Raw genomic sequence first — 72,089 nt, 5'->3', positions numbered from 1 at the left:
TATGTTCCATGCTTGTAAAATCTAAACCGCTGACCTGCGATGCACATTGTCTAGTGATGTTATTGTTAATCTCATGCAGTGTAAAATACAGTTCAGGTATCGGGCAGGTTAGCGTAAGAAGCACTTGATCGCCTTCGCTGAAGCTTGCGCGATCCCTTATACGAGATGGGCGCATTATGTGAAGCGTGTAGATATGTGTGTTGCTGGCTGACAGGCTAAATGTCGGGAAAAACTAAAGCGCGGTTCCGCGCGTCTGGAGAATTGCACCTATGCTTCTATTTCTTAATTCGCTTAAGTTGTGCTTAGTGAGCATGATGTGTTCAAAGTGTGCATTGTGTGCGTGGTATCAATTGTGTATTTTAGCAAGTATGTAATGGCCTGTATAGGGTGCCGCGCGCGGGGGAGTGTCTTTAACTATTTGAATTAGCCCGTGGATGGCGTATCCCATAGAAGCCACAGTAAGTGTCATATGAGCAACGGCAATGCAGATGATAAAACCTAACTATTTTACGTCCATGTAGCTCAGGTATTTAATCGGAGCAGGTCTTCCTATGGGCAAGCTTTATACAGTTTATAGTGTAATAAACATTATGCAACAACAGTGAACAAACGCCTCAGGGGGCAATGCAAAGCAAGAAACCATATACTTATTCATATTAAAACATCTTAATCTAATAACTTCTTAATATCTAATAACATGAGCCAGAGCCCCTAAATATTCAGCATGCACAGCAGAGTATTATTATAGGACTTCTTAAACTTTCAGACATGCAAGGGAGTCAGCTTATTTAGTCAGTCTCGTATGCTTCTGCTGTGTAGCAGAGTCTCTTGTCATAAGCTGCATATATCATCTTAGTCCCCAGACAACGGAGGGGCTGCAGGTACAACACCCCCCGAGCAGAAGGAACCGACTGCAGACACAACCGCAGCCGGTCCCAGGGGCGTCAGCCCTCCGCCGCGCCCCCCCCAGGTCATGTCCAGCCTCCGACCAGGGGATCCACCGTGCAGCAGGCACCCGGGAACCCACCAGCCCACAGGACCTCCCCACCGAGAGTCTGTGTGCCAGTCATCCCCTGCACCCCCACTGCGCCTCTGGAGCCCCAGCCGGATGGGGTGAAGGCCTTCTTGTGTCTCACCCTTCTCCGGCCTCTCAGGGCAGGCGCCGACCTCCCCTCAGCTCCACTCCACAAGGGCTCACAGTGTTGGGGTCAGCCACCTCCGGGCCCTCCACAAAACCCAGAGGAGACAGCGCTCCATTCCCAGCAAGGCACAATCCCAGGGCCGCAGCATCCGGCCAGCGGGCCCCAAGGACGCCGCGGCAGCGTCCCGCCTGGCCCCCCCCCTGCCCACGTGCATCGCCCCCAGAGCCCATCTCCGTCTGTGGGTGTCACATCCACGGAGCTGCTTCTTAAGGTAATGCCAGCAGTCTGACCTGAAATAAGCAGTTGGGTCCAGTACAGGTACTGGCCTTGTGGCGTAGGTACTAAACGTCCCTTGAATTCGTGTGTAGTTATCAGGTGGGCCACAGTTAGGCAGCCTGTGCCTGTAGAGGAGGGCAGTGTGTTCCCCAGGTGGTGGTGTCCAGCCTGGGGTGTGCGGGCCTCCATGTGGCCAGGATTACCCCCACCAGCCAGGGGGGAGGGGCAGAGCGGGGCCGCAGCTCTCGCCCGCGTAGATCCCTGTCAAGATCCACGCAACCTGTATGTCTGCTCCTCCGGTCCAGCACTTAAGTGTCAGTTTCTGGTCTGCGGTTGCCCATGTTTAGGCTTAGGCTGGTGTGTAGGCCGGGTTCGTCTGTTTCGGTGTTCCTGATGCAATTGTGGCTGCGGTTTGGTATGGTAAGGTAGCTTGGGTGGTACCCCGTATCACTACCGTGTGCTTTCCAGCTTTGGGGTAGATTGTGTGTGAGTTGTATGCCATTTTTCGGGTCTCTGTCCCGGAGCCATGTTACTCTGCTGCCATGCTGCTTGTCGGCCCCGTCCCTCAGTGTAATTTTGAAGCATTATACAATATGAGACAAAAAGGAGTACCAAACCACTAAAAATACAAAAACCAGCAAACCTACTAAATAGTGTACCCTCTAAAACACCAATACAATAGTACAACAAAAGAGATCAGTAGGAATGCAAAGCAGGTGAAATGATCACTTCTAAGGTGTAAATAAAAATATATACAACCTTATAATATAATAGCGTGGTGGACGATATCTACAGAAAATATATAAATCGCACATAGTGTGATAAGAGTATAAATATAAAGACACGCAGGATGAATATGTAAAACTCACAAAATATCAGTGAATATCAGGCCCATCGTCCTTAATCAGAAGTGGTCTTCAGGATAATATAGGAAGAGTGTTCTTTAACACTTGTAAGGTAAAATAAACCACATAATAGTGCAGATGGAAATAAAACTTCAAAGAAATTATTATATAATGCACTAACAAAACTGTAGAATTAATATCTAACAAGAAGGATATCTCTGTAATTTTTTAATCATCTTTGATCCCGATAGTACATTCAAAATTAAAAAACAAATCTAATTTCTATTCCTGTATGGAAAAAAATAAATATCTAGAATTGTTTAATGAACTGGTTCAAGATGATTTAGAAAAAATCACCCATTACAAGTATATTCCAAATCTTTCTAAGAAAGAAAAGGAAACAATAACACAATTGACGGAAAATTTTGATTTGATTATATAAGAAGCTGATAAGGGGCAGGGGGGGGGGGGAGGGGGATAGTTATAATGAGTAGACAATTTTATATGACAGAGGTCTATAGGATCTAAGGAGATAACACTACGTACAAAATCTTACCTAAAGATCCTACACAAGTATTCTTACAAGACCTCAAAAAACTCCTATTGGTTGGGATGGAAAAAGAAATAATTCTAAAGGAAGAATTTGATTATTTGTTTAATATAGAGTGTAAGACAGCAATATTTTACTTCCTCCCAAAAATCCATAAGGATCTAATTAACCCCCCTGGTCGCCCCATTATCAGTGGGATTGATTCTTTATCTTCTAGGTTATCTGAATATGTTGATTTTTTCCTTCAGCCTTATGTACAAATGGTTCCATCATATATCAAGGACACGAGACATATTATATGACCTTCAAAAACTAAAATGGAAATCCACTTATATTATGGCTACAGTGGATGTATCCTCTTTATATACTAGTATCCCCCATTGTAAAGGGTTGATGGCTATTAAAGAGATTCTAGTTTCAAAACAGCAACTAAACATATGCCAAATAGACTTTCTGATTGATTGTATCAATTTTGTATTAACCAAGAACTATTTCTGGTTCGATTCCACTTTCTTTTTTTTGTAAAAGTACAGACTGTAACACAGCGATTAACAAATCTAGCCTACATCACGGTCCGTGGCTCACAAACGTCCCCAAGGGACAAATGATGCGCCTAAGACGTAATTGTACAGACTTATTAACATTTGAGGAACAAAATCAGATTATTAAAAAACGATATTATGAAAAAGGTTATGATTTGAACAAAATAAGTCTGGATGAGGAACAAATAAAAAGTCTAGAAAGACAATCACTACTAAAAAAACAAGGAGGAACTCCAAAAAACAGAACTGATAATAGATTTGAATATGCCTTTATTACCAGATTTAATTCCCAGGCTAAAAAAATGGAAAAAAAATTAGAAAAAACACTGGCATATATTAAAGAAAGATGATGTACTAGGAAAGGTTATCCCAGAAAAACCTATAGTGATATACAAAAAGGCGAAAAATTAAAAAAATCAGTTAGCGACGTACTAAAAAAGTGGATACTCATCTGTTTGACCTGAAAGGTTTTTACAGCTGTGTAAAATGTTCCACCTGTAGATTCCAAAAAAAGAACTACACATGAATTTATAGGCACCTATACCAACAAAAAGTATTAAATCAAAAAGTTCATTCAATGTTCCACTATGTTTGTCATTTACCTTTTACAATGTGGATGTGGCGCCCAATATATATGGCGAACAACACGAAAATTACATACCAGTCTGGCAGAGCATTTTTATAATATTCGTACCAACAAAACGGAACACAGTGTTCCTAAACACTGTAACACATGTCCGTCTTTCTCATGGGATAATTTTATGGTGATTGGAATCGACAGAGCGGATAGGAATTGGAGAGGAGGGAATAGATCTACACTACTAAATAAAAAAGAAGCACAGTGGATCTATAACCTAGGTACCCTTAAACAGGGCCTAAACATGGATATAGATCTCACAGGGCTAATTTGATATATAGAAGGCGTGTGCCTGAAGTTGTGGGAGGGATTTATGTCCTATATAAACCCAGCAAACCCCCTGCTTACCTGTCTTCGTCGATTCCGGAAATTCACGCCTTCTCTTCCGGCCAAGGAGACCTCTGACGTCATATTTTCGCGACGCGCCAAAAAAATAAATAAAAAAAAAATAAAATACTGTCGGGTAACTGTACCACTAATTCGTGAGTATAACACGCGGACCGAGGCATTCGTCGAGTTCTACCATGAACTGTAAGTAACTTTCACCCATACCAGGGGTAGGCAACCTTCGGCTCTACAGATGTTGTGGACTACATCTCCCTTGATGCTTTGCCAGCAATATGGCTGTAAAAGCATTATGGGAGATGTAGTCCAAAACATCTGTAGAGCCGAAGGTTGCCTACCCCTGACCCATACGAACAGGCTCATTCATCTTCAAAGCTTTTTTTTCGCCCGCCGGCAGTCCCTCTGCATCTCTCTCTGCTTTGTGTTCGTGAGTATAATGAGGGTAGCCAACACACGAACGGCTAATCGTAAGTCTTACAGCATCTTTCCTGCTACTTGTCAATTACTCACACGTTCAGCTGCACGGTCTCTTTCATCTACATAGCTCATGCTGAATCTTTCCGGTACCTAACAGGTCAATGTCGGTTTTGTTACATACAGCGTTTACTTGTTTTTATGCCTAAGTTCAAACGTACAGCAGTACCCTTATCAGGAGAGCACATGGTTACATTCACTGTGTAATTCATACAATGAAGTGCTTTTTGCTACATAAGTATGTCATGTTAAGTTTTATTTATGCTCTGCTGCTGCATCTCATTAGTCCAATTTACACAAGGCTGTGTTTTAATAGGATGTCGACTTTGCTCATTTTCTTCCCTCCTGTTAAAGTTTATACAAATTCGGTGTCACTGATTGCAACAGGTGCCGCTCCATTTACGGAGGTAGCCCCTGCCCCCCCCCCCCCCCCCCCAAAAGAGAAAAATAAATAAATAAATAAATTATTAAAAAAAAAATACGATTACAGAGGGGGGGAAGCCTTTTCGACAAGATTTGTTTTAACATCCGAGCCTTTCATCTGCCAGGAAGTGAATACATGGACATACAAACTGTGTACTGGTATCTGATGGTATGGCCATCGGTTTAATAAACACGTTAGCGGATACCTGTTTATAGCGAAAGGAGGAAGCGCAGTGTTAAATGCCATTTAAATAAAGAGAGTGAATTTTTATTTTTGCTAATACGCCTGTGATGTTTCTAAGAAAACCCTGCTACCCACAGCGGCACCGTTTAGTGAGCAGGAGATTCGCTTTGTGTCGATCTTAAATTTTAGGTATGAAATGAACCTTTACATTTTCCATGTTGTTCTACGGAGCCCTTTCATCATACATGTAAGACCGCTGGTAAATGTGGGACTACATGTAAGCTCTGTGGGCAAGACATCATTCTAATACGCCTATGTTGATAGGCAGACAGAGGTATTGTTACGAAGCACATTGGGGCGTGTTACGGGCTATCCTGTGTATCAGAATGGATAGCGGGTTCTGCAATTTATGTGACTTTCTAGTGAACGTGCCAATCACGTGTAATATCATGCAGGGCGGAGAGTTGCTTTCATGCTCAAGGCATGTAGGGGTTAAAAGTGCCCCCTTTGCTCGCTGTATTCCAGTTTTAACGGACATGTCTGCGTAAATGACATGGATCTACACACCTGTTAGATTGCAAACTCTCCAGCCTTGGAATACTTTTACGCTCATTCTGCGCTACCTGCAACGCACAGACTCAGAGCCGCTCACACGCTGCATACAGATAGTCTTTGTATACAGTGTCTTGTCTACATTACACTATCTGTATACTGGGTGGGATGGTGATTCCCCCTCTTCTCCCCACGCCCCCCTCTCCCATTGTCTGTACACAGTTGCACATTCATGGCAATTGTACATTAATGGAGGGTTCCAGTACACGGAGTGATGGCTTCCCTCGGCACAGTTAGATCATTCGTACATAGACACAATCCCCACAGAGGGCTTGATTACCATGCTGGTGGCATTACAGGAAGTCATACGGGCATCTGATTAGGAGCGCTGATAATGTGTAGATTTGAGAGAACGCCGCTCTGGCTTTCTTTGTCCCGCTCATCATTGTGAGGGTCTTTGATTCAATGCACTTACGCTACAAACAAAGCATTGTCTGAACCAGTCCTAATTCATCCTCAGTCAGTGCAGCAATATGCGCTAAATGAAAAACCCGGCATACTCCTACGCAGACGAGCACATATGTTACCGGACAAGTGCATCTCATTTCACACCGCAGTTCTGGTGGGCGAGCCTCGGCAACGGCAAGTACGTGTCTTAACTATACTATGAACAAGATCATTATATGTATATATAAAAAAAAAAAAAGTTTATTCGTATTACATTTCAAATCAAGGCCACGGTCTGGCACCACGAGCCCCGAGGGCCATACATACGATCGTACACGCATTCTAGTTTATACGTCCCGACCATCCGGACCCCACATGCTCACTGGGCACTCCAGTTTCGGTCAAACCATACGATCCTAACTCATTGCTACCCACGTTTCGTTCTGTAGTATGTCCTCTCTCACTAACTACCCTTCCATCTAGTTAGCAACTGCTGGCTGTTAGGTTCCTAGGTGTCCACTAGTTGTTATTCTCCCCGGCTTCTTCGCCATAGGTTAGTGGTCCCGCGAGGCCAACACCCATCCTCATAGTCGCCTCGCATTGTGGCATAGAGAGGGCCTCATCTGTCACTCCCATTCTATCTTATGTTTAACTTTCACCGAGAGGCCGACACCCCGCCACATTATTCAGTGGCCACGCTACCCCCTCGCGCCAACGCATAGTTAGAGCCTCTCAAGCCGCTTGGCAAATAGCAGGGCCTCACCTGTCACCAACCTAGAGTAATCGTTTCGCCGCATTGCGGCACTAGCTAGTCAGCCAGCACGCACGCACACGCTCTCACACTCGCACTCCTAGTAAGCCGAGGGGGGGGGGGACGGCACACTACAGACCCATCACGCATAATCACTATGTTTTGGATCCTATGACCACTTCGGGTATCCTAGCGCTTTATTTCCCGCTTTTGCTTCGATTGTGAGTTACATACTCTTACAGTGATGCAAACAGTACGCCAGTACTGTCATACTAGGCTGATCCTGGGCTTTCAATACGTTATCTCTTACGGGCTAAGGGTCCACTAGATACTTAGTTATAGCAGTACGAAGACACCAATATATATATTACTCCAACCTGTCACTCGCTGGTGATCCTTAGGTACCACATACACTATGTGCCCAGGCCAAGCTAGTAGACACCATGACCAGCGGTTACTCCTACAACTTGTTTCAGGCATTTCTTACATATTTTCAGTTAAATACGTATGTTGGGTCTCACGTTGCCTTTCACGTTACACGTTGTACAGGTTTGGCCTCCAGACGCTGACGTACATATGGTGACTGCTTCCAGACTCATGTATTACGGATACTATTTATTACTTCGCAACATTTTGGGGGCATTTAGTACAGTGAGTTCTAGATTACCTTTTATCGACTCATACTATCACTTAACTTTTCACGACAACGTCACTCATACAAGCAATACAGGATAAGCTCTAGCAATCTGATTTGACCGGGTGAACAGGATTCCCACTCGTTTCATATCGAACGTCGAGGCATCACTCTGCCTCCATTTCGACCAAACGTATACCATTCAAATCCTTAATCTGCTAATTAGGGACTTGTCTGCACGCTTGACATTCACAGGGTCCTCCAGGCGCATTCAATTCATTCATCACGCATTTGACGTCGTTCACATTTCACGTTATTTAAGTTTATGAAGTCCATCAGGAGTTACTTTCGGTCATGCTAGATGTTTCGATTTGGCATTTACGATCCCAAGCCTACCATGTAACTGCTATAGGGTACTTGCTATACAACCACATATCGTCTCTGAATTTAAACTACAATCTAAGCTCCTTTTCAGGTTCCTCTCTTGTGCAAGCATTTCCCTACGGTGAGTCACGGATTTGCATTCTATTCCTCGGTTCACATCACAACAGTTAGTTTCATCAGGTGCCTGTTACAGTCCTTTGTCGCTGTGGTTCGATGCAGGTAATCACACCGTGTACGGTCAGGTTAACGCTTGTCCACAAGAGGTTAACACCCTGCTGCGCGTAGTTAGTACAAGTCCACTTGGCCCAAATCATAGGTAGGGCCTCTCTCAAACACAGGGCTGACGGCACGGCCTCGACTCTTATGGGATAGTCCTTATCTTCGCCTATTGGTACCCATTAGTTAGCAGCTCTACTACACGTGAGTTTCCATGGGCATCTGAGTTTTGCATATTTTAAACATGTTACCTTTCCTTCCTCCTCACAGCATGCTACAAGAACTAGCTCCAGTTAACGAATTATCTTTAATAAACACAAACCCCTGTCATCTCAAGTTCCCTGCAGTATCCTCCGCCTTAGCCACTTCTGAAGTCCTGACGTCAGACCTTGCTTAAACGTAACAGTTAAGATATAAGAGCACGCAGTCCAGAATTCCTCTGCTGGTCAAAAAAGGTATCGATCATGCCCGGAGTTAGAGTCTACGCAGGTAAGATTTATCTACTAATGCTAAGCAAACGTACTCTACGGCTTACGATACGTGTAAGTATTGCATGTGGTTCAGGATTATATGTGCGTTCCGATTATAATAGTTGCTTGTACAATTTTTGGCACATCTCTCAAACAGTTCATGCTATACATTCGCTCCTCGTTTATTAGTCTCGGCCTCAATCCAAATTCCTTCTCGGGACATTCATTCCGTATTAGGGCCGCCACAGCAGCCTCTAGTTGTCAAGTTCCGACTCATCTTGTAGAGAAGATGGGACGCTGGAAGTCCTCGGCATACAACCGGTACATTCCAAGTCCAGAGAAGAAATCAGGCTCGCTTTCTATAATATGTCTAAATGATGTTGTTATGTTTAATAAATATTACATACTTTTTGGCCCTCTTTTTGCAGGCCTAACCTTGCGTCGGTTTCGGCACACCTCAACCGACTCTTACATATTAAAAACTACACACACTTTAATGTGCGCCCCTTCCATAATCCCGTACACAAATAGAAGGCGTATGCCTGAAGTTGTGGGAGGGATTTATGTCCTATATAAACCCAGCAAACCCCCTGCTTACCTGTCTTCGTCGATTCCGGAAATTCCCCTCCCACCACACCCTCTTTTCATATCATTATATCCAGGTGGGCCCTCTTTTTGCAGGCCTAACCTCGCGTCGGTTTCGGCACACCTCAACCGACTCTTACATATTAAAAACTACACACACTTTAATGTGCGCCCCTTCCATAATCCCGTACACAAATATATTTTTAGGTATGCAGATTAAAATAGTCTCTTTTCTATTCCCTCCACTCTTCAGAGTTTTTTTTTCCAAGTTCTTTTGTTTTGGTTTTTCCAAGCTCTTTTTCCTCTCGAACTCTTGTGATATTGTGTTTATTCTTGATTTAAATTTTTGTTTTTTTACGTTTCAGATATTTCTGGAGTAAGAATCATTGCAATTTTTGGAGTATAATAAGTATATTGTATTAATATGTAGATTATATACATTTCCTATTTCTATGCCTGTTTGTTAAGTAATATTGTAAGAACATTGACTAAGGCATTTGTAATATTGTTAGAGATCATATTTACATGTAATATTTGTGGAAGAGGTGTCCCATGATTGTTTACACATTTTTATATTTATTTTTTTCATATTTATAATTTTATTATTTTATTTCTATTTTTTTTACATTTATTTTCATTACTGTAGATTTTTGTATATTTTATATATTCTCATTTGCATTGCTAGATATTAGATTTATGCCCCTTCACTATGGGACATTTCGATCTGTATGGGTCTGGATTTGTTTCGGGAGTCGTTTCCGTTTCAGTATGGAACGCATAGAATATTTACTGCCAAACCAGAACCGGAAGTGACGCCGGACGTTCGTATAGCGTTCCAGCGTGACACGCACGCGACGGAGTTTCAACAGATTCAATAGATCACATACCCATCTCACCCAGAGGAGGAGATAGTGATAACCTGTTACTCAGACGTGAGGCTTTCTGGATATACACTTTGGAAACATTATCATCATCTGGTTTAAATGACAAGAACTCATATTGTTTTTTACCTATAAGATAATATATGATTGAGCTATGTTTTCCAGAATGCATTAATGTAGTACAGTTATTTGCTGTAACTCCATGATGGAAGTAGTCCATATCGTAGAATGCTTCAAAATTACACTGACAATATTTTGCTAAATAATGGAGTTAATATTTAGCTAATGACGATATGTACTATGTATCTATGTTCCCTTGGTTAGGGTTGAAACATTTGTATATACTTTATTTTTATAGTTATTTATCCTTTATAACTTTATGACTTCGCTACACGAGAGTATGTTTCACATACCGGTTACACATAGGGTTAACTTCAATTTATTACGTAATTCAAACATGTTTACGTCATTAATGACTTCACTCTGATCCGTTGTTACATTTCACCTGTTCACCTCCAAATAGGATCACTGCATTTTTTGTATATAAGGTATCCATCTCACATACACAATTGTCTTGAAAAAAAGTATTTTACAGACTGAAACGTTGTGTGAATTGCTCAATAAAGCAACAGATTAAATTTACCTTGAAAGACTCCTGAGTGCTCTCTACTGGTATCGTATACAATTTGGTTGTAGACAGCACCGGAGCATTAAAAGACCGGGAGCATTAAATGCTAAGAAGTATGTATGTATATATATATATATATATATATATATATATATATATATATATATATGTGGTTGGTTAATATCGTATAGTGAAATACCTTGTGATTGGAATTAAGTCGGTGTGGTGTGCCGGAACCGACGTAGAGGGTAGGCCTGAAAAAGAGGGACCCCCTGAATGAATTGTATAAGAGGGAGAGGTGGGTGGGGTGAACAGCGTGTGTACGGCAGGTAGGAAGGGGGGGGAGTAACGTTTATATGGAACGCTTAACTCCTCCCACAAATACAGGCCTTACGGCCTTAAACTTGTGGTCGGTTAATATCGTATAGTGAAATACCTTGTGATTGGAATTAAGTCGGTGTGGTGTGCCGGAACCGACGTAGAGGGTAGGCCTGAAAAAGAGGGCAAACGGAAATGCCAAAAAAAACACACTGATAGCACTATAAAAATCCGTTGTCTTGCTACTCATGCGTTGGGAATGTTCCTGTATAATATAGCCGATTCCTAGTGCCTCTAATTGTTTGTTCCGGCGTACTGCTACTGGATGTCGTGCTTATCGAGTGGATGTGAAAAATAGGAGCCAGTGGTCCTACTTACTCTAATGACAGGAGTGTGAATGTAGAATCATATTTAGAAGTAGTTAGGGAATGATTAGTAGGTCAGGTGTCTTGATTGTCTGGTTCGAATTTTGACGTGACGCGGTGTAGTGTTTGTGCCTTCTTAAATTTCCCTTGGGGAGACATGACTTACCTGTCTGATTAGTTGTGATCGAGGAGTTGTAGGGTTCCCGAACCCTTGTATGGTTTCAGGCACATAGATTTAAGAACTGGTTGTGTGGCGCGAATGCTGTTTTTAGGGAGTCTGATACTGCCCGGTATTCCCATCTGTGTACGTACGTTACTGTAGAGCGATAAACCAATTATCTTTTGATATCTTGTGTAAAAACGGGTTATGGTTTGAAAGGCTTGTCAGAAACGTGTATGTCAGTTTGGAATAGTGCGATCGTGTGCGTATGAAGGTTTGAATAAAAGGTGGCAAAAATGTAGAAAAGACTACAGGGTGATCAGTATGCCTGTGGAAGTCATGCTCCACTGATTCTTGGAAGAATGTCACGATTCTGATATATGTATCTTAGAGCAAACGAATAATGTTCTAGATGATAACTTGTGTCGAGCCCCAACAGCCGAGTGACCGGAAGGGGATGCTAAAATGCGGATTATGCTTGAGAGATGTGAGTTGGGTGAGGTACGAGACTGAGCGACTCTTGGATAGTCGGCCCTAATAGACACGAAAATGCTGCAATCCCTCGTCCGACGTTGCCTTTGTAGGACATCCTGAAAAAAGAACGTGACAACAACAATGAACTCAAATAACAACAATACGGTTAAATAAAATAGAACTGGCTGGCTAACTAGTGCCGAAGCGAAAAGCTCACTACCCCGTGACAAGTGAGGCCCTGCTAGTAGCCAAGCGGCTGGTGAGAGGCTCTACCTATGATTTGGGCGTGGGGCTCGAGCCACTAGCGTGGTGGCCTCTCGGTGACAGTAAAGATCCAAAAACGTGTGGCCGTGTCAGGTGAGGCCCTAACTATAAACCCGATAGTGCCTTGCATTCACCCACCTATGATTTGGGCCGAGGGGCGAAAATCTCCGTGTTGAGATTGGGGAGTTGGCCTCACGGGACCAGCTACGTTGTACAGCTGAGGCCAGCTCCTAACCCTAGATAGCCAGTTCTCTGACCCTAGACGGGGGCTTGATAAGGGGGTAACGTAACGTGTTTGGTAACCCAAGTTGTGGATAATGATAGGTACCCGGAGATTCCCAGACAGAGACAGAGGAAACGAAGGGAGAGGAAGGAGGAAAAAGAAGAGGAAAGGAACTGAAGTCGAGGGAAGAAAAATAACGTGCCGTACAGCGAAGTACTATGGAGATATAGCTGATAGAACAGTATCGATAGACCCTGAGGGTGCTGAAGATTCTCGTGATGAAAACTAAATAAACCTGACAGGAGATGAAAGAAGGTGTTGTGCAGCTGACGGAGAGAGGAGGGTGAAATTAGCAAGGTAGTGAGTAACAAAACGAATGTTACGGGTAGCGAGTACGAATGAAGAGTTGTCGAGTGGAGCCGTGGCCTGATGAGGCAAGGCAGGAATCAAGCCCCCGTACCCCAAAACCCAATCGTGTAACAACGTGGCCTAGTAGAGGCAGTTGTTTGGAAACAAAATGAAAGTAAACCTGATGGAAACAGGTGACAACCGATTGACTAAAGGCCAATTGCGTAACAATTGTAGGAAATGTAAACGAAAACACATTTATACCTGTTAGAAACAGGCGACAATAGCGAACCAGTAATTGTCTACTGATAGCAGGTGACAACAATAGTAATTGCGAAACTAATGTAACATTTGATTGTCACCTTCAATTACATGTATGAAAAACATTTACCTGAAAGTCTTGCCTGCACAGTATAACTTACAGAGCAGTCCCCCAACGAGGGTATTACATAAATTACTACCCTAGCCAAAGCTGGGAGTAATAGGACAGGCAGTCCAATAACAGTGAAAGAATGGTTATCCACATGGTGAAGCGGCTGAATAATAGATAACCTTAGTTATAACATTAATATTTGCGAGCTTACGTAACCGTAATTGAGACAGGCAATTGTACAGTCAGCTGATCAGTCTGAGTCAACCGTGATTTAAACACCAACGGAATTACCTAGAACGTAAGACCACAATAAATAAAAAACATTGAAGACCTGTTTGAACCATGTTATTAATGTATCACACCGGTGTTTGGTTGCAGCCTAAACAGTGAGACTGATGGTTACAGAACTTTGCAAAATTGCTAAGGAAAATGCTGAAATCCCAAATATACCGACCGAATAAAGGTCGCAATGTAACAGGTGCAAATGTGAGAAGAAAACCATGGAAGTGGTACCTGCAACAAACATAGTTTCGCATAAATATACAGACACAATTGATAATAAATACCAAAACAAATAGTCTGCTGAAATGTAACCTGATTGCCGGTCTCATACGAATCGTGTTGTCTGTGAGTGTCAAGCGTTCATGAGTTAGACCGTTCGTGAGCTTGAGCGTATAAAATATAGGTCGATACCCCATCGTGTAACAACGTGGCCTTGGCGAGGCAGTTGTTTGAAATGTGGACGAAACTTAATTGTACCTGATAGAAATAGGCGACAATAGCGAACTAGTGATTGTCTAATGATGACACCTGGAGACAAAACAAGCCAGTAATTGATTGGAGATAGAATGCTGTCATGAACCTGAAATCAAGGTGTAGTTAAAAAAAAAAAAGAAAGGACACCCTACAATCCAGGCCTCTAAACGGAATCAAATTATGCCGAACATGTAAAAAGTAACGCAGTTGGTCATAAGAGTAGAAGATAGTAGGGAATATTTATTGAGCATTCCGTGATATTACATATAGAATAATAACCAAAGGTCCCGTGCATACAAAAGAGACTAAGGACATTAACTACAATTCCCCTATAAGGTGACAACCCTAAAATAGTAGTATAGATGGAGGGAAAATGGTGAAGGAATGAAGGGTGTTACAGGAGTTTAGGATGTTGGTTGCGAGATAGTGCGTTGATTATAACGTAAAACAAGTAGTCGAGTGTTGGTTGCAAGATAGTGCGTTGAGTATAACGTGAAACAAGTAGTCGAGTGACGCCGTGGCCTGACGCGGCAAGGCGAGTAAACAACATTTGTATGTTAACAACCCCTGTAAGTTAATTATAAATTAATGGAGTAACAACCGAGTGGTAGTAAATGAATGAAAGGAGGGGATTTTAATCCATGCCCCATATGTTACTGTAAACTGTCCTAATGGTTGACAGAGAGTAATACATTACATACAGCAGTAGTCTTCATTGTCTAACTTAAACACAAAGTGTAGTAAATGCATGAATTGACTCGATTGACAAATGATATTGCCAGACAGTGAAACGTTACACCAGTTAGTGATGAAAAATGGATTAACCCTTAGAATAACCGAACTAGAAATATAACAATTAATTCCTACGAATGCATAATCCAGTGCGGTGTCAGACATTGAGAATTATTACATGGAAGTGCCAATGTAGATACACCCAAAACAGGACGAGATGTCAGGCAAATTCAAAAGGGGATGTTCTCCCACCCACATAGCAATTGCACTATGTCCAAACGTATGCGAAGGAAGCAGAGCTGTATGTACATACTATATGTATAGCAGGCATTGATTAATTAGTCAAACAGACAATGAAAGATTCAAAATAAACCCCTGGGCAATTAAGCAAGAATATGCCAAAGTGATAATGTTTGAGTGAGTGCAGAGCTCACAGATGTCCGCATTAGCAGAGTTACAGGCGCTGCACTCTGCCTGTTAGCTCTGCCTGGCACATTCATTGAGCTCATAGAAGGCAACTCCGAATCTCACTCCCTGGTCCTTATTAAGATTGTCGAACGGCAAATAGCCCGAGCGCGGCTATTTGCCGATTACCTTGGAGGAGGAGCGGAAGAACGGAGAGGACGTCGGGACCGCCGGAAGAGCGAGGACCGGAAGAGCGAGGACCGGAAGTTCGGCTGTCACGGGGAGAGGTGAACAGCGTGCGTACGGCAGGTAGGAAGGGGGGGGAGTAGCGTTTATATGGAACGCTTAACTCCTCCCACAAATACAGGCCTTTCGGCCTTAAACATATATACACACATACATACACACACACACACCAATTATTATTTTTTTGACAGAATACCATTGCTGCTGCCAAAGAGTAGTGAGATTATAGCGCAGGGCTATGAGACAAATGAGACAGCATTAAATCATTACAGATGCCATCAAATTAGATAGGTTAATAAATTCAATATATATAAAAAACCACTCATTAATCCACATTTAATTTATTAACACTTGATTAAAAAATAACTGTTTATACTTGTGCAAAATAATACTAGAATACTTCTTATATAATAAATCCCGTTGTACATACATATAAGATCCACAAAGAAACACAAATAGTATTTATTAGCTAAGTGATGAAAGGAAGTTCTGTAAATCTGCCTTTTTAGGTATTTCTTTTGTCTCTTGACTTAGAATCATTTTTAATCTTGAGAACTTGAATTTTCCTTTTTTCACGGATTTTGGTAGAGAGGCTGGTGAAGACTGTGCAGAAGCACAGAACCTGAATACACAAAAAAATAAACACAAACATGCACATTAACGCAGACATATTAAATATGCCACATCAAGCTTAAAAGTGTTTTACATGAAAAAAATAAAATATATATATATATATATATATATAGAACGCCAAATGATAGCTGCTCACCGGTCTTGTTAAAATTCAAAAGTTTTATTTAATCATATTAAAAATCTGTGACCAACGTTTCGGTCCCCGCTCGGGACCTTCCTCAGGGTCAGACAATAAATGATAGGACAACATTTATTGTCTGACCCTGAGGAAGGTCCCGAGCGGGGACCGAAACGTTGGTCACAGATTTTTAATATGATTAAATAAAACTTTTGAATTTTAACAAGACCGGTGAGCAGCTATCATTTGGCGTTCTATGTATCTTTGGAGTCCAGGCTTTGGCACCCGGCATATAAGGAACATTAAAGCGTGAGTGCATGGGATTTTATATATATATATTTACATTTCTAATCACGGAACATGTTTTCTAAATGAAAGGGAGTTCAAAGTGAATTTCAAATATAAGCCATAGCAGCTGAACTGGAAGCATGGATGACTTAAAGGGAAACTACAAGCCCCCAGAATACTTCACCTCATGGAAGTAGTCTGGGTGCAGTGTCCCTGCACCCTTTAGTCCTGCAATGTAAAAAAAATAAAAAATTGCTATATTTGAGAAACTGTAATGAGTACAAAGCCTGCATCTAGTGGCTGTCAACCAGACCACCACTAGAAGCACTTCCTAAAGTTCCATGGAGTTTGACTATTAAAATTACACAGAACATCCTCACGCTTTGCACAAGGACGTCCAGCTTCAGAGAAAACCCCCATAGAAAAGCAATGAGGCCATGCTTTCCTATGGAGAAGGCCTAATGCACACGTGGTGCTTGCCGCTAATGCGCATTAGATCTCCCCATCTGACAAAGTTATTAAAGGGTTTGTAACTCTTTATGTTTGTACCAAAGGGGAGGGGAGGGGGTGTGAAACTATAGGGCACTATTGTGATAGGAATACAACTTTGTATTCTTAGTACTACAGTTTTCCTTTTACCCTTTACCCTGCAATGTCAAACATTGCAATTTCTGCAAAATATAGAAACTGCAATATTTACATTGCAGGGTTAAAACAGAGGTGCTTCCTAATTTTTCACAGAGTTTAACTGAGTGAAACAACGCTGGACGTCCTTGCATGAGAACATCCAGTGTCTTCAAGACCCCATAGTACAGCATTGATTTGGTGCGTTCATATAGGAGGGCCTAATGCGTGCACGGCACTAGCCACACATGCGCATTAGGTTGCCCCATTGTGCTGGAATCAGGTAACAGAATTTAAAAAAAAACAAACATGTTTTTTTTAACCCTTTCATCACTGGGTGGGAAGCGTCAGACCTAAAGTTGACTGTATTCCTAACTCTATAGTGTCCTCCTGCAGTTTTGTTTGCCTAATGCTATAGTGTTCCTTTAAATTTTAAATTCACTTGTGTCATTCAACAGTGTAACAGGCATTGGAAATTGGTCAGTTGTACTAAATGTGTTCTACTAGGGCTGCATGTTTGTGATCAAGATTATTATTTTTATTTCTTTTAATCTCAAGACATGTAGGGCCTACAGAAACAGCATGCATGGATTCTATTACATCGCATGAAATTAGAACTAAAAGGGTGAAGAATGTACACAAATGCAAATAATAAAATAAAAAAATAAAAAAAGCATAAAACCTTTTAGGCACACACACTATCATACTACTCTTTTCCATATAGAGTGACTCAAAATGACCAATAATTATTTTAAAAAGTGCTTATGAAGCTTTGCAATCGGTGCTTTGATTTCACTAGCAATTCGAATAGCTTTGTTATACTCCTGAGCAGCTCCTATAGAATTTACATATGATGCCTACTGTTGCCACGTCAGTGCTCTTCCTTTTATTTCAAGATAGACTTGGACACGCGTTATAAGAACACCGCAATGGAAGATTTTTTAAATATGTTTTTAGAATTTACTAGATATACCCCAAATGAAAACATGCATGCATTTAATTATGCCTTTCCCCCCCCCCATTGGGAGTATGCAAAAAAGCTTGCAAAAGATGCAGTACTCATCTGCAGCTTTTGCAAGCCCCTGTTCTTCCCCAGCCCAGACTTTTTGTAGTTGTCTAATCACAGACTTCCCAATGCAGCTCAATGAGTAGTCTTTGCAAGGTGGGTGCTCTGTGCAATTATCTGCCTCTTCAGTTTAGCTCCACTCTGGATTTGTGCTGTAAGTGTGTGTTGTGTCCCTTTAAGAAGGAATAAATGGCTATCCCAGGAATTTTGATTGCAGAATAAAAAAACAACAACAAAATTTACTTATCTTGCGGGTTAGGAGATCTCGAGAATCCGTCAGTGACACTACTTTTCACTAGCAACACTATAGCATTAGGAATACACACGTGTTTCAAACTCTATACTACCCTGGTCCTGAATTAGATTTAGCCACGCCCACCCCCCCATATCTTCATTTAAAATTACTTTTCCTCCAGTGCTACTGCCTTGTCCTGCAAGGTGTTGCTTTCACAAAGAACTTCCAATCCAATGCTCACAGAAGAGCATTGGGGACAAGGTGCACAAGCTCCACGCATGCATCCAATCAAATGTTTCCCATAGGAAACCATTAAGGTGCATTTAGTCACATCACGTTCCCTTACATGAGTTTTCCTCTGTTGCAGAGAAAGACAGCCCAGACAACTTGAATGAGATTAAGTGGTCTTGGTGCATTTACTGGACCTTTTCTGCTCCTTTATTCCTCATTTGCCTCCCTCAGGGTTAAGGAAAGATCTAAGAGCAACACATAATCTACATAACTTACAGAATTGTAAAATTTTTACCAGGATTAAAAAAGTTTATAGAATCTGATTTGATTTACCTGGGAGTTGTTACAGGACTCTTGCCTGTAGAGCTGAGCTTCTCTTCACTGTAAGATAAGTTTGCCTTTCTAACGGAACTTGGGGTTCTCAGATCCAAAGTTGCAGAACCACGCTTAATCTTGGGAGTGCCAGGACTGTAAGCAAGACTACTTCGACTCTCCCCAGGAAATTTAGAATTTTTTTTGCATGTGTTGCATGTAACTACCTGAAATAAATATATATATGAATAAATACATGACTTAACAAAATGATGTCAATTAGCATGTCAGACAAGTGTACATTATTATTTATAAAGTACCAAAATATTATAGTGAATGAATGAGCAAATTCAAGACAAGTTTCATACAAATACATATACTAATATACACTATAACTATACTACAAAAAACATTTAAATGATACATGGTTGCCAACTTAATTTGGGTACAAAATATAAAAAATATTCCCATTTGTAGCAAGGAATGCATTAGATGAAAAAAACATTACCTAAAAACAAATTAAATTGTAATGAAATATATAACACAAGAAAAGATCAGTGAAAACATGATTATTTATAAGAAGAAAATTTAATTTTTATGGACAATTATGAAATTTATTCATACACTAAATCATTTCTACAGGATCTAGAATAACTTACTCCTAGGTAGCCTGGATACTATTTAGGCAGATATAAATTGATACTAATTACAATAATGCATAGATTATTGAATGCTTCCAAATATTTATAAACTCGCACTGCACTCATTCACAATAAATCTGTCTTACCGATGTAAACGCAGCCATGGTTCATGAAAGAGATACAGACAAATCAATTCAGTGTTCAAGTTGTTCTGATTTATGGTTTAGAAAAAAACAGTCCTTTATATCACATTCATGCAGTGACATCCCAGAATATCAATATAAGGGAAGTTCAATTCCTACTCAGAGTGAAGGCCAGTTACTGCCAATATACTCTTGTTTCATAATTAATTCAGGTGTTCTGCAAGTGAGAGATGCACTGCCAACATATATTGTTAATTATGTGCAACAACTTTTTACAAGTGACATGCATTATAACAAATACTGTGCCACAGAAGATTAATTGGTCTAAATTTCATAACAAACAAGTCTAAACATACTTGTGATTAACCCCTTATGGACCGGCCTGTTTTGGCCATGTTGTACGTTAAGGACCAGAGCAGTTTTAACACTTTTGTGGTGTTTGTGTTTAGCTGTAATTTTCCTCTCTCTCATTTACTGTTCCCATACAAATTATATATTGGGGGTTTTCGGGACAAAAAAGGGCTTTCTTTACATACCATTATTTCTATCATGTCATATAATTAAATCTTTTAAAAATAATAAAATATGGTGAAAAATTTAAAAAAATGTTTTTGGACTTTTACTTGAAAAATATTTTACTCATCTACAAAAGCTAATGAAAAAAACTGCTAAATATATTAAACATTTTGTCCTGAGTTTAAAAACACCCAATGTTTACATGCTTTTTGCAAGTTATAGGGCTATATGTACAAGTAGGACATTGCTGTTTCAAAATATACATTTTTGAAAAACACCCCACATATACCTTTTTTTTTTTTTTTTTAAGTAGACAACCCAGGGTATACATCTAGGGATATTTTGACACTTACTATGTACGGTAGCCATTTTAACACCAATCTTTGCCAAACTTCGCATAGGTAGTTTACTTTTTTTTTTTCACATACATTGCAATTCAGGTATAAATTCACAGATCATGTAATGTGTTGTTACCAAAAAACACACTAATATGTGTTCAGCAACATCTCCCGAGTACAGTGATACCACCCATGCATAGGCTTGTCGGGTTGTTAGGGGGCTAAAAGGCCACATTTGGCAGGTGCGCATATCCGTTTTCCAACTTGGAATTTTGACATGTAGTCAATCTGCACCCATGTCCTATTTGGTACATTTTTTAAGCCAGCCAATGTATTTTACCACCATCAAACTATATATTTTTTTAAAAGCAGACAACCCAGGGTATTTTAACTGCTGGTATTTTAACACTTTTCAGCTGGTCAAACTTTTGGGTAGTAATTTTTTGTGTTTTTTTTCCCCATACACATTGTACTTTAGGCATGAATTAACAGATTCTTTTATATGTCACTGCAAAACAACACCCCAATATGTCTTCAGCAATATCTCCTGAGTACAGTAATACCACTCATGCATAGGCTTGTCGGGTTGTTTGGGGGCTAAAAGGCCACATTTGGCAGGTGTGCATATATCCATTTTCCAACTTGGAATTTTGACATGTAGTAAACCTGCGCCCCTGTCCCATTTGGGCCTATGTATTTTACCCCCATCAAACCATATATTTTTGAAAAGTAGGCAACCCAGGGTATTTTAAATGGTGGTATTTTAACACTTTTCATGCCCTGGATTATACCACCAGCCTTTGTCAAACTTTTTGTAGTAATTTTTTGTCTTTTTTTCACACGCCTTGTACTTTAGGCATGAATTAACAGATCCTGTTATTTGGGTAGTGCTTGGCAGTGATACATATGTGTTCAGCAACATCTCCTGAGTACAGTGAAACCACCCATGCATAGGTTTGCTGGGTTGTTTGGGGGCTAAAAGGCCACGATAGAGATGCTTGGCCTATCTTTAGTTTGGTGTATTTTTGCATCCCCCAGTTAGTGTTACCACCATGAAAGTATATATTTTTATCAAGTAGACATTCCCAGGTATTGTATATGGGGTGTTTTAAAACACCCTTTCCCTAACCATTGTGCTAAAATAATTTCAGAGAACAAGGGGATCAGTAGGTCCCAAACTATTTTCCCACTTGTCCTCAGAGAGTGAGAAAAGCCAGGAGGGTCCAGTTGACCATCTTTCCCCTCATATATGCGAAAGGCAAACGTATAGCCACTTTCGCTCTCGCACAACTTGTAAAATTTGACACCATACCTAGCGCGCTTTGAGGGAATGTACTGTTTGAACCCTAATCTCCCTTTATATTTCAACAAACACAGTAAAACAGCTTTTTGACAAAAAACAAAACAAAACATTAAGGGCAAAAAAAAAATTACAGACAGTACAAATGCACTGCTGTAACAGGACTTGGCAGGGAAGGGGTTAAAAATTATAATTTTTTTTTTCTTCAACAGGTTTTGGAACTTCTAGCAACTCTTTCACACTGGCAACAAACTATCAGCTCTGATCTCTGTCTCTCTCACCTCACAAAACACTACAGAGGAGAGTAGGGCAGAGATCAGGGTCAACGTGAGTGCTTGTAACACCCACTTTGACATCAGCCAATTGTGAGCGATCGCAGATTGCTCACACACCGCAATTGGCTGTTACTATCTGCCTGGGATGCCGGGCATATAGTAACAACGGGATTTCAGCGGAAGCGATCTCCGATCGCTCCTGCTGCCCGTTTTCTGTTATAACGGTTCAGGACTGTCACCGGTCCTCAACGGTATGTTACCGATGAAGGTCCTGAACCGTCATCGGTTCTCAAGGGGTTAACCACTTAAGAAACAATTGTCCAAGTTCTGAACCAAAACAAAACCTTGAATTTGAGCTTTAGAATTGTTCTGTCAATATACATACATATTATAAATAGTTTTTTAGGGACAGAAATAACTTTCATTTAATATACTATAAGCATACCTAACATTACATGTGAACAAAATGTTAAAAATAGGGGCAGAGAATATTGTTTTCCCCCCACACTTGTGCTTGTAATTTTTACACATCAAGAGTAACTAAATAAAAATAACTCAAAATAGATTTGTATATTAGTCCTGATTGTTAAATCCGAATATGTCTAGAATCTAAATTTATTTTTGGTACTTAATGCTAACCCTATGCTAACTCCCACATCAACACTATACCAATCACATCCGTTACCCAATGCTTACACCAATTTGAATTGTATGTCTACCATAATTTTACACTATAAAGGAACACTGAAGTGTTGGATTACACCTTTGTATTCCTAACACTATTATGCTCCTCTGCCCCACCTCCTTGCACTGAAAGCAGTTTCTTTTACTCACCCGACTCTAGTGCCGAGGTCCCTTGGCGCTGGATCCGTCTCCACCTACTCTGACAACAGCTGGTGGGAGGGGACCTATTGTGCGGCGTGTGTATTAGGCCGTTCCCATAGAAAACAACATCCAGCGTTACACAATTCATCAAATTAATGTAAAGGAACACTCCAAGCACCATCACCACCACAGCTCTCTTTTTAAGCAATTGAAGGCCCTGTGGGACATTTCATCTGCCCATACTAGATAGCGCTGTGAAATTCCCGCACATGCCCAGTTAAATACTGGGGCATTCGATATTATCCAAAAGTCGGATGGGAATTTTGCCTATTCATTCGTCAAAAAGACGAATGAATGAATAGAAATGTCAGATGAACAAACCAACACCGAATGCTGGTGTTAGTTTGTTAAGTTTATTACAAGGAGGGAGCTACAGGGGCGCAACTCCCTACTTTTAATATATAAAAATAGAAGCGGCAGGGAGCAGTGCTCCCCACCACGTCCTTCCTCACTCTATGGGGGGTCAATATGAAACCAATATTAGCATAAGGGAGATTGAAATCTCCTGATTGCCCCTACTCGCTATGCGGCGAGTAGGGGTATGTCTACTAAACAGTGAGCAGCCTGTGGCCTACAGGAAGTGGGTCAGAGCAGGTCAAGCGTAGGAAAAATACATAAGACAAAGTAGTCCTTACCTTGTTTTATGTTTTAAAGAAAACTAGAGCAGATAGGAAAAAAAGATCATGAGAGAGCGAAAAAAGAGGAAGCGATTAAGGAAAGGTAAGTTCGGCATGACAGTACCGCTTTAAGCAGGGAACCCAATAGAAAGTAACTGTAGGTCTGACTCAAGGTGTATATATGTGGCTGAAGGATCCTGTCATATACTTAAAATGTAGGATTGTGGCCATTTCATTTTCTTTACAGAAACTTCATTAAAATAAATACATATATATTTATTTTAAAACTTGATGAAACGGATCATAAGAAAATAGTTTTTAGGTGACAGTTGTCCTTTAAAAAGGGACACTAAGCACCAAACCAACTTTGACCTAAGTTATTTTGGTGTATGAGTTATGCCACTGCTTGACAAATTTGCTTTGAATCTTGGAGCCAGCTAGAAAAGTTAGGGGCCAGAGAAATCAACACCAAAAATACACTATAGGGACACTATAGTCACCAGAAACACTACAGCTTAATGTAGTTGTTTTGAAGTCTATAGCCTATCCCGGAACGCTTTTCAATGTACAACACTGACTTTTCAGACAAAGGCAGTGTTTACATTGCTGCCTGGTGACACCTCTATTGAGAGTCACTCAAATGGCTCCTAGAGGTGCTTCCTTCACACTGTGCAGCACCCACGTTAATGTTCCCTATAGGGATGCATTAATTCAATGCATCTCTATTGAGAAGTTAAATTTTGCAGTGCATGCGCAATAGTCTCACAATGCTTTTCCATGGGGGATTGGCTGAGATCGTCAAGATCACCAGCACGGTGTGGGACAAAAGGAGAGTAAAAGCATTTTTCCCATGTAATTGGAGGGAACACACACACACACTCACTGACCGACACACACACACTCACAAAGAATTACTTTATTTTAATTTAAATCCACCCTGTCTCTCTAACGTTGGAGAGCTGGACTGTATAGGCTTTCCCTGGGGTCCAGTTGGGCTGCTGTCATCTACCTCTCGGGGGCCAGAGAGAAGTCATAACCCGGCTCCCGGCATCACTACAAGGCGCGCGAGGGAGCAGAGCAGGGAGATTACTGGTCCCTCCCTCACCACACTAAATCAGCCGCCTGCTTCCCTCCCTCAGCAATCCATGAGCTGGACGCTCCCCTACCTCCCTCAGCCGCCCGCCTCCCTCCCTCTCCAGCAATACATGAGCTGGCCACCCCATCCCTGTCAGCTGCCTGCCTGCCTCTGCACTCCATGAGTCAACTGCCCGCCTCTGCTCTCAGGCAGCCGGTCACCCCAGGGGCTGAACAAGCTTACAAATCCCAGGCGCTAGGACAAGTTTCCTGGTCACCATGGCGACCTGGGATTTGACGAGCCCCGAATTATGCCCCTTTAGACACATCTCCCCTGGCTGTGACAAACATTAAAGTTGTATTGGTGCCCTGGAATGTCCTTTTAATATAATGGTCTTGGTGCCTAGATGCGATCACTGCACTCTAGCAAATGTAGACACTGCTGTTTGTGAGAGACTGCAATGTTTACATTTTCCAGTTAATGTAAACGCCACGAGTAGCACTTCCTAACAAAAAAATGTAAAAAACATTTAAAGAAGCCTCTCCATAGAGAACTACTATATTACTTGGGGAAAACCAAATTGGCATATCATGGTCCTCACTGCTTCTATATGGAGAAGCATTTGATTGGTGTGATATCATCTATCCAAATGGCGTCCTAAGAAAGTTGAATGGTGATGGCAACAAAACTGAAGTTGCTGGATGAGAGGCGAGTTTATCTTTATCATGTTGGGGGGCGGAAAGAGTGCAGCAGAAATACTAGCATTATAAATACATTAATAATAACGTTAGAGCATGGGTGGCAAAAAGTATATCTCCAGATGTTGCAAAACTGAAACATCCATGGTTCTTTGCTATTTCAAAGGCTGGCAACACATAATGGCAATTGCTGTTCTACAAGATCTGTTGACCTGCATTTTGCTCAGCCCTGCATCAGTGATTTGGCCATTGGCCATTGGGGGTGAATTTTGGATCCACTCATTTAGACAACTGAAAAAGAGAAACAGTTTTTGCAAAACAATGCAGTGCTGCTTCTGCCTATTCCTTAGTGAGGGCATGGTCTCTAATAAGATGAAACCTTAACAGATCAGAAAAATACATAAAAGATAATATATAAAATATAAATTTTTTTTTTGTATTATTAAATAATTTTAAAAACTTATACAAAAATAGTAAATTGAGGCAGATGTTGAAGAAGGTATATGGTTAAAAAAACAATGATACATACATTTTTTTCTAATTCTGAAAAAGACTGATTATATACCAGGACAAAAAAGTTATGTAAGTGAAGTAAAATTACTCCATGTGACATCAATAGGGCATAATAAATAAGGGCATGTTAGATGAGCTAATGTGAAAACCACACATTTTTCCTCTGGTAATAAGTGTCCTTGAACATAACCTACACATATGCGTACAGTGATTTTCATTGATTGCATTGTTGGGTTGTCAGTTTAATGAAAATTGATCTGGTAGGAAAACCCTATCGACGCAGACTTATGTCTGAGTTTTCATAGAATGGAAATGGTGGAATAGTGCTACATATCCGTAAATTCAAATTACAACTCACTGTGTATGTAAAACTATTTTGAATACAGTAGATGGTAAAATATCAATCGGTAAGAGGGAAGGGAGATGAATACAAAAAAGATTAAGAGAGAGGACAGGGACAAAAATAATAATATATAGAGATATAAAAATATTGGGCATTATACACTGTGTATACAGTAGTAAAACAAAATACTGAACAAAATGTTTTATTTTTAATGCTTTAGTGTCCCTGTTCCTAGTTATATAGGCACAACAACAATTTTTAAAAAAGCTTTTTACTTATCTAGTTCAAGCTCCGAGGCTCCCTCTCCACCTTCTGCAACAGCATGAGGGAGGCATGGCCTCCTCCACGATGATCTAATCTACTGTTTCTAATAGAGGAACGCTGGGGACCTGATGTGCAGGTCCCCCATAGACAAGCATTGAAGCATCCAAGCTTCCCTATAAGAAAACATTAAATCAAAGCTTTCCTATGGGGTCTGCAACGTCACATTTTACTCTATCTCCAGTGGCTGTTAGTGTAACTGAAGGTACATTTAACCATGCAAGGTAAACATTTCTGTTTCTGCGTGGCTGAATGGTTAACGTGACAGGACCATAACATCCAGACCACTTTATTGAGATGAAGTGGCCTGTATGTCTTCAGAGGTCCTTTAACCCCTTAAGGACGGAGGACGGTTCAGGACCGTCATCGGCATTTTTCCATTGCCGACCGATGACGGTCCTGAACCGTCCTAACTTTAAGATGTACTTACCCGATCGCCATCGTTCCCCCGGCGGCGATCGGCGGTGCTCCCGTTGTGGGGAGACTGCCTGCAGCCCAGACAGTCTCCCCATGGCGGATTAGGACCCCTGGGGCCATGTGATCGCTCAACAGAGCGACCACATGGTCACAATAGGTGTCCATGTGTCTGCCTGCAGGGGGACTGCCTGTGCTGACAGGCAGTCTCCCTGCAACTGTAAAATCAAAGAAAAAATAAAGTTAAAGTTAATAAAAAAAATAATTATATATATGATCTATAGACATATATTATATCTATATAATATGTCTATAGATTATACACACACACACATATATATATATATATATATATATAATGTCATACTAAGTGTATTTTTATATTAATATGTACATATATTAATATAAAAATACACTTCTAATTAAATTACACACGTATATATATATATATTGTATATATATTATAAAATACAAATAATTTAAATTAAACATGTAAAAATAATAATAAAAATTGAAAAAAAATTATATATCTATACGAAATTTTATTCTAACTGTATTTTGATATTAATATATATATTTATATCAAAATACACTTAGAATGAAATTGTATATATATCTATGTATATATAAATAAAAAGAATACGAACTATTCATATGTCCATATACAAAATTACATAAATAATTATATAAATATACACGTAGACTTCAAATATATAAATATGCATATATATTTAAATTCTACGTGCGTATTTATGTAATATTTTTACATAATTAAGTTATTTTATTGATTGCTATTTAAGGGACCTGCCTGCCAACCCAGGCCGAAAGTCCAGAGAATTTAATTTGCTATCACTGTATTTTACCCTGTAACGTTCTAAGACACCCTAAAACCTGTACATGGGGGGTACTGTTTTACTCAGGAGACTTCGCTGAACACAAATATTAGTGATTCAAAACAGTAAAACATATCACAGCGATGATATTGTCAGTGAAAGTGACTTTGTTTGCATTTTTCACACACAAACAGCACTTTTACTGATGATATAATTGTTGTGATACATTTTCCGGTTTTGAAACACTAATATTTGTGTTCAGCAAAGTCTCCTGAGTATAACAGTACCCCCCATGTACAGGTTTTATAGCGTTTTTGAAAGTTACAGGGTCAAATATATGGGTCAAATATTTTTACATTGAAAATGGCCAGGTTGGTTACGTTGCCTTTGAGAGCGTATGGTAGCCCAGGAATGAGAATTACCCCCATGATGGCATACCATTTGCAAAAGAAGACAACCCAAGGTATTGCAAATGGGGTATGTGCAATCTTTTTTAGTAACCACTTAGTCACAAACACTGGCCACAATTAGCGTTCAATTTAGTTTTTTACTTTTTCACACACAAACAAATATGAACGCTAACTTTGGCCAGTGTTTGCGACTAAGTGGCTACTAAAAAAGTCGTGACATACCCCATATTGAATACCCTGGGTTGTCTACTTTAAAAAAATATGTACATGTGGGGTGTTATTCAGCGATTTATGACAGATAATAGTGTTACAATGTCACTATTGATCCATTTTAAAAATGTATGTTTTGAAACCGCAATATCCTACTTGTACTTATAGCCCTATAACATGCAAAAAAATAGCAAAAAGCATGTAAACACTGGGTATTTTTAAACTCAGGACAAAATCTTGAATCTATTTAGCAGTTTTTTTCATTCGCTTTTGTAGATGAGTAAAAGATTTTTCACATAAAAGTCAAAAAACATGTATTCTTTTCAATTTTTCATCATATTTTTTCATTTTAAAAAAATTAAATTACATGAGATTATATAAATAATGGTATGTAAAGAAAGCCCCTTTTGTCCTGAAAAAAACAATATATAATTTGTATGGGAACAGTAAAGGAGAGAGCGGAAAATTACAGCTAAACACAAACACCACAAAAGTGTAAAAAGATGCCTGGTCGCAAATGTACAACATCGCAAAAACAGTCCGGTCCTTAAGGGGTTAAAAAGAAAGAAGAAATAACAATAAACAAACAACAATAATTTCCTACAATAACTAATACTAACAAGGGCAACTGGCTACCTGTACAGGCAGAATTCAACACTGAACTTGTGATTTTATGTAATCTTACCAGTACACTCTCAGCAAGTTTATATTTATTGAGGAGCTTCGTTTGTTTTAGGTTTAGTCTGTAATCTTTTGCTTCTTTCTGGAGAAGTCTTTCAATGCGTGGTGTTATTTTCATTTTCGGTCTCAGGCGCACTTTGTAATTATCATGCGATAAGATTTGGAAGCAGAACGGGCACATTCTTCCTCTGTTCTCTAAAGCTGCACAAACAATGGAAACCAACATATTATGTTCACATTACAGAAGTGTAAATAGAAAAACAAGCGGACGTGATCTGCCATAGTAGTACCACTTATAAAGCCAAAATTATTAAAATATAACAATTATTGGGTTCAATTAAAATAGCAGTGACTATGAGACAGGAACACGGGGGGGGGGGGAACCCCCACATAAAATAAGTAAAGAATTCGCTATGTGCAATTGCTATATAAATAAAAGGAATCTAAGTTGTAAAGTCACTAGAATATAACTAGAGATATATATACTGCTAACTTGCCATATCGAAGATATTTGATAACGAAAAATAGTAACCATGTAAGCCAGGTCCCAGAGTAGGAAGTACGACAAAGAAACAAGGTAGCAATTTGCAGCGAAAATCAGTGCAGCTACCACATATCTCGTTTAAAGCAAATAAAAGGATGGTACTAGGTAAACCTCACAGACGGTGGAGGGGAAAGGCGAGGGAGGGGTTTTATCACCTAAATGTCTAGAACATTGAACATCTAAAACACGGGACTGTATCCCTCTAGTAGCAGTACATAAATTAGCAAAAGTGAATAAACTATGAGAACATAGATAGAGCAATATTAGGATAGATAGGTGGATGGCAGAAGGAGCATAAAGTACCTTGTGCACAGGTTAACAATATCAAGTAGAGCAGAGCCAAGGATGATCAAATAATATCCATATAGATCGGCAGTGTCTGTCAGCAGGGTAGGGGTTTTGACTGAGCCCTGACGCGCATTTTGCCGGCCAGCGGCTCTTCAAGGGGGAACCCTGGTCCCGGGCTTTTTAGTTTAAATATCGCGCCCTTCGGTCTGATTGGTCTACCGGAATATTGACGGTGACGTCATAGTGAGTAATTTATTACGGGAACGGAGATGGTCATATTTATATTTCAGTTAGTCTAACAGTTGGTCTAACATAGATTTGTATAGTAGATATAAATGTATCTTCTAGAATGGTTTGAAGACCAAAATAAGTCTTATCATAAAGTTATTAGTGTGTAGTATGCAATGTGTCTATGTTGTTTAGACTGAGGATAGACCAAACCGAAAAGCTAAAAAGCTTAACAAACTTGGTGGTCCTAGTGACCAATTAGGGTATGGAAGGGTTAACATGACATATGTATTCTGATAGTAAGTAAACTAAGTATAGTGGAAAAAAATTAAATGATTAAAATTGACTAAGCACGTATATACGGCAAACTAGCTGTTGAGGTGTGTATAAAAAGCTACGCCAAGAACATCAAGGACTTGATCTAGGCAGTGTATGTTTTGTAAATGATCAGAAAATGTGTACTTATTTAGTAGGGGTATGTTGTGATATAATAATAATTGGATGTTAATATTTATAACAATGTACATGGGTCGCATACAACATTGATAGTTTAATACGGTTTTGTATTGTCGAGAAAATATAAAAAATATTTATTTTAAAGAATAAATAAAGTGGACCAAATCTGAACATATGTTGATTATCAATAAGTTAAAAGAATTATATATATATATATATATATATATATATATATATATATATATATATATATATATACAGTATCAGAAACTGACAAAAAAAAAAAAAAATTACAAATCATTAGAAATATCAGCACTGGAAAAAGTTTTTTTTATATGATCAATACAGAAGGGGTACAATATTCATGTGTTACTCGCTTTACAACGCAAAACCTAAAGTTAAAAACTGAAACATATGGTGTCATGGGAGGCGGAGTTAGGAACACAATGTGAGTGTGAGGAATGGTTTCAGTTTCTTTAACCCCTTAAGACCGCAGGACGTACTATGCCGTCCTTATTTGGGCGGCTCTAAACGCCGCAGGACGGCATAGTACGTCCTGTGCGGTCTTACCCCCCACGTGGCCGGCGGCACATGGCCGCTGCAGATCGCGGTCGGGGGACATGCCTGGCCCCCCCAGACAGCCCCCCTGTGCCTGGGGACCGCGGTCTGCAGCTTCTGATCGCAGTGACAGGCTGTCACTGCGATCGGTATTTACCATGTGTCAGCCGATTTGAAATCGGCTGACACATGGAGCCGGCCGCATTCTCCTGCAGCAGATCGCGGTCGGGGGACATGCCTGGCCCCCCAGGCAGCCCCCCTGGGGTCAGTGACCGCGATCTGCACTGTCAGGCTGCAATCAGATCACACTGACAGGCTGCCATAGCCTGTCAGTGCGATCAGTGTTACTATGTGTCAGCCTATTGGCTGACACATGTAACTGCAGCCATTAGCCCCCTACAGATCGCGGTGGGGGCATGCCTGTACCTCCCAGGCACTCCCCCTGTGGCCAATTACCGCGATCTGTAGGAGGTGATCACAGTGACAGCCAGTCACTGTGATCACTGTTAGTATGTGTCAGCCAATGATCTCAGATCACTGGCTGACACATTGTCTCTGCCCCTCTCCTCACCTCACTTCGATCTGAGAGAGAGAGGCAGAGAGATCGTGGTTTTTGCAGCTCCTGTGGAAAAAGAAAGTTTAAATTTTTTTTTAAAGTTTTAAAATGTATATTTTATTTAACCCTTTCAGTGCTGATCACAGCATATTACTGTGATCAACCTGATTAGGGTATTTATTTATTATTATTTTTTTGGATTAAAAAAAAAATATTTCTAATTTTTTTTGATCCTTTGTGTCAGTCGCAGCAACCCAAATCTCCATTACCCTTTCCCCGCTGCCGTGATCACTATACTGTACAGTATATCTGCTGTACAGTACTGTATCAGTGATCACTGTGATCAGAGGGCTCTCTGATCAGACTGACCTTTTTTAGGGTTATTTTTACAAATCAAAAAATAACCCTTTCACAGTTTTTAAAACTTTTTTGGGTCAAAAAAATTATTTCTAATTTTTTTTTACCCTTTGTGTCAGTCGCAGCAACCCAAATCTCCATTACCCTTTCCCCGCTGCCGTGATCACTATACTGTACAGTATATCTGCTGTACAGTACTGTATCAGTGATCACTGTGATCAGAGGGCTCTCTGATCAGACTGACTTTTTTGGGGGGTTATTTTTATAGATCTGAAAATAACCCTTTCAGTGTACTGATTGCAGCTGCCTATACTGTGATCAGTACATTTATATTATTTTTTGAGGGCGGGTAGTAGGTGTTAGGCAGGTAGATAATTAATTACCCACTTTAGTATATAAATTAATTAATTTGTCCCCCTAGAATGGCACGTCGCTACTCAGCCGAGGAGGCGTATGCCATTCTGGCAGGCAGTGATAGTGACACTCTGCAAGACAGTGACACTATCACTGCCTCTGACATTGAGCCTCTGAGTGAGACCTCAAGTGATGGTGCCCCACCACCACTCACAAGAGGACGCTCAGCAAGCCCAATGCCAGGCAGAGACTGGGTGCCTCCAAATATGATGGCCCCAGAAATACCGCCGTTCACTGTTACACCTGGCATCACTGTAACAGTGGACGACTGCGAGCCAATTCGTTTTTTTGAGCTCTTTATGTCAGACGATATATTTGAGCTCATGGCTCAGCAAACAAATTTGTTTGCTATGCAGTATCTCTCTGCACATCCGGGGTCCCATCATGGTCGCAGGAATATGTGGAGACCCACGGATGTCGCAGAGATGAAGCGGTTTTGGGCTTTAACCCTAATGATGGGTATTGTAAAAAAGCCCAGTATCAGGTCCTACTGGAGCAAGCAACGTATCCTGGCTACACCTCTTTTCCCTGAGGTTATGTTGAGGGATCGCTACCTGCAACTGCTGCGATTCCTTCATTTTAATGATAACTCGCTGTGTCCCCCTACAAACGACCCACTGTTTGACAGGCTATATAAAATTCAGCCCTTTATTCAACTCCTGTCAGACAAATTTTCTGAAAATTATGTCCCCGATAAAGATATTTCAATTGACGAGTCCCTTATGAAATTTAAAGGTCGACTGCTATTTAAGCAATATATTCCATCGAAGCGGTCCCGATATGGCGTTAAATTTTATAAATTATGTGAATCCTGTACTGGTTACACATGGGCGTTTCGCATTTACCAGGGGAAGGATAGCCATCTTGACCCACCAGGATGCCCTGATTCTGTGGGTACAAGTGGCAAGATTGTTTGGGATCTAATCCTTCCCTTGTTGAATAAGGGATATAGGCTATGGGTTGACAATTATTATACCAGTATAGAATTATTTAAAAATTTATATTGTTTTGAAACCCTAGCCTGTGGCACAGTGAGGAAGAATCGCAGGGGTTTCCCCCAAGCCCTGGCAAGTGGCAGAAGCAGTAGAGGTTCCTCTTCAGCTCTCCGCCAGGATGAGTTGCTTGCTCTTCGCTTCAGAGATAGGAAAGATGTATACATGCTGTCTACGATGCATGACGAAAGTACAGTGCCAGTGTCTGTGAGAGGTAGCACAGAGCATCTGGAAAAGCCGAAGTGCATTGTAGACTACAGCAAGTTTATGGGGGGAGTAGACTTGGCTGACCAATGCATACAGCCCTATCTGGTGAACCGAAAAACTAGGACCTAGTACAAGAAAATTGCAATCTACGTGAGCCAGATTGCAATTTTCAATGCCTATGTCCTCTATACAAAAGAGGTCATAGGTAGGCCCTGCCCTTTCCTCGAATTCACATTAAGCATTTTGTCCCGTATGTTATTTACCCAGCCCCCCAATCCCACTTTGGAATCAGGAGATCTCCAAAGACTTTGTGGCAAACACTTCCCTTCCCGAATCCCATCCACCCCTAGTAAAAAAGCTCCCCCAAAAAAGTGCCGTGTTTGCTACAAGAAAGGAGTCCGAAAGGACTCCAGTTTTTATTGTCCAACCTGCCCATCTCTACCCGCCCTCTGCATAACAGACTGTTTCAAAGTCTACCATACAGAGCTGAATTTCTGAATCACTCTGTATGGGACTTTGGCAGTTTGTTTGCTTGATTTACCTGGATTTCTGACCTCGGCTTGTCCTGACTACGCTTTGTTAGCTGCCTGTACCGACCCATTGGCTTGTTTTACCGACTACTCTGAATTCTGGATTCCCCTGACCTTGGCCTGTCCCTGTTTACGCTAGCCATTCTAAAGTGGCTACACCAAACAACTCAAAATACTACATTTGTAGTACTTGAAATGTGACTTCCCAATAAAAAACTGATCACAGGGTTAATGCTGTGATTAGCACTGAAAGGGTTACAAAAAAGAGTTTTTTTTTTTCGTTTTTTTTACTTCTCAAACTTTTCACACAGTGACTCTCTATGTGATATCAAAGATCTATCTGCCTCTCTCTGCCTTCAGATCAAAGTGTATGTGGGGTACTGTTCTATTCATGTGATATAATAAAAACCTGGAAACATGGTACATGTAGGTACTGTTATATTCAAAAGACAGTGTTAAATCAAAATACTAAGTCTCTAGTGCACTAACTAATATCAGGATTATGAGGCCCAGAAAATAATATTGGCAAACTTACAAGCTGAAAGGGCATCTAATATATTTCGCCCTGTGACTTATCAGTAAAATCTGAAATAATAGTACGTGGGGGTACCGTTATATTCAGAAGACAGTGTTAAATCAAAATACCAAGTCTCTAGTGCACTAACTAATATCTGTATTATGACATTTCCAGTGAAAATGCTATTTATCTGATTAAAAAGACAAAAATCAAAGTAGAAATCGCTACATGGGCCCAGCATTTCTGTTAAAATGGCTAGACCAAACATCTCAAATTATGCCATTTGTTATACTCTGGGTTGCCTTCTTTTGAAAATGGTATGCCATAATAGTGGAAATGTTATTACCCAGGCTGCCATGCTCTCTCAAAGGCGAGATAGACCCAGAAAATCACTTTGTTAAATTGCCAACTTTGAAAAGGACATCTAATATTTTTGTCCCCATGACTTCCCCCCCAAAACAGAGAATCTAGTACATGGGGGTACTGTTACATTCAGGAGACAATGTTAAATACAAATAGTGAGGCTTTGTTGCAATAACTCATATCAGGAATATGAAATGTCCTGTGAAAATGGAGTTCATGTGCGTGAAAAAGCACAAATAAAGCTATAACCCCTATGTGGGCCCTTCATTTCTGATAAAGTGGTTAGACCAAACATCTTGCAATGCACCATTTCTTATACTCTGGGTTGCCTACTTTTGAAAATGGTATGCCATAATAGTGGAAATGTTATTACCCAGGCTGCCATGCTCTCCCAAATGCGATATAGGCCCAGAAAATCACTTTGCCAAATTTCAATGTAATAAAGCCTAAATGGATAAGCCGTATATATGACCGTGTAACTTTCCAAAACACCATAAAACCTATACATGGGGGGTACCATGGCGCTCGTGAGACCTCACTGAGCAGAACTAGGAGTGTTTCAGGGCAGTAAACTATATACTAACAATAATATTATCAGTGAAAGTACAGATTTTATGTGAAAAATGCAAAAAAAAAAAAAAACACTAAATTTGGCTAGGGTTTGTGCCCAAGTGGCTACTACAAAAGACTGGGCATACCCCATTTTGAATACCCTGGGATGTCTACTTTTTCAAATGGTATGCCATGATGGGGGTAATTTTCATTTCTTGGCTGCCATACGGTCTCAAAGGCAGCCTGGACACTGCAAACTAATCTGACAGATTTCAAGGTGAAAAAGCATAAATGGATAAGCCGTATATATGACCCTGAAACTTTCCAAAACCCCATAAAACCTATACATGGGGGGTACCATGGCGCTCGTGAGACCTCACTGAGCAGAACTAGGAGTGTTTCAGGGCAGTAAACTCTATACTAACAATAATATTATCAGTGAAAGTACAGATTTTATGTGAAAAATGCAAAAAAACAAGCAAACACTAAATTTGGCTAGGGTTTGTGCCCAAGTGGCTACTAGAAAAGACTGGGCATACCCCATTTTGAATACCCTGGGATGTCTACTTTTTCAAATGGTATGCCATGATGGGGGTAATTTTCATTTCTTGGCTGCCATACGGTCTCAAAGGCAGCCTGGACACTGCAAACTAATCTGACAAATTTCAAGGTGAAAAAGCATAAATGGATAAGCCGTATATATGACCCTGAAACTTTCCAAAACCCCATAAAACCTATACATGGGGGTACCATGGCGCTCGTGAGACATCACTGAGCAGAACTAGGTGTGTTTCAGGGCAGTAAACTATATACTAACAATAATATTATCAGTGAAAGTACAGATTTTATGTAAAAAAAAGAAAACACAAAAAAAAACCGCTAACTTTGGCTAGGGTTTGTGCCCAAGTGGCTACTACAAAAGACTGGCCATACCCCATTTTGAATACCCTGGGATGTCTACTTTTTCAAATGGTATGCCATGAGGGGGGTAATTTTCATTTCTGGGCTGTCTACTTTTTCAAATGGTATGCCATGATGGGGGTAATTTTCATTTCTGGGCTGTCTAAAAGGCAACCTAGGTCACTCAAACCAATCTGTCAAATTTCTATGCAGAAAATAAAATAATGGACAAGTCGTATATTTGACCCTGTAACTTTCCAAAACCCCATAAAACCTATACATGGGGGGTACTGTTTTACTCGTGAGACATTTCTGAATACAAATATGTATGTTTTATTGCAGGAAAACCGAATAGTATTCTGACATTAACAGTTAAATTGCCATGCTGAAATTGAAAAATAACAAGATTTAATAATTTTTTCAAGTTTTTTAGATTTTATTCATATAAAATGGAGTTCCATACATGAATGTTTGATATTAAATGAAAGCCCTGTTTCCCCTGAACAAAATGATATATAATAAGTGTGGGTGCACTTAGTATGAAAGAGGTAAATTATTGTTGAACAGACATATAGTAAAATTCTGTGGTTTGTTTACATTTTTTTTGGATCACAACTTGTACATTTGGCTGCGGTCTTAAGGGGTTAAAGCTCTAAAAGGAATTTATTTTTGTCCTGACCATTTCAAAAACCATTACAAAATGTTATATCTGGCTTAGTCTAGACTGCATGATATGAACAATATGTACTCTGACCAGTGTTGGAGGGATTGTGGGGGTATGGGAAATATGGCTCATATATGGTGGTATTGTCCCAAAATAACTAGATACTGGAAAATGATCCACGACTTGTTAAAGTAGATCGATCTATTAGTTTATTAACCTCAGAACTTGCAGAACAGCTAAAATAATAAATTTAAAAAGCAACTTAATAAATAAACGCCAGTATCCACTGGTGAATAATTTCTCAAGTTTAGATAATGAGACCGGATATGTATACCATAACCACTGTGTCACTGCCGAAATAACCGCCACCTACGGTAGAAGAGTATGAATATAGAATATCTATTGAAAATCAATAGAAGTTTGCAGGACTCTGTGGAAATGGTTGCAATATAATTACCATAGATAACAAAATAACCAAATGGTATAACAAAATGTATCAGCTGTTTGTATCTATTCTTCCCATGTAAGGGCAAGAAGGATGAAAAAAATCAGCTGAAAATAAATAATCTAGTAAAGGTTCCACAATATATGTTGACCAGTACACTTGAGGATGAAATGAATTAGGGAAAAATTGCATGTAATCCCACTGTAGTAGAAAACGAAATTCGTCAATTATACTGTGCAGCCGACAGATTGGTTAAAATATACACGGTTTTATTTAACAACACTTAACTGTCAAAGACTCACACATAAAATATAAAAGACATTAAAAGTTCATGGGAGTTCCCAGATATGGAGAGCAACTGCTGTCTGGTTAAAGTTACGAGTGTCCAAAGAGATGTAAAAATCTTTTCTCACCGGCCGGATGAAGTCAGATGTGGACCTCCTCGTGTTTGTGGACAAACTTGCTGGCAGCCGCGTGCGTTCCACTGCGGCTCCGGTTTGCGTTCCAGCTTGCTCCCCTGGGACTCAGAATAGAATGCCGCCTTACGCGTTTCGTGATCCAGAGATCACTTCATCAGAGGATGGCATTCTCGGTTCTCTCAACTATTAAGTACATTCTGGTCTAATTGTTTCATTGAAACAGTAACTCTTTCTTTGCTGCTTTCTTTATGTGTGAGTCTTTGACAGTTAAGTGTTGTTAAATAAAACCGTGTATATTTTAACCAATCTGTCGGCTGCACAGTATAATTGACGAATTTCGTTTTCTACTACAGTGGGATTACATGCAATTTTTCCCTAATTCATTTCATCCTCAAGTGTACTGGTCAACATATATTGTGGAACCTTTACTAGATTATTTATTTTCAGCTGATTTTTTTCATCCTTCTTGCCCTTACATGGGAAGAATAGATACAAACAGCTGATACATTTTGTTATACCATTTGGTTATTTTGTTATCTATGGTAATTATATTGCAACCATTTCCACAGAGTCCTGCAAACTTCTATTGATTTTCAATAGATATTCTATATTCATACTCAGCTAAAATAATAGGCCACATCCTGATTGCTGCTACCTCATGCTTGCCAAGGTATTGGAATCCAAAAATGTACCATCACTTAAATAGGTTTTGAATTGAATCTTGGATAACAAAGCACACAAACTGCCACATAGGAATACTATGTATTAATTTACAAAACTAAAATGTTATTGGGATAAAAGGGAAGAAGAAATAAAAAAAAATAAAAAAAATATGGTTTATAAAATTATTCTATTGTTAAACTTTATTATTGTACAATAATTGTTCATATACATTATTTTGTTAAACTTGAAATCTACCCACCTAGAAGATACTAATCACAAGTTACAAAACAAAATTACTCAGATTAAAAGTTTTAAATCTGATAATCTGTATGTGCCTATGGAAACTAAATTGCTAAAGAATATTGAAAACTATAGACAAAACATCAAAGTCAAAACACACACAAAATTCCAGAGGGATTTTAAAGACTTCAAAGAAGGTCAAGTCTTTAAACAAAAAAATAACTTTAGGAGCTCTCCTGGTGAGACCGAATGGTCAGACACTGACAGTAGCTTGTCTGGTTAACAGAGACCTACTACCAATAGAGGTTCCGATCACAAGAGGCAAACTTTACAATCTCCTGGTAATAGAAGTGTCCTTAAACATGCAGATAAAAACGGTATCCTTTCTTGACAAACCAATTTCCTCTGATACAGACAATACAAGTATTCCATCCACATCCTCGTCCCCTTTTTTAGAACAGGAACCCACTCGACAACAGAGGCATAAATGGCATAAAAGACCCAGGATTGATTTTGATTTTGAAAACAAAATAATTCATCTGAATTGGTATTGCAGCCACGTCAAATATATCTGTTGAGTAGGGGTTTATCATTTGTCCCCACACCCTCATACAGCAAATTTACGGTAATTTGACCAAAGATATCAACTTATTTGGCAGAAAAATAGCTTTGAACATGCATACCAAAAAAAAAAGACTCGCTTACAGCAATGGAGTTGGGCCTAAAACCCAAACTCTTGATTAACTCAAACTCTTACAGACCTCTTAGAGGAACAAAATCCAAAGAGATCCTTGACTAATTACAAAGCTCAGAGTTGGTACACTCCCAATTTTAAAGAGACTCCCTCATATTGTTCTTTTCGTGCAATTGTCTACCAATGATTTTTAAAGTATGATTGTAGAAATGCCAAGTCATCATAACTTTACGATCAATGAACGAAAAGACAACTTGACAATGTGATTTTTAAGCCTGCTGACAAAGGTGGCAATATTGTTTTACTATCAAGAGATAATTATGTAAAAATGTGCATAGCTCAACTTGACGACCTGTGTCAGCCCTAACCTCAGATACCACCACAGAATACCTATCTGAATTAGATCTCTTACTGTCAAAAGCCCTATCACAACAAATCATAACTAATGATGAATACAAACATCTTCTGCCACACAAAAATCCTACTTTTGCTACCTTTTAGGGTTTGCCAAAGGAGCACAAAGATCATCAGACAGACACATTGGGTCCGGCAACAACTGCCTTACAGAAAGGGCCAGTAGATTTATTGATAAGATCTTACATCCTATGCTCACTAAACTAACCTCTTACCTCCAAAGCCACTCTACTAGCTCTGGAAAATATACAGGTGCCTCCTTATACCCTTCTAGCTAGCCTTGATGTGGTTTCCCTGTATTCAAACAGACCACATGAAAAAGGCATTCAAGCATGAGACTTTTTTTTTCTAGACTCCTCATCTTATGACAACTTTGAAAAAAAAAACTATTGACTATTGACATTTGTCCTCTCACACACAAATACTTCATCTTTGATGGCAAATATTACCTTCAAGTCACGGGCATCGCTATGGGGACAGCGTGTGCCCCAACTTATGCCAACCTGTCCTTGGGATGGTGAGAGCAGCAGGTCATCAATTCTTCCAAATATAGTCCATACCATAGTTACATCCACAAATGGTATAGATACATTGATTACATGCTGCTTCTATGGACTGGTGGTTCAATGCCAGTTTTTGAAAGGTTTGTCACAGAACCCAATCAATTTAAAATTGACACGTCATAGATGACAAGGAACTAATATTTTTGGATCTTAAGATCAAGTTATAGGAGGATGGAACAATCACTTTACAACTGTGCAGAAAACCAACATCCACAAATAGTGTCCTTCATTGGAATAGCTATTATCCCTTCAAATTAAAAGCCTCCATCCCTTTCGGGCAATACCTCTGAGCAAGGAGAAGTTGTTCGGATGACCTAACCTACCAGGAGTGTCAACTCATGAGACAGCGCTTTAAAACACTAGGCTACCTGAATAGAGTTCTAAAAAGAGCGTATCAAAGAGCCATATAGATAGACAGATACTGGAGCCTCAAAAGTACCTATACATCTATACACTTAGATGTATAGATACTTTTGACAGTGCTTGGCCCACTATGTCTAACATTATGGCAAAAAATTGGCCTATACTGCTGCACAATCCTATACTTAAATCTCAGCTAATCGCCCAGCACTTATTGCCCAGAGATTGCCTAACCTTCAAAACGTACTTGTACATAGTCATCTTGCAAGCATCCCCCCAAAACCCAACTGGCTCACCAAAACCAAAAGGTACTTTCAGATGTGGGCACTGTAAGGCGTGCAAGCTCATTACTACCTCTACTACAGTTACATCTACACAATCTAAAATCAAGGTACACAATGCATTAATCAACTGCAGCACCACTTGCATTATATATCTCATAACATTGTGGTGCTCAACACATCGGCAAAACCATCCAGCAATTTCGACGTTGGATACTCCAAAATGTAGGCACCATCACAAAAATATCACTCCAACCCCAGTAGCCAGAATTTAAATGATGGACGAGTTGAGAATCAACTATTTCAAGCAATCGAAAAACTGACTCCCAACTTGAGAAAAGGGAATTTCAACAAACATTTATTACAGAAAGAATACCTCCCCTTGGATTAAATGAAGAATTTATTACACACCATTTATTCAGAATTGAGTTTTTATATGAGGAATGTACTCTAATTTATATATATATCTCATGTCATCCACTTTCTTTATAATAAATATTTTATTATTCTTTATATTTTCTTGACAATACAAAACAGTATAAAACTATCAATATTGTGTGCGCCCCAGGTTGGATCCTCTGGACAATTCCCTGAATAAATACTACTAGGAATCCTTGGAGATTGTGAAGAAAAGAGACCTCAGCTAACCTTTTCTTCTATGTTTTGTGTTTAATTCCCCTTTTTCTGCCAACAGTAGCTTATCCGTTCGGCAGTTTGCATCACCGAACCACGACTTCCCTCCTCGCTTGTTGTGATCTGAGCACCGACAATTAAGTGTTCCCTGGGTGGCCGTTGTTTGTATAGCCGCACGCCACGAGGAAAAGAAAACGGCGGCCATCTTGTCCGCACGAGGCGAGTCAGCGGGACTTGGTCGTCGAGTGTCTGGAACTAAAATCGGACACTCGACCGTGCGAAGTACCGCTGAAAACTACCGGACGGCCGGTTCTCCCACTTGCCGAACACCCAGAAGAGCGGCATTCGGTAGTTATATCCGTATGGACCAGGGGAACAATCGCTCCTATGAGCCAGGAGGGTATTTTCAGGACTTTTGACAGTTTTCGCCCTTTTCCCCAATTGACCGACCCCACACACTGAATTCGTGGAACTGTTTTGGGCAGGAGCCTCATGTGTGGTCGGTAAACTAAGACTTCCACACTTTTTAAGAACCCCTGAACCGATCTGGGTGAAATTTGGATATGTTTGCCTCCCAGATCGGGGCTATCAGGGGATATTTTGTGGGGATACCTTGAGGGGAAAGGGGTGTTCCAATGTTTGGGTAAAATGTGTGCCCTCTGCCTGGAGATAATTGATTTAACCTTTAACTTATCTCACTATCTTCCAGGCAGAGGAAGGGGCGTGTAGTAAGAAAATGCTGTACAGTGATTGGTAATATGTTTGTTTGTTTTGGGAGGTCCTCTTGCATGAGGATCCCCATAAAAGCCAGCCTGTTTCAATAAAGCTTTAGTTCTGTTACACCCTTCATGAAGTCTTGGCTCATGTTTGGGGAAAGGATACTCTAACTACTGGGAAGGATTGTCGTGAAGCTGTATTCATCTCTACCCCCTGCTGGAGCTATGGTCACTTATACTCAGCAGCTGGAAAAGGAACAAGGGACTGCAGTAACATCTCCCCTGCAGGTCTTAACAACTGGTGGCAAGCGACGGGATTGAATGGAACGCAGAAAGACAACTGATGAATGGCCCAGCAGTACGAGAAACTAAAAAAGACGACGCTACAAGATCTACTGGAAGCCCGAGGCCAGGTGGCAAGCAACAAGAGAAAAGCTACCCTCATAGCCGAACTAATGGAGGGCGACCAAACCAGCAGCGTGACGGACGTCAGCCGAGAGGAAGCGGAGTTCCAGCGGAAGGTGATGTGGAGGCTAAATTTATATGGGCCGAACCCACCACCGGAGGCGATAACGCAAATCCTGGCACAAGTGAATGCAGAACGCAGTGCCCTACAGGCCAGCTTGAACCAAGCAGACAACGCATCACTAACAGGATCTATAAATGGAGGACAGCGAAAGAAAATTAACTATGCTGCATTTAAAAGCTTTGCGGACGGAGAAACAGAGATTGACGCATATCTGCAGGATTTCGAACGTCAATGCGCTTTGGAGGGTCTGGAATCAGAGCAATGGGCATCGATCTTAAGCAGCAAGCTCACGGGCCGTGCAGCCGAGGCCTACAGAGCAGTTCCTGACACAGCCATACATGACTATGCCAAGGTAAAGGAAATTCTGCTAGCTAGATATGCTGTGACCCCAGAGACTTACAGAAAGAAATTTCGGGCCTTACGGAAAGGTGGCTGAGACTCCTACACTGAGTGGGCTTTTAGGCTGTATCGAGCGGCCCAAAACTGGATACAAGGCTGCCTAGCCACCACATTGGAAGAGGTACTACAGCTCTTCTTACTTGAACACTTTTTTGAGCACACCCCGACAGACACCAGGGATTGGGTCAGAGACCGAAAGCCGGCTACCATCGAAGCCGCAGCCAAGCTGGCGGACGAGCATCACGAAGGCCGAAAGGGGGAAGCTAGTGGGAACCGTCCTCTGGTAAGGTCCAGTGCTCCACCACCAGGACCTGTGACCAACCCCAGACCACCCACACCCCAACCTGGTTTTGTCCGGAAACCTCCACCGGTATGTCACCAGTGCAATCAGCCCGGGCACTTCAAGATCCATTGTCCTCAGCGGAGCCGAACCAGCTGGGAACGGCCCCCACAAACCCCGAGGGCGGCCGCTCACCACTATCAGCACACCCAGGTGGGCGAGCCAGCACCCGACTCCGAACAGTGGGCTGTCCTACATGAGGTAGACCTAGCCCAAGCTGAAATAGACAATCGAGTCCACCACCGACAGTTGGTCACCGTAGACGGTCAAGAAGCAGAGGGGCTCCGAGACACGGGCGCCACCCTTACACTAGTACAGCCGCATACCGTAGCTGCCAAGGCTCGCACCAACAAGACTGTAGCAGTACGGGTGGCCGGGGGTGCCATCCACAAGATACCCACTGCTCGGGTACAGCTGAATTGGGGCCATGGTGACAGTCCGATGGAAGTAGGCATTATGGCGGGACTACCAGCCGACGTTTTGTTGGGGAATGATTTAGGGTGCCTAACTTCAAAGCTGATACAATCCGAACCTGCCGGAGCCTGCGCAGTGACCACTAGGGCGCAAGCCCGCCGAGCTGGACCAACACACTCCGAGGAACCACAGGTAGGAACTGAAAACCCCGTAGTCGCCCCTAACCCTATCCCCTTCTGGGGTACCCCCCAAGATTTTGGCCAAACCCAACAAACAGACCCCACCTTAGCCGGTTACAGGAAGGCAGTAGGGACACCCAGAGAAGGGAATAACCACGAGGGATTCCAATGGGATAAGGGGTTGCTGTATAGGGTTACCGGGGGAGTGGGGCAGCACAAGTGATAAAAAGGCAGCTGGTAGTACCCCGGAAATACAGGGCGGAGCTTCTAAGGCTCAGCCATGATATCCCGCTAGCCGGACATCTGGGTATCAAGAAAACTAAGGACCGCCTTACCCAGACGTTCTTCTGGCCAGGAATATCCACCGATGTGCAGTCTTACTGTAGAACCTGTGATACCTGTCAACGAGTAGGGAAAAGGGGGGATCACCCTAGGGCCAAATTAAGACCCCTACCTATAATTGACGAGCCATTCTACCGGGTAGCAGTAGACCTGGTGGGGCCTCTCAACAAACCCAGCTCCTCCGGAAAGCGCTACATACTCACGGTGGTGGACTATGCCACCAGATACCCTGAGGCGGTGGCGCTCTCCAACATTGAGGCGGAGACGGTGGCAGAGGCCCTAGTTAAGATCTTTTCCCGAGTAGGGTTCCCCCGGGAAATACTTTCCGACCAAGGGACCCAGTTCACGGCAACTGTAACGCAACAGTTGTGGCAGAGCTGCGGGGTTAAACCTTTATTCAGCTCCCCCTATCACCCACAGACCAATGGTCTCTGTGAACGATTTAACGGCACGCTTAAGCAAATGCTCACGGCGTTCACAGAGTCCTACGGTCAATGGGAGAAGTTTCTACCTCACCTCCTGTTTGCCTACCGGGAAGTGCCTCAGGCGTCCACTGGGTTCTCCCCCTTCGAACTCCTCTACGGGAGAAAAGTTCGGGGACCCCTGAACCTCATACGAGAGCACTGGGAGGGCAACACAGGAGAGGAGGGAGTCCCAGTCCTGCCATACATGCTGGAGTTTCGGGACCGCCTGCAAGCTCTCACCGAGTCCGTTCGGGAGAACTTGCGGGCGGCCCAGAAACGCCAGAAACAATGGTATGACCACGGGGCAAGAGATAGGAACCTGGACATAGGGCAAAGGGTGTTAGCCCTCAGACCATCCAAAAAGAACAAGCTCCAGGCAGCCTGGCAGGGGCTATTTAAAATAGTCGAGAAGATTAGTGACACCACGTATATCGTGGCCAAATGTTCGGATGAAAGAGTAAGAAGGGCCTTTCATGTCAACATGTTGAAGCCCTATCACGGACGCTCGGAAGATGTGGCTGCCATATGCGCCCCATCTACAGACGACAGTGAGGGACTCCCCTTACCAGACCTACTAGCGGCTAACCCCGGGACGGTAGAACAAGTGGGGTTAGGAGACAAGCTAGACCCCCCTCAGCAGGCAGACGCTAAGCACCTGCTCCAGGAATACGGTGGGCTATTCTCCTCTCTACCCGGATACACGTCCGCCGCAGTACACCGGGTAGAGACCCAGGGGGAAAACCCCTTGAGACAACAGCCCTATCGTATACCAGCAGCAGTACGCACGAGCATGTGGAAGGAACTCCAGGAAATGCTCGAACTAGGGGTTATTGAGGCTTCCCAAAGTCCCTGGGCGTCTCCGGTAGTGTTAGTACCAAAGCGAGACGGCACCACTCGTTTCTGTATTGACTACCGGAAACTAAATGACAGGACAATCACAGATGCCTACCCTATGCCGCGGATCGACGAATTGCTCGATCGCATGGCTAGTGGACACTTCCTGACTACTTTAGATCTGTGTAAAGGCTATTGGCAAATTCCCCTAGACCCTGCTGCCATCCCTAAGTCAGCCTTCGTCACCCCATTCGGGCTATACCAATTTAAGGTTATGCCGTTTGGGATGAAGAATGCCCCGGCTACATTTCAGCGGATGGCGGACCGACTTCTGGAAGGAATGCAGGACATCGCCATCTACAGCGGCACATGGGAAGCTCACCTGGGGCACTTGGCTTTGGTATTCCACAAATTACAGGAAGCCGGCCTTACCCTGAAACCCGAGAAGTGCCATGTGGGCATGGCAGAAGTCCAGTATTTGGGGCATCGGGTAGGTTCGGGTAAACAGAGGCCCGAGCCCGCCAAAATAGAGGCCATAGCAAATTGGCCCCAACCACGCACTAAGACTCAGGTCCTAGCTTTCTTAGGCACAGCAGGGTACTATCGCAAGTTTGTCCCCGAGTATAGCACTCTAGCCAAGCCCCTCACCGATCTAACCAAAAAAGCCCTACCCAAGCAGGTATTGTGGTCCCCGGAGTGTGCAGCAGCGTTTCAAAGTCTCAAAGCAACTCTGAGCAAAGCTCCAGTATTGGCGGCCCCAGACCCTAATAAGACATTTCTCGTTCACACAGATGCCTCTATGTTTGGTCTGGGAGCCGTGCTGAGCCAGGTGGGGGAAGATGGCATGGAACACCCGGTGGCATACCTCAGTCGGAAGTTACTACCTCGGGAGGTCAGCTATGCCACTGTAGAAAAGGAATGCTTGGCGTTGGTATGGGCCTTAAAGAAGCTTCAACCCTACCTCTACGGCCGAGCTTTTACGCTACTAACTGATCACAACCCTCTCATTTGGCTCAACCGAGTCTCGGGAGACAATCCCCGGTTGTTACGCTGGAGTTTAGCGTTGCAACCATACAATTTTACACTGCAGTACCGTCCGGGCAAACAGAACGGTAATGCGGATGGACTTTCCCGTCAGACAGACTTGGACTCTTAATGCTACCACCCGGACATCCCCTAGCCAACCCGGCAGGGTCTAGGCGGGTATGCCGACCCATGGAACTAAGGGGGAGTAATGTGAAGAAAAGAGACCTCAGTTAACCTTTTCTTCTATGTTTTGTGTTTAATTCCCCTTTTTCTGCCAACAGTAGCTTATCCGTTCGGCAGTTTGCATCACCGAACCACGACTTCCCTCCTCGCTTGTTGTGATCTGAGCACCGACAATTAAGTGTTCCCTGGGTGGCTGTTTGTATAGCCGCACGCCACGAGGAAAAGAAAACGGCGGCCATCTTGTCCGCACGAGGCGAGTCAGCGGGACTTGGTCGTCGAGTGTCTGGAACTAAAATCGGACACTCGACCGTGCGAAGTACCGCTGAAAACTACCGGACGGCCGGTTCTCCCACTTGCCGAACACCCAGAAGAGCGGCATTCGGTAGTTATATCCGTATGGACCAGGGGAACAATCGCTCCTATGAGCCAGGAGGGTATTTTCAGGACTTTTGACAGTTTTCGCCCTTTTCCCCAATTGACCGACCCCACACACTGAATTCGTGGATTCTTGCATGAGGATCCCCATAAAAGCCAGCCTGTTTCAATAAAGCTTTAGTTCTGTTACACCCTTCATGAAGTCTTGGCTCATGTTTGGGGAAAGGATACTCTAACTACTGGGAAGGATTGTCGTGAAGCTGTATTCATCTCTACCCCCTGCTGGAGCTATGGTCACTTATACTCAGCAGCTGGAAAAGGAACAAGGGACTGCAGTAACATCTCCCCTGCAGGTCTTAACAGAGATGATTTATGGAATCATCAGATGAGGATATTCAGCCAATTTCAGTAGTTTCAGAATCCGCTCATTTGATCTACTAGCCGGGCTCTTTGGCTTAGTACCTGGTCCACAGATGCATCTTCCTATATTAATGGATCAAGAGAACGTCAGGGAAGCTTGTCTACAAGACCTTTCGATCCAAAGATTCTCATTAAACTTCCTTCTCGGACCAAGGTATTTCACACCAGGAAGAGACTGTAGTAGATCTCAACCTTGATGTAAGTGGTCATTATTCTACCAGAGGAAGAGAAAAGGTAAAAAGAGATGCTTTGTAAATCTCATTGCTTCCCTTCAATTAGAGGAAGCTATTGTGAGAATTTTTTAAAAAGCAAATAGAACACAAAAAATCTGTTTCTAACAGGTGTTGGAGATCCATTCTAATTTACTTGATTCTTGAACATTCTTCTTTACAAAAGGTAGTATTCCTAGTAATTGGATGATGTCTATAGATTTGCAGGATGCTTATTGCCATGTATCATTTGCCTCACATCACTTAATTTTACATCTTCGTGGTGAAATATGAATGTCTGCTGTAGTCACCTTGCTCCCTCCCAGTTCAGGGTATAGCTGGGAATACAGTTCGACATGGTCCAAGGCTCGGTACAGCTCTTTTCAGACTAGCATATTACCCCAGCAGAGAGCGTTTTGATCCAGGTCCTCCACCATAGATAAGATGTCACAAGGGCAGAGGTTAACTTTCCTATGGAAATCCTTTGGACAGTGTAAACTATGAATACCATCCACTGGGGTTGAGGAACTTTTCTCCAAAAATCAAATATGTTCAGACCCCCTGGAGAGACCCCTTTAGTGACCAGGGGTTCTAACTTGCTGTGACCCTAGGGGTAGCAAGATCATGCCATCACCATGATTCCTGCAGTGACCAAGGGGTAGCAGGCTGGACATGCACATACAGATCACGTGGATTGCGAGGATTCTATGAGATTAACTAACATTTCATCCCTGAAGGAGTTAATGTGAGATGGACTAGCATTCCATCACTGAAAGGGTTAAAGTACAACTCACTACCTTGTACTTTCCCATGGATTTACTTGCGGTGACCCTAGTGGTAGCAAGATTTTGCCATCAGCCTATTTCCTTCAGTGACCAAGGAGTAGCAGGCACATACAGGGCATATATATGGACATAACCCATTCTACCTCTTCCATCAGGTCCAGTGCTACTTTCCTCATTCTGAAGGTTTCAATAATGTAGAAGGGCTTAAATATAAGAGTTTTTGAACTACAGTAATTTATACCCTTCTGAGGGACATGGAAAATGTATATCCTTGGCTACCTTTACAGAGTTGAGATGCCTTTTTTCCTGGTCTATTTCTAATAAGGTTTTCATTCAAATTTGTTCTACCAAGAAGGTTCTAAGTTCTTCAATCCAGGACTAGGAATTAGCCACATCGCCTCAGAGATATAGGTCTCAGCCCTCTCTGATATCTCTTTTCTGAAAGGGCTTTAATATGGAAGTATCTAAATTTCTGTTGGCTGTATTTATATGATCTCACAGTTATCTATTGCTCTCCGTGGAATTCTTCCCTGTTTTTTTTTTTTTGGGGGGGGGGGGGGGGGGAAGGGGGGGCTCTGATATCTTCACCCCTTTTAACCATCAGAGTATCTCTCTCTCTATTAAGTTAGCTCTATCGGTGACATTGGCATGGACTGAAGGATATTAGATCTTCAAGCACTATTTTGCACAGAATGTAGAATCGTAATAAAACTCTCCTCCTGTCCTAGATAGATGCCTTAAGATCTATTTTTATAGATCTGCTTTCTGGATTTCTACTGATAGTCTGTTTATCTTTACTAATAGACCATAAATATCTTCAAGCTTCTATATAAGCCATCAGCAGATGGGTAGTCTTGGCTGTTTTTTAGGCTACTAAGCCCTAGGGGTTACAGTACTTACAAGGTCTGTTTGCTCTAGAGACATTTTTCCCTCTTGAGCATCGGTTGCCAAGTTTCCCTGGAACTTGTAGGTAAATTGCTGTTTGGTCCTCAATCAATTTTCAGACATTTTATTTTTTGTACATTTGACTTGGTCAACATGATAATGTGCCAATAGTGGTCAATTAGTTTTTCATTTCCACTGTCCTTAGGAGGTGTGTGTGTGTGTGTGGTCAATTTGCATTCATATTTTGGAAGTCTTGTGTACTTCTTTCCCTCCCTTGGTTATTGCTTGGGTAATACCCTTTGTTGTGCTGCCATGGATATGGCCAGGAAAAAGGAAAATTTATTCCTACTTACCATAAATTTTCTTTTCCTGGTCATATGCCATGGCAGCACAAAGATCCCGCCCTGGGACATTGCTGGAAATAAGACTGAGGGTGGGCGGAGTAAGAGGGGTTACTTATAACTTCTGTTTTAATTGGGTTCCTGTCTGGTTAGGGAGGCGCTACCCATTGTTGTGCTGCCATGGCCTATGACCAGGAAAGGAAAATTACGGTAAGTAGGAATACATTTTCCTTCATCTACTATTCAAATCTATGTTAGACCAACTGAAATATAAATATGACCATCTCTGTTCTCGTAATAAATTACTCACTATGACGACACCATCAATATTCAAGTAGACCAATCAGACCGAAGGACGCGATATTTAAACTAAGAAGCTCGGGACCAGGGTTCCCCCTTGAAGAGCCGCTGACCGGCAAAACCTGTGTTGGGGCTCAGTCAAAACCCCTACCCTGCTGAGACACACTGCCGATCTAGATGGATATTATTTGATCAGTCATATTCTTCCTATCTCAGAAATCTTATCAGAGAGGTCAGCAGGGGAAGGGTGGATTTACTTTACCCCTTTCTCTATAGAAAGCAGCTATCAGGTTACATCTAATTTTCTATTTGACAACTTATTAGGTGCCCTTGAAGGCACAGATTTCTTTTTTAAATATATATTCCAAATAGGCATTGGGAGGTCTGAACGTTAGGTAGACTCCAAGCAGACATCTAGGTACCCTCGAAGGCACAACCTTAGGGATAACTTGTCGCCAATATTTACCTTGGCTGTGCTCTACTTGATATTGTTAACCTGTGCACAAGGTACTTTATGCTCCTTCTGCCATCCACCTACCCATCCTAATATTGCTCTATCTATATTCTCATAGTGTATTTGCTTTTGCTAATTTATGTACTGCTACTAGAGGGATACAGTCCCGTGTTTTAGATGTTCAATGTTCTAGACATTTAGGTGATAAAACCCCTCCCTCGCCTTTCCCCTCCACCGTCTGTGAGGTTTACCTAGTACCATCCTTTTATTTGCTTTAAACGAGATATGTGGTAGCTGCACTGATTTTCGCTGCAGATTGCTACCTTGTTTCTTTGTCGTACTTCCTACTCTGGGACCTGGCTTACATGGTTACTGTTTTTCGTTATCAAATATCTTCGATATGGCAAGTTAGCTATATATATTATAAATTTAAATAGCAGTGACTATGAGACACAGGAACGGGGGGGGGGGGGGGGAACCCCCACATAAAATAAGTAAAGAATTTGCTGTGTGCAATTGCTATATAAATAAAAGGAATCTAAGTGGTAAAGTCACTAGAATATAAATATACCGTATATACTCGAGTATAAGCAGAGTTTTTCAGCACATTTTTTTGTGCTGAAAAACCCCAACTCGGCTTATACTCGAGTCAGTGTCTGTATTATGGCAATTTACATTGCCATAATACAGACAGGGGGCTGTGGGGGCTGCAGAGAGCGTTTACTTACCTCTCCTGCAGCTCCCTTCTCCTCCGTGCTGGTCCGGTAAGCACCTCTGTCAGCTCCCACTGTAAGTCTCGCGAGAGCCGCGGGGTCATAGTGCGGCTCTCGCGAGACTTACACTGTGAGCTGACAGGGGAGCTGACCGGACCGGCGCGGAGGAGAAGGGAGCTGACAGGGGCTGCAGGAGAGGTAAGTGCTTCCTGCCAGCCCCCCTTCACTGAACTGCCAATGCCACTGGACCACCAGGGAGTGAGAGCCCCCCTCCCTGCCATGTATCAAGCAGGGAGGGGAGATGAAAAAATTAATAAAATAAAAAAAATAATTTAACAAAAATGTTTTTATTAGAATAATAATAATAATAATAAAAAATAATAAAAATGCCCACCCCCCCCACCAAGGCTCTGCAACACACACACTGCATTCATTATATACACACACTGTAAATAAATATCCAATTAATATAATTTTTTTAGGATCTAATTTTATTTAGAAATTTACCAGTAGCTGCTGCATTTCCCACCCTAGTCTTATACTCGAGTCAATAAGTTTTCCCAGTTTGGGGGGGTAAAATTAGGGGCCTCGGCTTATATTCGAGTATATACGGTATATATATATATATATATATATATATATATATATATATATATATATATATATATATATATATATATTCTAGTGACTTTACCACTTGGATTCATTTTATTTATATAGCAATTGCACACAGCGAATTCTTTACTTATTTTATGTGGGGTTTTTTTTTTTTTTTTGCACATAAGGGAAGTATTTTACAATTATTTTTAGCAGATAATACATTATGATTACTGTATTACTAAAAATGGATTGTAGGAGATAGCCAGAAGCTCAAGGAAGCAGACTGAAGGGTCAGTGTTAGGACCCGTTTAGGGGGGTCTGCCTTGACGTTGGCAGGCGGGCATTCCCTCCAATGGCCATTGGAGCAACTATTTGTCTAAATATACATAGGGATTAAGGAGAGAGCGCAGGTAACTTTTTCTTTCCTTTGGTTTTTACTATATATTGGGGCTGATGTGTACTGTAGTCATTGCTGCCGGCCCAGTAGTGATGGGAGTGAGTGCAGGACATATATATTTATATAGAATATATAAATAATTAGTAGTAGTAGTAGTAGCCATCAGCCTCTATTAGGTTAAACATTTTAGGCGCAGATTTCTTACAAAAGAGCATCTAAGAGGTCTCCTGGTGATACTTCAATTACAATTGCAAATGATTTCCTTTATAATTTAAAAGGTTGTGATTTACCCTGAATATGAAGGTATAATTGTGAAGTGTATTAACAAAACAAATCTAATTCAGGTATCAATAAAAGCAATTTACTTGCAAATTTGGTAGTTGCTTTTCTCTCTCACTTTTTTGTGTGAGAAGAAAATGGAATATAGTGCTGCACTCAGGATCTGAAGAATAAGTGTAAACCTGCTATATCTGGAGCGCTGTCCTTGAAAACTTATTTGAGGAATAAGCAGACATCAGATATCAAATTTGCCATTTTATTTCCATGTAGACATCTTGCTATACAGTAAAAGTATATTAATGTGTTACGCCCAAGACGTACTAAAACCATTGGGTTAAAATGCACCAGAAATTTTGGGGCCCCTGACACAGCCTACGGTCTGGGCCCCCCGGGGCCCGCCCCCATGTCCGCCCACATGACCCGCCCCAAGTCCGCCCACATGACCCGCCCCCAAATGCACCCACTGGGCCCATCTTAACTCCACCCACAAGGATGAAGTGTATGTGTACTGAATTTGTTTGTGTGTGTATAGTGGCTATAAAATGTGTGTAGTGGATATAAAGTGCGCGAGTAAAGTGTATACGCTGTTTATAGTGGATTCAGATTGTATGTTTGTGTAGTGGACAGAGTGTGTGTGTATAGTGAATGCAGAGTTTGTGTTTGTGTACTGGATGTAGTATGTGAATAGTGAATGCAGAGTGTGTGTTTGTGTAGTGGATGTAGTGTGCGTGTATAGTTAATGCAGAGTGTGTGTATGTGTAGTGGAAGTAGTGTATGTGTAGTGGAAGTAGTGTGTGTGTAGTGGATGCAGTTTGTGTGTTTATGTAGTGGATGATGTGTGTGGTTGTGTAGTGGATGATGTGTGTGGTTGTGTAGTGGATGATGTGTGTGGTTGTGTAGTGGATGCAGTTAGTGTGGTTGTGTAGTGGATGCAGTTAGTGTGGTTGTGTAGTGGATGATGTGTGTGGTTGTGTAGTGGATGCAGTGTGTGTGTTTATGTGGTGGATGATGTGTATGGTTGTGTAGTGGATGCAGTTTGTGTGTTTCTGTGGTGATGATGTGTGTGGTTGTGTAGTGGATGCAGTGTGTGTATTTGTGCAGTGGATGATGTGTATGGTTGTGTAGTGGATGCAGTTTGTGTGTTTATGTAGTGGATAATGTGTATGGTTGTGTAGTGGATGCAGTTTGTGTGTTTATGTAGTGTATGGTGTGTGTGGTTGTGTAGTGGATGATGTGTGTGGTTGTGTAGTGGATGATGTGTGTGGTTGTGCAGTGGATGATGTGTGTGGTTGTGCAGTGGATGATGTGTGTGGTTGTGTAGTGGATGATGTGTGTGGTTGTGTAGTGGATGATGTGTGTGGTTGTGTAGTGGATGATGTGTGTGGTTGTGTAGTGGATGATGTGTGTGGTTGTGTAGTGGATGATGTGTGTGGTTGTGTAGTGGATGATGTGTGTGGTTGTGTAGTGGATGATGTGTGTGGTTGTGTAGTGGATGATGTGTGTGGTTGTGTAGTGGATGATGTGTGTGGTTGTGTAGTGGATGATGTGTGTGGTTGTGTAGTGGATGATGTGTGTGGTTGTGTAGTGGATGATGTGTGTGGTTGTGTAGTGGATGATGTGTGTGGTTGTGTAGTGGATGATGTGTGTGGTTGTATAGTGGATGATGTGTGTGGTTGTGTAGTGGATGATGTGTATGGTTGTGTGTGTTTTGGATGTGTGACAAATGCTGCTGGGATTTTTATTTTTATTTTTAAGAATTTGTATAATTAGATGTATTCCCCCCTCCCTGCCTCTTACCTGTAGCCAGGGAGGGGGGCACTGGATTCCCTGGTGGTCCGGTGGCTCCGCTTGTTGGGGCAGCAAGGAGGAGCCCAGCAGACTCCCTCCACGTTCTCCTTCCTGCCAGCCACTGCTCTATGCGAGCCCAGCATGCATTGCGTGCCGCGGAGCGTTGTCATGACAACCCGCAGCAACGCTTTACTGCTGTGGCTCGCGAGAGTGCTGGAGGGAAGGTAAGTATATCCTGGGCCCTGCTTGGAAGCCAGCAGAGGCATATATACATAGCGGTACTCGCTATGTATATATGCAGATTGAAGGGCTGGGGGCCCGGGCATGCAGAGGATTCCATGTGCAGTCCGGGCCCCCCAGGACCGCCGGCCCGTGACAACCGTCATGGTTGTCACCCCCTGATGGCGGCCCTGCGCAAGCCACAGAGCTTTCTGTCCTAGAAACATTGAAACGTAGAATGAGACGGCAGATACGAACCATTCAGCCCATCAACTCAATTTTCTAAATACTTTCATTAGTCCCTGGCCTTATCTTATAGTTAGGATAGCCTTATGCCTATCCCACGCATGCTTAAACTCCTTTACTGTGTTAACATCTACCACTTCAGCTGGAAGGCTATTCTATGCATCCACTACCTTCTCAGTAAAGTAATACTTCCTGGTATTATTTTTAAACCTTTGCCCCTCTAACTTAAGACTATGTCCTCTTGTTGTGGTAGTTTTTCCTTCTTTTAAATATAGTCTCCTCCTTTACTGTGTTGATTCCCTTTATGTATTTAAATGTTTCTATCATATCCCCCCTGTCTCGTCTTTCCTCCAAGCTATACATGTTAAGATCCTTTAACCTTTCCTGGTAAGTTTTATCCTGCAATCCATGAACCAGTTTAGTAGCCCTTCTCTGAACTCTCTCTAAGGTATCAATATCCTTCTGAAGATATGGTCTCCAGTACTGCGTACAATACTCCAAGTGAGGTCTCACCAGTGTTCTGTACAATGGCATGAGCACTTCCCTCTTTCTACTGCTAATACCTCTCCCTGTACAACCAAGCATTCTGCTAGCATTTCCTGCTGCTCTGTTACATTGTCTGCCTACCTTTAAAGGGACACTATAGTCACCTGAACAACGTTAGCTTAATAAAGCAGTTTTGGTGTATAGAACATGCCCCTGCAGCCTCACTGCTCAATCCTCTGCCATTTAGGAGTTAAATCCCTTTGTTTATGAACCCTAGTCACACCTCCCTGCATGTGACTTGCACAGCCTTACATAAACACTTCCTGTAAAGAGATCCCTATTTAGGCTTTCTTTATTGCAAGTTCTGTTTAATTAAGATTTTCTTATCCCCTGCTATGTTAATAGATTGCTAGACCCTGCAAGAGCCTCCTGTATGTGATTAAAGTTCAATTTAGAGATTGAGATACAATTATTTAAGATAAATTACATATGTTTGAAAGTGAAACCAGTTATTTTTTTCATGCAGGCTCTGTCAATCATAGCCAGGGGAGGTGTGGCTAGGGCTGCATAAACAGAAACCAAGTGATTTAACTCCTAAATGGCAGTGAATTGAGCAGTGAAATTGCAGGGGAATGATCTATACACTAAAACTGCTTTATTTAGCTAAAGTAATTTAGGTGACTATAGTGTTCCTTTAAGTCATCAGAAATAATCACCCCTAAATCCCTTTCCTCAGATGTTGAGGTTAGGACTCTATCAAATATTCTGTACTCTGCCCTTGGGTTTTTACGTCCAAGATGCATTATCTTGCACTTATCCACATTAAATGTCAGTTGCCATAACTCTGACCATTTTTCTAGTTTACCTAAATCATTAGCCATTTGGCTTATCCCTCCTGGAACATTACCCCTGTTACATATCGTATTATCATCAGCAAAAAGACATACCTTACCATCAAGACCTTCTGCAATATCACTAATAAAAATATTAAAGAGAATGGGTCCAAGTACAGATCCCTGAGGTACCCCACTGGTGACAAGCCCAAGCTTCGAATATACTCCATTGACTACAACCCTCTGTTGCCTGTCACTCAGCCACTGCCTCACCCATTCAACAATATTGGAATCCAAACTCAAAGATTGCAGTTTATTGATAAGCCTTCTATGTGCAACAGTGTCAAAAGCCTTACTGAAATCTAGGTAAGCAATGTCTACTGCACCACCCTGATCTATAATTTTAGTTACCCAATCAAAAAAATTTATAAGATTAGTTTGGCATGATCTCCCTGAAGTAAACCCATGTTGTATCTGATCTTGAAATCCATGTGTTTTTAGATGTTCAACAATCCTATCCTTTAACATTGTTTCCATCACTTTCCCCACTACTGAAGTAAGGCTTACTGGCCTATAGTTGCCCGACTCCTCCCTATTACCTTTCTTGTGAATGGGCACAACATTCGCCAACTTCCAATCTTCTGGGACTACTCCTGTTATCAATAATTGGTTAAATAAATCTGTTAATGGTTTTGCTAGTACACCACTAAGCTCTTTTAATAGCTTTGGGTGTATTCCATCAGGTCCCATTGACTTATTTGTCTTTACTTTTGACAGTTGAAATAGAACCTCTTCCTCTGTAAACTCACGTGTAATAAATAACTCATTTATCCTTTTTCTTAACTGAGGTCCCGAATATCTATTATGTTTATCTCTTTTCATATGCTGTGAGTGGGACAAACAAATGCAAAAAAAAAAACACTGACATTCAACGTTTCTGCTGCTTCTGCTGATATATTGAAGAAACAAATGTCAAAACCCTCCCATACAAGACAAGGGTTCCAGACTAGGTGCATTTTATTATACTATATTTACTATAAGGCTTTTTCTTATCCTATAAAATTCTTTGCAACATGGATATAAATATTCACCACATTTAATAAGTCACTACAATTGGAGTAATTATCCCTTTATAAAAAGGAGGAATACATTTTAAACAAGTAAGTTTGTTTTTAAACTTCAGTAAAAGATCTAGTATTGTTGCCTTGATTTCTCAACACATTAAGTGTAGTTTTAAAAACCCAATGACAATTTCCAAACAGAAAAATAAATTTCAATCAATCAACACCATTTTATCCATTGTGCAGTGTTACCTAAATGTACATGTATAGCTGCTGCGATATGTCAACTCCCTTGACATTCAGCCAGTATTACAGCTGCCAGGACATAATAGTAATTTAGTGAGCGCCAGATATGCTAAAAGTGGACTGCAAAAGTGTAGATCACATGGCCCCTGCAGATGACTGGTACACACATCGGGGTGAATTTCTACTCGTAAATGGCTAGTGTAAATTTTGAGCCCTGGTATAAATATGGATATAGGATTTTATTTGGCATCTTGGACAACAATGCATCTTGTTGTAATATATATGATATGGTAATTTGAGGTTAGGATATTTGTTTTAGTATCCTGTAATTAAAATTTGTCAGCCGCATTAGTAAATGCATAGCTTTATAGGGACAGTCGAAGCACAAACATCTGAAAAGTAAGTGATTTTGTGGCAAAGATGCTGCCCCTATAGTCTAGCAAACTAATGTCCTGATCTAAAAATTTGTGGATAAGCTTTTCATATGATTTAATATTTAGAAACATTTCAATACATTTTATATTTTTATAAATAAAATTAAAAGGTGGCACTTTTTACATTTAGTACTGTAATTTCCACACTTACCAGTGGCTGTCTTTTTCTTCATTTATTAATTGGAGTGTTCTTTTAAAATATGGATGAAAATGCTATTGCTAATACAAAGAGGAACCTTTGTATTAGTAGTAGTTGAGCTAAAAGCATGTTGCAGGTGCCCGAGGGGCCCACAGTTTTTGTCACCGTGCTTCAAAATAAGTTTGACAAAAAGCCAGGGGATGGCACCATAACCATGAGCATGACTAACCCTTTAGTACATACAGGGGCCTATGTATGGGGTTACAGTGTGTGTGTTTATGCCCTTTCACTCCATGGTAAATGACATGGATGAATGGGTCAGTGACATGTCACTACATTCCAGTTTCATCTTTTTCTTTTATGTGCATTTTATGAGGCAGTCTGTCATCTTTGCTAGGTTTAATAGTCCTGACAAGTAGACTTGTGCAAAAATGTGTTCTTCCCATTAACAAATTAATTAATATATAATTTTAAATCCCACCTGAACAAAATTGATTGTTTCAATTTATTTCCCAAACAAATTGATTCATTTGTGTGTTGATTAAAATTATTTTGATTAATACATATTGATTAATTCTTGGACACAATTTGTTTTTGTTTTTTACACAAGTCTACTGACAATCACAGGTTTGGTAAGACTCATGCTGTAGTAATGCAGAACACCAGAGGTGATGATGCACATCACAGAAATGTGAGCTATTGCGTAAATGTACTTAATAGACAAAGTCCAGCTCCATGTAACTATGATTCACACTGGTCAGGAGCTTCTAGATTAGGCTTTCCTCTACCGGCAGTCATGCATGACGTGGCAAGGTATCAATCTACAGTCATGTAAAATTCTGTGGCCAAGACTTAATTTCCACTCGCTCTTTTCAAGAGGGTGATCTGAAGCCTTGCAATTTCTTTTTTTTATATAATCTTATTTCCTTTTTTTTTATTCTGGAAAAATACAAAAAAATATTGACTTACCTGTACTTGATTTTGACTTGCAGAGAGATCTGGGGGTAAAAAAAAAAAATAAAAAAAAAGTATAGTACAGACAAGTAAATACAAATTAATACAGAAAACAAACATGTAACAATTTTAAACACACACTGCAAGACAAGGCTTCTTGCCCTCTGCGTCAGAACCCCAAAGACCTCCATACTGCTGCAATGGATCCTGACTGGGATAAAACAGGCATGTCATGTTTGTTTAGTTCCAGTCAACGATCTTAACCCCTTAAGGACCAAACTTCTGGAATAAAAGGGAATCATGACATGCCACACACGCCATGTGTCCTTAAGGGGTTAAGATGTATTACCTATGCCAGTGATGGCGAACCTGTGGCACGCCGGGCCCTTTCTGTTGGCACGCGGCCATGGGTCCGCCATTAATGCAGAGTAGGCACCTGCCTGCCCGAAACGGCAGGCGCCTACTCTGCTTCTGGTTCGGGAGGCAGGGGGAGGGATCTGTGAAGCAGCTCCCCTGTCCTCCCGCGCGATGCTGTGTGGAGCGTTGCCGAGCGTTACCATGGCAACGCTCCACACAGCATCGCGCGGGAGGACAGGGGAGCTGCATCACAGATCCCTCCCCCTGCAGTGCTTACCACCACCGGACCACCAGGGATGAATAAATTCATCGTGTCTCAAGATGTCCCAATCGTGTCTCAAGATTTAGAAAACATTGGGACATCTGGAGACACAATGAATTTATAGGCCCTCAATTACCAATACATCCACAAATTGTATATAGGAAAGGGAAGAATTTATCTTCCTTTTTAGCACCCAGTCATTTTTTAAGTAAGAATAAGAATAAATCTGAAGGTAGTAGAGGATTCTATACTTGTGGAACATGTAAAGCGTGTAGAGGACTACTGTCCTATACACGTTCTGTCTCAAGTTCCATCACCAAAGAAACTTTCCAAATTCAAAGACGGGTCACCTGCTCTTCCTCACATGTAGTGTACCTCCTCACGTGTGGGTGTAGTGCACAATATGTGGGGAGAACAGGGAGAAAGGCTAAAACTTGTTATTTTAGAGCATAAAAACAACATTAGACGGAATTTCAAGAATCACTCTATTCCAGTTCATTGTAACAAGTGCCCCCAATTCCACATTCACAACTTTTCATGGGTGATTATAGTATCCCTTGATGCTAGGGGAGGAGATATCATTATGAGATTGAGACAAAGAGAGGGATTCTGGATCCACAAATTAAAAACTCTTCAACCTTATGGGTTGAATGTAGATTTTGATTTAATTTGTTTTGTTTAATCTTCAATTTTCATTTTTATTTTATTTTCATTATTATTTATCCTTATATATTTTTATATTATCTTTATTTTATTATTTTTATATTTTTTTTCTATTCTTATTTTCATTTTATTTTTCTTATTATTATTTCTCTTTTTCTTTTATTCTACATACATTTTCTCACACTGTTTATTTTTATTATTTTTCTATTATAAGTATTCTATTTTTTCTATTATAAGTACTTTATTTATTTGTGTATTCCAGGATCGTTCTCTTTTATGATTATGAGTGTAACCACAATTGTTTATATTCTGTAACTCCTTTTTACCTTATGGTGCCGGTGGAATTATATATACACCAATATGTTATATGTATTGACCTCTTTAATATTCATGTTTTCGTTGTATATAGGATATTATATTATTTTATCAACTCTAAGTGTGTTTTTTCAACTTTCTTTTTTCCAACTCTCTCTTTTCTGTCCGGTCCCCCTTGCTGCGGGTTGATCGGGTGGAACGCATGTGCGTTCCAGCCGTCGAGGAATGACGTAATGAAAAGGAGACCGGTCTTCCGGTTTGGTGGAATGCATATGCGTTCCACGGACACTAGGCGTTAGTCCTTATATGGACATGGATTGCAGATTATACAGAACAGCTGACACCAAGCACCCAGATTGGCTGATGAAAAGCCGAATACGACGAGAGGGACATTTAAAAGAAGACCGAACATATGGGACTTTTCACTGTGATTTACCTGACTTGATTGTAATATTTGTTTTTATTTAATTGCTCCTGAGGAAGTCTATTATATAGACGAAACGCATAGAGCTATTTGTATTATTGCCTGTGATTCCTGTTACCTGCTGCTTCCATTTACCATCTTGAAGGAGGGATACAGATATCTGATGGGCATTTTTACTTTTCACTTCTTGTAAGTGTTTCAAATAAATTTTATTTATTTTTTTATCACATCAACAGTCCTATACTATGTTCAGTTCTTCTTTTGCATGTACGCCTGAGAAATAAGGAACTTCTCTACAAGATCTCCAAAGATACCTTGATGGGCTTGAAATACACTAATATTGCAATACTTTTAGCAGGGACCACTCCACTTAATGGTGTTTCACGATGTATGTTCTCTGCTTTTATTTTTTTCTAGGTGTATCTTGTATTTTGTGTTTATTTGTGAGGATTTGAGGAATCCTTTGTTACATCCTAGAATATAAGGGAAGTTACTTTTATTTTTATTATATATTGCTGCACTTGGGTGGTCTATTGAGACATATATACATAGCATTAGGAATACGTGTTTTTATTTCTAACAATATGGTGTTCTTTTAAGTGGGTCATATATTTATGTAAAATGCTTGGCTCCCACTGAAAATACTGGGAGTATTTTGTTTGACTGACCCACAATCCAAGTAGATTAAAGGACTCAGTTACCTGAGTGGTAGGCCATTTGCAACCCCCATATCTACCATCTTGTAGCCATTGGACAAGCGGGTGCAGAAGCTCAATTATAAGACTGTCCAAAGTTTGATGGTACAACCTGCCAATTTACTGGCAGCTTTCCCCTCTTCAAGGTAGCATAGTAAAAAAACAAATGTATCCTAAGGGAAAAAAGTGCTGTTGACTGAAGACACGATGTGCAGCCACTGTGCATTATTTCTGAAGGTGTTGAGAACCTGAAGGAATGTCATATCCCTGCTCTCCTTCCACACACTCATGGCTACTAACTTAAAGGAACACTATAGGCATCAAAACAACTCCATATAACAGAGCAGTTTTAATGTATAGAACAGCGCTTAACAAATGTGCTCGGAATCTAAGAGCCAGCTAAAAAAGTTAGGAGTCAGGATTTTACAATGCTGAATGTTCCCCATAGCGATGCATTGGTTCAATGCATCTCTATAAGAAAATGCGCAATAGCCTCACAATTCTTTGGCTCGAGATCATCAAGATTGATCTCAGCCATGGACACACTCACTGACAGACATTCAAAAGTGATTATATTTGTGAATCCAATTTACTGGAGAGCTGCAGGGGATCCTTTCCCTAAGGTGCTGTGGGGCTTGCATAATCTTCAGGCTATTCTTGCTCTGCTCATTAACATGCAGTTTAGTGATGCGGGTCCAGGGTTGACATCATATTCTAGTTCCCAGTATCACAGCAGGCCACACGTGGGAGCAAAGCAAGAACTGCAAAAAGATTTCTGCTCCTTCGCCTCCATGCTTCCAGGCGAACCGCCTCCTCCCTCCCTCTCTCTCTCTCAGGTTCTTGCATGGTCTAGAAGGCTATTTACAGAGCAGGCAATAGTACATTCTAAATTAAACAGAATGTACAATAAAGGAAGTTTAAAAATGAAATGTCTCCCTACAGGAAGTGTTTAGGAAGACTGTGTAAGTCACATGCAGGGAGATGTGGCTAGGGCTGTATAAACAAAGTGATCTAACTCCTAAATGGCAGTGAATTGATATGTATACCAAAACCGCATCATTAAAGGGACACTCCAGGCACCCAGACCACTTCAGCCCATTGGAGTGATCTGGGTGCCAACTCCCACTACTCCTAACCCTGCAAGTGTAATTATTGCAGTTTTTTATAAACTGCAATAATTACATTGCAGGGTTAACTCCACCTCTAGTGGCTGTCTACTAGACAGCCACTAGAGGTCACTTCCTGGATAATAGCAAGGACTTTCCTTGCTAGAGCGTCGCTGGACGTCCTCACGCTGTGTGAAGACCTACAGCGTCGCTCATTTCACCATAGGAAAGCATTGAAATTCGTTTTCAATACTTTCCTATGGGGAGACCTAATGCGCATGCCACGCATGCGCATTAGTGTGGTGGAATCTCGGTAAAAATAAATTTAGTAGGCCGAGATTACCACGTGGCATGTGTACGTGCATATACTGGTGTATCGGTCGGTTGGTTGCACGTGGCAAAGATACAATCAGTAGTGTACGGAGCATGTGCGAGAATACCGGATGTAGTATTCCCCTCCTCCATTGTGCTGGGCAAGCCATGCGGTCAAACCGGAAGTTAGTTCTTATTCGATTGATTGGTTAAGAGAATGTGTGGGTGGAGCTACTTATGGGTGGAGTTACATGCTTATATAAGGAGCCTACACTATTGTCCGGGGCTCAGAACTTGTTGTATTTTGGTGACATTAGTCCCGATCGGTGAACCGAATAAAGAATCTCTTCCTTCCTGAAGAAACCTGTGTCCATCTCTCTGTGCTTGGCTTCCGTCAGTTTCTCCGGTATCATTAGGTCTCCTCGGCCGGTGGGCGGGATCAGTCTCGCCCACCGGCCAACGGAATCACAGGGAGGAGCAGCGCGGAGGAGGAGGCAGCGACGAGGGACATCGCCGCTGCCTCAGGTAAGTGACTGAAGGGGTTTTCACCCCTTCAGTAACCGGGGATTGGTGGGTGGGAGGGAGAGGGTACACCCAGTGCCAGGAAAATGGATTGTTTTCCTGGCACTGGAGTTTCCCTTTAAGCTAAAGTTTTCCTGGTGCCTATAGTGCAACTTTACATGAGAACTGTTGGGAATTCAAAGTGAATAGCAAAATTTAAGGCAGCTAATAAACTGGAAGCGTAGCTGACTTGGAGAATTCTTTAGTTCAATCTTAGCCTTAATTTTTTTTTAGAATACCTGTCAATTCTCACTTTAGTATATAAACCAGAATATCAGATCAATTTCTTAAAGTAAGAATTGTGAGTTCCAGAATAGCTGAATTAAAAGCAAAGCTGACTTAGAGAATTGTTCAAGTTCATTTATTTTTTACTTAAAAGTTAAAATTCAGTTTAGTAAATGACACCATGTCTTTTGAAAGAAAAAAATAATAATCCTCTTTTGTATACTGCTTAGCTGCACTACATTAGGCATATTTTCCAGGAGTGATCTAGAAGTGTGCCTTACTCCACAACAACATTCAGCTGATGAGTATCCAAGCTGTGAGAGACTCAATTCAGAACAATAGCTGTAAATAAAAGCAGCATACTAGAGTATTACTACCGGTCTAGAATGCAGGAGCATGATTTTTCAGAATACCCTGCCCATCGTGAACCCATGAAGTAGGAATGTGACAAGTTTGTGGGAGCCATAAATAACAGACGCTATCGCTGCAGACACTGCAGTAAAAATTGATAGCAGTGCTGTGAGGGTCACCCAGACTATTCCTGTACGTACCCCTCTCACTGCCCGCCCGGTGCATGCCGGGAACCACACCGCGTACAGTAACAGGGATAACACGCACTCTTACTCACAGATAATGGCGAGAAAGCCCGGGGCAGGTATCTTTCAATGCTATTCCTGCCTTTCGCAAAAATACGGAATTCATGTTCCCCCTGGTTTTCAGTTCGCTAGATTGCGGTGAAATAGCGCTTCACGTGACGACTTGCCGCACTACATCCGCTTCCTGGTTCTGTCACGTGACTTGGTACAGCGCATGGTCCATGTGAGTGTTTGCTTTACATAGCTATTGGCAGTCATGGCCAACAAACATAGTAAAGGTTTGGGAGCTGCTAATAATTCTCAAATATATGGAGTACCTAAGTTGGTCATTACTCTACTGAACGTCAATAACCCAGTTTTTTTTATTTATTTATGATGCAAAAATAAAAACATGACTGAGCATAATAACTCATTGTAGCACACTATGGAGCCACACAGGACTCCCAGGACATTGCAGCAGTCAATTTACACATTGTCACACTAGCACTGTCAACTTTTATAAACTTTGGGACATTTTGTTCTGCCTCTGTGTCCAAGACATTTGTTTTTCATTTTTTTTTAGTGATATCTTGAAAAAACAAAAACATACGCTTGAAACTTAACCCCTTCAGGACGGAGTCAATAGTGCACGTTCTGATCAAAACAAAACGTAAACAAAAACTGGAATTTGCGCTACATGTCTGTTCACCCGTAGTTCCCCTCTTTCATATTATATGCACCCACACTTATTATATATCATTTTGTTCAGGAGAAACAGGGCTTTAATCTATCATTAACTATTCATATATGGAACATAATGTATTATGAATAAAAGTAAAAAAAATGTGAGAAAATAAGATTTTTTTTTAAATTTGCATTTCCGTCTGACATTTTAACTGTGAATGTCATAATACTGTTAGGTTTTACTGCAAAAAAATGCACATATTTGTAATCAGCGATGTCTCACGAGTACAACAGTACCCCCCATTAACAGGTTTTATGTTGTTTTGGAACGTTACAGGGTCAAATATAGAACATTACATTTTCAAATTGAAATTTGCCAGATTGGTAATGTTACCTTTGAGACGGTGTGGTAGCCCAGGAATGAGAATTACCCCCATAATGGCATACCATTTGAAAAAGTAGACAAGCCAAGGTATTGAAAGTGGGGTATGTTTAGTCTTTTTTAGTAGCCACTTAGTCACAAACACTGGCCAAAGTTAGCGTTCATATTTGTTTTTGTGTGAAAAAAGCAAAAAACGAATATTTGGCCAGTGTTTGTGACTAAGTGGCTACTAAGAAAGACTGGACATACCCCACTTGCAATACCTCGGGTTGTCTACTTTTGCAAATGGTATGCCATCATGGGGGTAATTCTCATTCCTGGGTTACCATACGCTCTCAAAGGCAACATAACCAATCTGGCAAATTTCAATGTGAAAAAAATGAAATGCAAGCCTTATATGTGACTCTCTAACTTTCCAAAACACCATAAAACCTGTATATGGGGGGTACTGTTATTCTCGGGAGACTTCACTAAACACAAATATTAGTGTTTTAAAACAGTAAAACATATTACAACAATAATATAGACCATAAAAGTGCAGTTCGCTTGTAAAAAATGCAAAAAACGTCACTTTTACTTAAAATATCATCGTTGTAATACAATTTACCAGTTTGAAACACGAATATTTGAGTTCAGCGAAGTCTCCCAAGTAAAACAGTACCCCCTATGTACAGGTTTTATGGTGTCTTGGAGAGTTACAGGGTCAAATATAGTGCTTGCAAATTAAATTCTCTGCACTTTCTCCCTGTGTTGTCAGGCATGTCAATCAAATTTTAATTAATCAAATCACATAATTACGTTAAAAGATTATTTAAATATACATGTAGAATTTTAATATATATGCATTTATAGGTATTTAAATTCTACGTGTATACTAATGTAATCTTTTATGTAATTATATGTATTTATCTATATATATATATTTGCGGTTATTTGTATTTTATATAGATATAGATATATATAGAATGTCATTCTAAGTGTATTTTGTTACCGATTTATATATATTAATAACAAAATACAGTTAGAATGAAATTACATATGCATATATAATTTATATTAAATTTTGTTTCAATATTTTATTTATTTATTTTATTATTTTATTTATTATTTTAATTATACGTATTTATATATAATATATATATGTACATCTATTATATATATAATATATATACATATTATATATGTAACGTCATTCTAAGTGTATTTTAATATTAATTAATATTAAAATACACTTTGTATGACGTTACATATATATAATATGTATATATATTATATATATAATATATATACATATTATATATATATAAAAATATATTTAATTTATTTTTACACCTGTCTTTTATTTATTTTTTATACTTCCCACCAGCAGGGGGACTGTCTGATATTTCAAACAGTCCCCCTGCTGGCATATCCACAGCCAGCTATAGGGGGCCATGTGATCGCTCTTTGAGAGCGATCACATGGCCCCCGGGGGCCTGATTTGCCGTGGGAGGGCTGCCTGGGCTGTGAGGCAGTCCTCCCGAAGCGGATCGCGGCGGAGGTAAGTAAATCTTACCTCCTGGGGCTGCAAGCCGTTACGGCGTGCTATGCCGTCATAACGGCTTTAAAGCCCACTTAACCCGTGACGGCATAAAACGCCGTAACGGCGTTAAGGGGTTAAAGGGACACTCCAGGCACCCAGACCACTTCTGCCCATTGGAGGGTAATCCTTAACCCTGCAAGTGTAATTATTGCAGTTTTAATAAACTTCAATATTTACCTTGCAGGGTTAACCCCTTAAGGACCAAACTTCTGGAATAAAAGGGAATCATGACGTGTCACACACGTCATGTGTCCTTAAGGGGTTAGAGGACCACTCTAGGCACCCAGACCACTTCAGCTTAATGAAGTGGTCTGGGTGCCAGGTCCTTCTAGGGTTAACCCATTTTTTCATAAACATAGCAGTTTCAGAGAAACTGCTATGTTTATGAATGGGTTAAGCCTTCCCCCTATGTCCTCTAGTGGCTGTCTCATTGACAGCCGCTAGAGGCGCTTGCGTGCTTCTCACTGTGATTTTCACAGTGAGAGCACGCCAGCGTCCATAGGAAAGCATTATGAATGCTTTCCTATGTGACCGGCTGAATGCGCGCGCAGCTCTTGCCGCGCGTGCGCATTCAGCCGACGGGGAGGATCGGAGGAGGAGAGCAGGAGGAGATCTCTCCGCCCAGCGCTGGAAAAAGGTAAGATTTAACCCCTTTCCCCTTTCCAGAGCCGGGCGGGTGGGGGCACCCTCAGGGCACTCTAGTGCCAGGAAAACGAGTATGCTTTCCTGGCACTAGAGTGGTCCTTTAAGTACAACTCTAGTGGCTGTCTACTAGACAGCCACTAGAGGACACTTCCGTGTTCATAGAAAACGAAAAAGTGTGTTATAACAACGCTGGACGTCCTCACGCTATGTGAGGACCTCCAGCATTGCCTAAATCCCCGTAGGAAAGCATTGAAAGCAATATTCAATGCTTTCCTATGGGGAGGTCTAATGCGCGTGCGCATTAGGTCTCCCCCGCCGCGCATGCACAATAGGTCTTCCCCGCTGGCTGCCGTTGGGGGAGGAGCGTAGGCTGAGCCTGACCCAGCGCCGAGGGACATTGGCGCTGGATACAGGTAAGTCAATGAAGGAGTTTTAACCCCTTCAGCAACTTGGGATGGTAGGTGGGAGGGAGAGGGGACCTGCTGTGCCAGGAAACCAGTTTGATTTCCTGGCACTGGAGAGTCCCTTTAACCCCTTAAGGACACATGACATGTCATGATTCCCTTTTATTCCAGAAGTTTGGTCCTTAAGGGGTTAAAGTGTAACAGGGGAAGGGAGGGAGTAAGGAAAGGGATTTTCACTGCAACAGGAAGCCTCCAACCTAGTACCCTATGGGGAGCTATTTGCTTCCTTCTATTCAATCCAGGGTCCCAGAGGGTAAGCTTTTGTGAATCGGAGCAGTCAATTCATCCATTAAAGAAAGCAATAAAGTTTTGTCTTTTACATTTTTTTTATTAAATATATAGACATATAAAAACATAATAATCCATTACAATAATTTATAGCAGAGTTTGTATGAAAACTAGAGAAATCTCAATGTATCCATCATGGTAAAATATTTAATAAATAAATATGCTTGCAATATCAGTAAAATAGAATAACATATCCTCTTGAACAAGTCAAGAGCGTCCCTGCATCCACAATGCTCTCCTCTGTGTCCTAATATTATTACGTTCACATATTTATATCTTAGATTTTCAATTAGGTCAAGTTCGGACCTACAAGGCCATGACTTGGTCATTGTACATGGTAACATATTAATCAGTCTATTGTCATGACCTAGACATCTTGTCTATGCTTAGACTAAACCGTAAGGGTACACATGACATGGGAAATTTCCTGACTTGTTACACTAACCTAGGACAAAATGGCATCCTAAAGTCTGAACACCATAATTACTGAATATGGGTAAGAGGTCATTTAATAAAGAAACCTTGGATTAATTTATTTTTTTGCATTTCTAACAAATTGTTAGTTTGTCGAATCACTTACAAAGTTCACAGTTTAATAAATACTTTTCATTCTAAAAACTGGTAATAGTTACATATGCCCAGAACAATATTATAGATTATTTCTGGACATTTGGCAGCAAATAACTAGTATAAATTAATTAATGTGATCAACCATTAAATAGCACAAGACTTCCTCCAAATTGCCCACAGTTTTGCACAACATTAAAACCATTGCAAAATCTGCCTTGATCATGTTTGTCAGAAAATGCTTGAGAACGAAGTGAGGATTTTGCTAGTGAGCCCACTGTCTCCAGGAGCAGTCTGCAGTCAACATTTAAAGGGACTATAGTGTAAGGAATACAAATCTGCATTCCATACACTATACTTACCTCAGCCACACTCCCCCCACCCCCCAGCATTGAAAGGTTTAATACACTCTTTGTGTACTCACTCGATTCAAGTGCCGACCTCCCTCAGTGCTTGGTCGGCACTCCGCCTCCTCCGACATACGGGCTAATGTGCATGCGCTCCGGTATGGATGTCCAGCATGAGGTAACCAAATGACACCTCCCCACCAGGAAGTGCCTCTAGTGGCTGTGCAATGTAATCCTTGAAGCTTCTCCAAAACTGCAATGATTTACACTGCAAGGCTAAGTGGGACTTGGACACTCTACCCAGACCACTTCAGTGAGCTTAAGTGGTCTGGGTGCCTATGGTGTCAGTTTAAAATTCTTGAAAATAAAATGTATGAGGGCTGTAGTGAAAACTTGACCTCTTTGTGGTATCACAGGTTAGTTCCTTCCTCCCCCTCCTCTACCTGTTTTTGGTTGAAGTAACCCAATAATGTTTTGCAAAATAATCTATTTATCAGAAGCTGAATGGCCCCAAATTTTAAAAACTCGAAAATATATAATTTGGGCACTAGAAGCTAAAGCAGCAGTAAAATAAAATATCATGAAGAAAAGTCATGATTTTTTTAAGACACAGAGGCAAATATTATGCTGAACCTTTTATTTATTCCCTCAGCAGCAAAGAGAGAGAAAAAATATTTGAACTTTAAAAGTGACAAAATAGGATATCAATGGTTAACATAGACTCTTAGCACAGCCAATCAGAACATCCAAAAATACATCCCATCAACATAAAGATGCATGAAATACAAAACCTCTCCTCTTTCCTTAATGTTGCGTTAACCAAATATAGTATAACATACTATAAATAAAATACCTAACTTTAAAAAACTAATATAAATTAATTAAAACATCATCATTAAACTAGAACATCCAAGATGAGATGACTTCACACTACAAAGAAAGAAAAACATACTGTGGCGCCACTGGTTCTTGGAGAGGCTTGTTTGCCAGCCTCCTACCCTGTGACTATGGCCCCTGTGATAAAATTTGGTTTAAATCACTGTTCGTGCCTTTTTGGATTTTTATGGCCACGTTTCGAACTTTCAAAGTGACACTTTAAACTCCCGAACAGTCGAAGTGGCCAACATTCGACATTCGAACACATGGTGGCGGCCATCTTGTTCGCATGGACCAAAACCGCGAATAGACTTCAGGGGGACTTAGCCGCGAATGCCCTGGAACTATTTTTGGCATGAAAACCTTGCGGTTCCCGGTCCGTCCTCCAGCGGCACTTAGCCACGATTCTATGGAACTGTTTTGGGAATGGGACCATGCCTGCGCCTGGGCAAAACTATGATTTCCATAAAATTTCTGAACCCCTGATCTAATCTGGGTGAATTTTGGATATCATGATATGTGCCAATGGGTTACTCACACTTTGGCTGTTAAAACAGGGCGTATCAAAAATCAATGTAGCTCTCAGGCAGTTCTCTGCTTCCAATGTCTGATCTTCCAGATCTCAATTACATGGAAAATAAAATGCATCCAGAATGAAATATAGAAAGATGTGCACAAAATATAAAAAGCATTTATCACTTACACATAAGTAAGGATCAATCAGCATAAAATTAAGTTAAAACTGTCCACAATCTGTCCAACGCATTTCCTCCCACTACAGGGACTTCCTCAGGGACTTTACAGCAGTGTGACAGGTACAACAACGAATCATTCCTTGTTGTACCTGTCACACTGCTGTAAAGTCCCTGTGGACAGTTTTAACTTATGCTGATTAATCCTTACCTATGTGTAAGTAATAAATGCTTTTTATATTTTGTGATATATTTTTTATATTAATTGAGATCTGGAAGATCAGACATT

The 72,089-nt window shown here is 41.0% G+C and overlaps 1 protein-coding gene across 4 annotated transcripts; it reads right to left on the bottom strand.

Moving 5' to 3' along the window:
* Positions 1 to 15,950: 15,950 nt before the first annotated feature.
* On the bottom strand, positions 15,951 to 65,481 carry C4H18orf21 (chromosome 4 C18orf21 homolog). 4 transcript variants are annotated; one of them, XM_063450579.1, is made up of 6 exons: positions 65,327 to 65,404; positions 62,536 to 62,667; positions 59,800 to 59,822; positions 29,355 to 29,551; positions 19,159 to 19,364; positions 15,951 to 16,252 (listed from the first exon to the last, which is right to left on the bottom strand). In XM_063450579.1, exons 4-6 carry the CDS (start codon positions 29,529 to 29,531, stop codon positions 16,096 to 16,098), a joined length of 540 nt encoding a protein of 179 aa, XP_063306649.1. In that variant the 5' UTR covers positions 29,532 to 29,551; positions 59,800 to 59,822; positions 62,536 to 62,667; positions 65,327 to 65,404; the 3' UTR covers positions 15,951 to 16,095. The 4 variants fall into 4 exon arrangements, with proteins under 4 accessions (XP_063306649.1, XP_063306646.1, XP_063306647.1 ...); XM_063450576.1 differs by lacking the exon at positions 62,536 to 62,667 and having other exon boundaries at positions 59,794 to 59,822; positions 65,327 to 65,481; XM_063450577.1 differs by lacking the exon at positions 62,536 to 62,667 and having other exon boundaries at positions 65,327 to 65,481.
* Between the last annotated feature and the right edge of the window lie 6,608 nt (positions 65,482 to 72,089).

The sequence above is a fragment of the Pelobates fuscus genome, chromosome 4 (assembly GCF_036172605.1).
Source record: "Pelobates fuscus isolate aPelFus1 chromosome 4, aPelFus1.pri, whole genome shotgun sequence".
NCBI lineage: Eukaryota > Metazoa > Chordata > Amphibia > Anura > Pelobatidae > Pelobates > Pelobates fuscus.
This window is presented reverse-complemented; position numbering and strand designations above follow the sequence as displayed.

Coding starts and splice junctions, on each gene's coding strand:
- C4H18orf21 (XM_063450576.1), bottom strand. CDS start 65,400: ATGAATTCCGTATTTTTGCGAAAGGCAGGAATAGCATTGAAAGATACC. Junction 59,823..65,326: donor GGGCTTTCTCGCCATTATCT/GTGAGTAAGAGT, acceptor TTTTACCCCCAG/ATCTCTCTGCAAGTCAAAAT. Junction 16,253..19,158: donor AGTCCTGTAACAACTCCCAG/GTAAATCAAATC, acceptor TTGTGTATTCAG/GTTCTGTGCTTCTGCACAGT.